This window comes from Pongo abelii, chromosome 19 (assembly GCF_028885655.2).
Source record: "Pongo abelii isolate AG06213 chromosome 19, NHGRI_mPonAbe1-v2.0_pri, whole genome shotgun sequence".
In the NCBI taxonomy this organism is placed as follows: domain Eukaryota; kingdom Metazoa; phylum Chordata; class Mammalia; order Primates; family Hominidae; genus Pongo; species Pongo abelii.
In genome coordinates, this window is record NC_072004.2 from 69,882,152 (window position 1) to 69,946,411 (window position 64,260).

Below are 64,260 nucleotides of genomic sequence, written 5' to 3' on the forward strand. Positions count from 1 at the left end.
TCTGTTCAGAACAGTACCAGGCAGGAAGAAATCAGCCCAGATTTGGACCGGGTGGGCGCCTGCTGCCCTGTCCCAGGGAGTACATGGTTAGGCTCCTCTCTACTGGGTGAGCGCCCAGACTCAGCCACCTCACAGACCTCTAGGGGTGTTCCTCCAACCTTGTCCACACCCCTAAAAATGTCAACATTCCTGAGACCAAAATGGCCGATTCCCCTGAGTCCACCGAAACACAATTTTAAGATGAAAAAGGGGCCTCCCTCATTAATATTTCATCTTCATGACCTTATAATTTTTTTTTTTTTTTTGGTTTAAAAATACCCCTGTCTGATTCAAATGGTTGTCTCTTTGTCTCTGCCCACTTGCTTTTTTGCAACAGTGGGCAGAGAGTTGTAAAATGACCGGCTGTTCCCAACTTGATCATTTTTCAGTGATGAAAAGGTATTTTGTTTTCAAGGGAGGTGCCTGTGCATGTTCGGGAATGAAGGAGTGTAAGGATATCAGTGCTTTAGTGCTGGGAAGGTGCAAGCCTGGGTTGGCTCTGGGAGGGGTAGCTAGCATAAGCCCAGTTGGGTGTATGGGGGGTGGTTAGGGAGAGAATCCTACCCAAGAATGTCCAGGGTCCCTCTGTTTGGCCTCTGCACAGTCACTTGACACTGCCTTCATCACCCCAGCCCTAGCTCTAACCTTCTCTCCCCCCTCAATGAAATGAGGCCACCGTGAGAAACCGGTCCGGCTTTGCATCTCATTTACATAAATATTTATTAATCGTCATTAAACTGAACAGAAACACGCAATGCACTTCGGGTGTCCGACAGGAGTTTCATCTTCGCTACAAGAGGAAGGTAAAATTGCGTGTGTGTGGGTGAGTGTGTGGGTGTGTCGCCTGTGGGTTTGCATTTTTGCATCGTGTATTTGGATGCCTGATCCCCTGCCTTCGGTGGGCAGAGGGTCTCCTTTTGCCCCTTTTTGGGGGAACCTCCAGTAGGAGCCCTCAGACCTCTCCCCGCCCACCCACCAGCTAAAGCCAGGAGGACTCCTTGGACCAAAAAATACTCTCTCCAGACACCGGAAATCGCCGGGCGCCTGGCACCCACCGAGGCACAGTCCGGGCAGGGGTGGGGCTGCCCCCAGGTCTCCATCCCCACCCCTCACCCCAGGAGGGGACAGAAGTGCCCACGGGGAGGAGGAGCCGGCGAGCTCACCTCCTTCTTCCCCCCGGACGCCGGCGCCGGGCCTGCTTGTGCGTGCGGTGTGGTGTGCGTGTCTTTCATGCAAACCCTCCCTCCCCAAACCGACCCCCCAACAGTTTGCCATTCCATACAAATTTGGAAACAGGTTTTTAAAAAACAGCATGACGCACAACGGGGACGGGGCGGGGGAGGGCAGTGGCACTGGGGCCCCAAATCTCCGAGTCACTGATTGTAAGAACCTGGGGAGGGGGAGGGGGCGGCGCGGGCCCCCACTTCACCAAAGTGCACAGATCCGCGCTCGGGCGGGGCGGCCCGCGGGCCGGGCGGGGCATCCCGGGGCCGGGCCGGGCCGCGAGGCTCAGTGGAGCCTCCTTGCATAGATATTTGTGTCTTTGATTATTGGTAGTAGTGGTTTTTTTTTTGTTTGTTTTTTTGTTTTTTGTTTTTTTTGCCTTTTATTGCTTCTAAAAGTCCTTACTGCGTTTTCTCTCCAATCCGGACTCTGCGTTCGGCTTCCGTCGCCTCTTAGCTTTTTTTTTTTTTTTTTTTTTTTTTTTTTGTATGTTTGTTTAAAAAAAGGAAAAGGGAAAAACGGATTCTAGTTACAAATTGTCTTGGCCTCTCTCTTTCCTCTCAATCCACTTCCCCTCCCGCCAAAATTAAAATCGCAAAACGCGGAGACTGGAGGTTGGGGGTGAGGGTGTTCCAGGCCCGGGCTCCGGCGCCCTGACTTCTACCCTCTTCGGGAAAGAGGGAGCGCCTGGCTCCTTTTTGCCTCGGCAGCTGGGTGTCTGTTTTTAAAATAATAATGAGAGGGGGAAACGCGTTCCACTGCTCAGCTGCCCCTTTACCAACGCCTTGGGCCTGCAGGGAGGAGGGGGAGGAGGAAATCTCAGCGAAGATATTGGGAATGGGGGAGGGGTGTCTCCAGGGAGCGCCCGGAGAGAGGTCCCTGGAGAAGCACTCCTTGGGAGAGAGGAGGAGGGAACCCCTTGGGGAGAGAGAAGGCGAGTCCCCTGGGGGAAGCGAGGCCCCTGGGACGGGCCACCCACAGGTAACAGGACTGCGCTGCCCCAGGAGAGCGGCAGGACCGGTGGCCCGCTCCCCGCGCCCGGGGCCGTGGTAGGTGGGGGTGTCCCTGCGCTCTGGGGGCTGGGAACAGGGGGGCGGGCAAAGGCAAAAGAAAAAGAAGGGAGCCGGCGCGAAGTCTCAGTTATGAAAAAACGCATTGAGCTCCTCGTACATGGGGCCCCGGTCGTGGTGAAGGTGCATATCGTAAGACAAGAGATTCTCCGAGTGGACGCCCCCGCGCACAGCCGACGAGCCGAAGACTAGCCCGTGGCCGGTGGGCCGCGAGCCGGGCAGCGCCGAGTAGTGCATAGAGTAGTGGTAGCTTTTTTCGTGGTCGGGCGAGGAGTCCTGCTTGAGTGAGAAGTTGCCATTGAGACAGAGCGGGGGGCTGAGCGGGCCCTCGTACTCGGAGCTGTTGTAGTCCGGGCTCGCGCCGCCACCACCTGCCGCCGCATACAGCGTCTCGTAGGCGGCGCAGTAGCCGTGGGTCCGCAGGGCGTGCGCCGCGCCGCCGCCCAGGCCGCCGGCCGCCTGGCACTGTGCGCCCGCCAGGCGCGAGCACGGGTACGGGTAGGGGTGCATGGCGAACGGGCCGCCCGAGCCGTGGAAGCGGCCGGCACCGTCGGCGCCTTGCTCCGTGAGGAAGTTGCGAGAGTTGAGCTGCAGACAGCCGGCCACCAGATTGGTGGTGGGCTGCGACAGACCCTTGCACAGAGTCTGCACGTAGGACACTAGGTCTGGCCGCTTGCCGGAGCGCAGGATCTCCGAGAGCGCCCAGATGTAGTTCTTGGCTAGGCGCAGCGTCTCGATCTTGGACAGCTTCTGCGTCTTGGAGTAGCAGGGCACCACCTTGCGCAGGTTGTCCAGGGCTGCGTTCAGGTCGTGCATGCGGTTGCGCTCCCGCGCGTTCGCCTTCTGCCGCCGAAGCTTGGAGCGCTCCAAGCGCGCCTTGGTCATCTTGCGCTTCTTGGGCCCGCGCTTCTTGGGCCGCTCGCCCTCCGCCTCGTCCAGTCCTTCTTCCTCCTCCTCTTCCTCCTCCTCCTCTCCCCCCAGCTCGCCTTCCTCCTTGACCTCGGCCAACGTGGCCTCCGGCCCCTCTTCTCCACGGAGAGGGACTGGCTTGGCCGCCCGGGCTGGCCCCGGAGCCCCCGGCCCGGGCGCAGGCGGTGGCGGTGGCGGCGCGTCGCCCTTGTCGCTCCTCGGTTCGTCGTCTTCGCCGTCGCCCCAGCTGGCGAACTTGGGCACGTCCGAGAGAAGGCCGGGCTCGCTGAACAGGCGGGTCAGCATGGTGCCTGAGGGCGCCCCGCGGGCGGGAAGGGGAGACAGACAGCACAAAGTGAGGGGCGCGCTGGGGTCACGACGCCCCCCCACAACCCTCCTCCACCCCCGAGTCTCGTGCGGGCTCCTGCCTAGGCTACCCTGGATGCCCACCTCCGCCGCCTGCCCCGCCCAGAGCCGGCCCAGCCCTACCCGGCTGCCGGCCTGGGATCTCGGCCCAGGCCCTCTCCCCGGCGCTGGGCCCCGGCTCCGCCCCTCGCTTGAATGGGGGGCTGCTCCCCGCGCCTGCTTCTTCTCAGGGTCAGGGCGGGGACAGGGTGGGGGTTTTAGGGACCAGATATCTTTGCCAGGGGAGGCGGCGCGCTCGCCCTGAAAGCCCGTTCTCTCCTGGCGGTGGAGAGAGGCTGGTCGGCCGCCGGTGGGGACAGCTGCCCCGCTCCGCGCTCTCGCGGCCCGGGCCCCCCGGCCCAGCTCCCTCACCCCTCCTGTGGCTGTCACCCCCACGCTCCCTAATCCAATTTGCAACTTGGCTGCGCGCCGCCCCTTGCTCGGCCCCCACCCCCGCACCCCCAATTCCAGAGGCGGGAGGATCGTCTCCTCTAGCCGATGCGTCCCCAGCTCCCGGAGCCGGCTCTGGGCGGCGAGGACTGAAGCAGCGGGGCGTGGGGAGGAGACTGAGAGAAGCGAGCCCAGTCCGTCCCCTCTGCGGTCAGGGACCCCCTTCCCCCTTCAAGCTGCCTCCCTCCCACAAGGCTCTTCAGATCTCGTTGTATTTTGGGATTGAAGGGGGAAAAATCCAAATTTGTTTGTTTGCTTCCCTTTTTTCGGTGGTGGGGAAAGGTGGCAGGCTTTTTGGGACAATCATGGAGGGGTCCTCCGTCTCGGCCTCTTCGCATATCCCCCTCCGTGATCCTGCCTTCCCCCCCACCGAGCCCATCGCAGGCAGAGAAACCTCCTCTGCAGCCCCCTGGGCTGCAGCCCCTAAGGGAGAGAGAACCTGGGGCGCCTCCGATGCCCACCCAATGAGGGGGGCATCATCCCAGGAAGGAGGTATTTGAGGACCCTCCTGTCGGCCGAAGCTGTCGCCCCCCCTCCCAACCGGCGGGTCAGATCTAGCTCCCTTTCGGACAACTTACCTCGGAGAGGAGTCAAGGGGAGAGGGGAGGGGAGGGGGGGAGGGGGCAAGAGAGAGAGGGGGGAGAAGAGGGATCTTCTCGCTTATTTCATTGTTCCCCCATCTTCAGGGAGCGGGGGCAGCGGCTCCTCAAGGCGGCGGGCGCCGGCGTCTTCAGAGCGCCATGCGAACCGCGGAGCGAGTGTGGCATCTCTACCAGGCGGGGTACCAGCCTCTATGCCAGGCCATATGGGCTTGGCACGTCACGGGCAGCAGCTATCACATGAGAGACGGTGATTGGCATGCGTCTGCACTGGGGGAGAGCCGGCTCCCCCGGGACCCGCCGCCATCTGTCACTCTCTACTCCAAAAAAAAAAAAAAAATTAAATAAATAAAGGAAATAAATAAATATTTCTGCCGCCCTCCCCTCCCCGCCCAACGCAGGGAAAGCAGGGATTGAGAGGAAGGTGGGAGGAGTTGCCCCCCTGTATATAGAGCCCCCCACACGGGAACAATGGGGTGGCAAGGCTGGGCACTGGGGGCTCGTGGTGGCCAATTCTATGCTCCCTCAGGGTCCCGCTCTGTCTATTTCCTCCTCTGCAGGCCCCCAAGGTGGGTCAGGGACCAGACCCTGGGTTGGGGAGAAGGGACCTCTGTGCTTGCCCCCACTCCGCAGGAGGGTCCCCTTGGCCACAAAGGGACAGCTGAGGCCCCCTCCCGGGATGGCTGTAAGGGGTGTCCCTGGCCTGAGCCCCATAGGTAGATGTTGGCACCATGCCATCCCTCCTCCCTGTCTGCCCCTCCCCCACCCACCCTCACGCACACACAACATATGTGGCTAAACGAAATTCAAACCAAGGGAAAGACAGAGAAAGGGAAAGATGTGCCTGGATGTCTGTGCCTCTGCATGGGCGTGTGTGTGTCTGTGGGGACATGTGTGTATCTGTGGAGTCAGCCGATGGGAGATCTTTCCTTGGTTGTTGGGGGTGTATCCATGTTAGGGTGGAGTGGGGAGGGGCCGCGAGATGAGCCTGTGCACCACCCATCTGGGGGTGGAGGGGAGGGTCTAAGTCTGGATTCCTAACCTAGAAACCTCTCACTCTCCTCCTCCCACTGCCAGACAGGTGACCAGTCCACCAACGGCTTTCTCTCCTGGTCTTCAGACTTGGTTATTTGAGGGAGGAGGAGCAGGCAGTGCTGAGAACTGCCTAAGTTCCTGGATGAGACTCAAGCGTTCTCCTCCCCTTCTGAAAAATCTGAAAATACTGAAGCCAACCCCAGTAATCCCAAGAGTGGCCAAGGGGAGGTAGGTCAGACAGCTGTCTTGATAAGGAAGGTAGGAAGTTGCTGTTTTATCTTGTGGCTCACCTTTCAACACTCTCATTGGGCCAGACACAGATACAAATGGCACAGGTTGAAGAGGTGGCTTTGGACACAAACATACACACATACACACTCATGCACACACACATACACACACACAGATGCATACACATGCGCACATATACCTGTTCCTCACCCTGTGGTGTAGAAAAATAGATAACATACCCCTACTCAGATAGACACATGTATGTGAGCAGGTAATCACAGCCTGGTGTAGACAGACCCTTGCCCACACCACATTTGGAGCATTTGTATGTTTTAGACCCACATTTCTGCCCCTCCAGACACTCTGGCTGACATATGTACACAACTTCAATTATACTTTCAGCACACACATTTTGATGTCTACCATGTACCAAGCACTGTGGTGGTACAAAAATTAGCACGGGGAGGTCTTTACCCTCAATCTGGGTGGGCAGGGCTCTCTCCCTCTAGGAGGCTCCCCAGGGACCTTGGGCTGGTAAGACACTGATCTGATGTTGGGTAGGTTGGATTAAGTTCTAAATAGAGACACACATCAGGAGGCCTTGGAGATAGGGGTGCTGGTGCTGCCTGGGACTCTCGAGTCACTTGGCTGGGAGTTGAAAGTAGCCTGAGAATTTACCTCTCCAACTCCTCCTCTTACAGAGGCCCATGGAGGGAAACTGACCTGCCTAGGAACACATAGGGGAAACACAGAACTGGGCCTAGAATTCAGGCACTTGACCCACAGGCCAGTACTCCACTTATAAGCCCGCAATCTGCCTCAGTGGTCTCTAAAAATAAGCCTACCATGCTTCCCTTCATTCACGAATCCTGGGTCTTCAAGGCGAATCCCATCTCTGGCAGATAGTTGTGGGGGGGAGATTCTGGGCATGGCAGAGAAAGAGGCCAAAGGATGGGCTTCAGGTAGGGCAGAGACTCAGGAGTGCTGGCCAGCCTCCAACAAGTTTGGGCACAGCCTCGAAGGCTTTGCAATCCCTTTACTGAAGCAGGGTCCTCAATCCTGACTAGTAGCATTTTTCCTGGAGTCTCCTGGCTCTGTGGTATTTCAATTACATGCCCATACTCTGGGCTTCTGATTCCTGGCCAACCCCATTACCAACTTAAAAAAATGTTGGGCCCAGCCAGGCATGGTGGCTCACGCCTGTAATCCCAGCACTTTGGGAGGCCGAGGCGGGTGGATCACGAGGTCAGGAGATCGAGACCATCCTGGCTAACACGGTGAAAACCCGTCTCTATCAAAAATACAAAAAATTAGCAGAGCATGGTGGCGGGCGCCTGTAGTCCCAGCTACTCAGGAGGCTGAGGCAGGAGAATGGTGTGAACATGGGAGGCGGAGCTTGCAGTGAGCTGAGATCGCGCCACTGCACTCCAGCCTGGGTGACAGAGTGAGACTCCGTCTCAAAAAAAAAAAAAAAAATGCGGGGCCCGGCATGGTGGCTCACACCTGTAATACCAGCAGTTTGGGAGGCTGAGGCCAGCAGATCCCTTCGGCTCACAAGTTTGAGACCAGCCTGGGCAGCATTGTGAAACCCTGCCTCTGCCTAAAATATAAAAATTAGCCAGGCATGGCGGCGCATGCCTGTAGTTCCAGCTACTCGGGAGGCTGAGGTGAGGGGATCGCTTGAGACCAGGAGGCAGAGGTTGCAGAGAGCTGTGATCACGCCACTGCACTCCAGCCTGGGTGATAGAGCCAGACCTTGTCTCAAAAACAAAAAAAAAAATGCTGAATGCTTTGAGCAAGTTATACAACATCTCTTGGTCTTGATTTCCTCGTCTGTAAAATGGGATAAATGATGCTGCACTTTCATAGGGCTGTTGTTAATACTAAATGGGATAAATGATGCTGCACTTTCATAGGGCTGTTGTTAATACTAAATGGGATAATCCATGCCATGAATGAGCCTCCAATAAATGCCAGCTCTTACTTAAAACACCTTGGGAACTGTAAAATGCTTTACAATATTAATTTTTTTGCTCATACCCCTCCCCACACACATTCAGAATGCTTGGTCTATATAGAAATTGAATTTTTGTTGAATTGATGGGCGAGTGAATGGATGAATAAGTGAATAAATGCTTCCTTAGGGGAGAAAGTTCTCTCTCCCTGCCTTCTCCCGTAGACCCTGAGGGCTGGGTTAAACCCATCAGGGGTCTCACAGGCAGGAGGCAAAAACTTGTTCAGGATAGGGGAGCCCTTGGTTGGGGGGTTCCTGCCACCCTTCCAGCCACCTGTCAGGAATGACCTCAACTCTCTGGGTCTGAGAAGCTCCCCTCAGTCACCCAGAGAAGGAGGCCTGAGGTGGGGGGTGTGCACCTGGGGACTTCATCCCTTTTGCTCTGTCTCTGCCCCTGTCTTTTCTTCCTTCAGAAAAATGGAACAAGTTTTTCTCACTCGACACATTTCAACTTTTTTTTAGAAGATACAATAAAAACCAGGGGAAAATTGGAACAGAGGGAGGTGTGGGATGGGCCTGCTTCAGACATGGGCTTGAAAGAGGCACAACACGTGTGTTCACATACACACAAGCAAGCATGAACACGCAGGGACATACGCGCGCCTCTCTGTGCACCAGAGATGCAGAGATGCAGTGACGGAGAGACAGAAAGAGCCAGAAATGGAAGGAAGGAGACGGAAGGAGAAGGACACCCAGAGATGCCATCTGTTCCTCCCCCTGGCATTGGGGGAAGGGAGTTGGTGAGGGGCCTGCTCCCCTCCAGGTCTCTGAGAGAAAAAAGGGAGTGATGGGCACCTCAGCCAGGCCTGGAAGGCCCCCATTGCTGCTGCCCACTCCTCTTGGAAGGAGCTGGGAGCTGGGGGGCCTGAAGTTCCCATGGAGACATAGCCCCATCCCAAGGGAGGCCACAGTCTGGGCACCTAAAATGGCTGCCTCAGAGGGGTGGCGGCCATTTTGTACAGGCTCAGGTCCTGGGGGCAGGGGTGAGGGGGGCAGAGTGTGTGTGGGGGGAGGTGGGAGGTCATACCTGAGCAGTCTGGGGGACTCTTGCTCAGGGGACAGGAAGAGTGTTCTAGAAACTGCTCTTGTTATACCCCCGCTACACCAAAATACATACGTAAATCTTTAACTGCTCCACTCCATTCTGACACCCAGAAGGACAGCTAGCCAGTCACCACCCCCTGAATAAGATTGGTGGGGGCAAATGTGCTGAAGGAGACTTGATTTCCCACCAAAGCTCCAGGCAGGGAGGGGAGCGGCAGGTGGATCAAACCCAGGTGTCCAGCCCCTGGCCTCAGCCACACATCTATTTACCTCCTGGGGCCTCCCTGGGCTGAGTGGGGCCGCAGGTGAGAACCCAGCGAGCTTGGGAGCACGGGGAGGGAGGGGGCCACCTGTCTTCTCACCCCCCTCCTCAGATTTGAGCGGAAGGGCAGGAATTTGGAGATCCTTGAGGGACCTGTGTTCCTGCCATTAGCCGTGCTATGGGGGGAGGAGGAAAGGGAGGGGGCAGGCTGGCACTGCCCAGCAGTGTTCCAGCAGTTCAGGATGCTCGATTCCTCCTGAAGCATCAGAGCACCTGCCACCTCCCTACCCAGCCCCTGCCCCACATCAAGTCCAAAGGATGCTGGGGGAGGGGGACCTGCAGCTTCTTCCTGGCTCTGGGGTGGGCACCTGCCCCACTGCCCCCTCCTCCCCGCCCGCCGCAGTATGCCGGGGAGCGGCGGGCACGCCAGATGGCGTGGCTGAGAATGCGGCGACGTTGCCGGGAGGTGAGGGCTGGCACGGGTGATATGCGGCTGCGTGTCTTGTGGTGCCATGGGGGAGGGGAGGGCAGGGCCAGTGAGGTGTAGCCCTCTCCTCCATGCTGACCTCCTGTGCTGACCTCCACTCACTGCCAGGATTCTCTTCAACTTCCTCCGCCTGCTCCCTGGGCTCCCACTGTGGGCCTAGACCCCACCCAAAGATGGATGGGACAAGCCTGATGCTGAGAGACCGAGGTCAGACCTCTGTTGCATCCTTGTCCCCCTGTCCCACCCCCAATCAGGGACAAAGGATGGATAGAGGAGACCCACCAGTCCTGCACCAAAGCCAGCCCCCTTCGGATTGTTTCCTTGCTCTAAAGGTGGCGTGACCTTTGCTCCCGTAACCTTTGACTTCTGGCCTCTGAACCCTGTTTTTTTCTGAAAAGAGCTCTTTCCCTGATGGGCGCTGGTCTCTGAGTTTCCCTTTGGTCAAACGCATTCTCATTCCTCACTAAGATGCTTCCTGGACACCTCCTCCTGGGAGCCTTCCCTGACCTCCCCAGGCAGGGGAGCTTAACACCCTTTGTTAGAAGGACCCATTTACCCACCTGTCTCCTTGCCTAGACCCTGGTGATGACTTGTTCTGTATCTCTTTAGTCTCATGCTTCATGCTGGGCAACATAGTGAGACTCCTGTCCCTTAAAAAAAAAAAAAAAAAAAAAAAAAAGCCCAAGAAAGAGTCTGCACCCTTTATGCCAGGCAATCCTTCCCAGGTCCACGCCTGGGGCTGATTCGACCTGCCTGGTGCCACGCACATAGCTCTCACTGAGTTGGTGCTTAATAAATGCTTGTTGCATTAATGCCCAGCTGGGCCAGAGACTTTGGGTCCTGGAACCTTTCTCCTGAGACTCTCCTAAAGCAGAAAGGCTGAGGGTCCCGGTCAAGCCCAGAGTCCTCAGCCTCTTCCCTTGCCTTTTGCACAAATTGCAGTCTGAGGAGGTAGACTTGGGATGCGGGGTCACAGATTCCCCCCACAGTAGGGCGAGGAGGCTGAGCCTGGGACTGCCAGACTCTTGCTCTCTGGTACCAGGTCACGATCCTGAGGCCACAGGGCCTGCCCTGCTGTGGACCCCTGCTTGGTCCCCACACCTTCACCTTTCAGCAGGCTCAGAGCCCCCTCCTTCTTACCCCACCACACTCTTGCCCTGCATGGGGCACTCTGAGGAGAGATGAGGTCCAGGGACACAGCTGCGTCCCACTCCTGCTGCTGCATCTCTGCTGATGCTGCCCTCCAGTATCTCAGGACCCTTCGGCCTTATGGGCCTGGCCCAGGCCCTCCTCCTCCGGGAAGTTGGCCCTGACGTCTTTTTTTTTTTTTTTTTTTTTGAGATGGAGTTTCACTCTTGTTGCCCAGGCTGGAGTGCAATGGCGCGATCTCGGCTCACTGCAACCTCCGCCTCCTGGGTTCAAGTGATTCTCCTGCCTCAGCCTGCCGAGTAGCTGCAATTACAGGCATGCAGCTAATTTTTTGTATTTTTAGTGGAGATGGTGTTTCTCCATGTTGGTCAGGCTGATCTCGAACTCCCACCCTCAGGAGGTCCGCCCGCCTTGGCCTCCCAAAGTGCTGGGATTACAGGCGTGAGCCACTGCGCCCAGCTGGCCCTGACTTCTTAAGGGCCCTTGCTCCTCTGGCTTACCTCATGGGACCAAGGCTACCCACCCTGCACATCCTATCCAAAATGCAAATCCAAACATGGTATTTGCCTTCTCTGGTGCCTTCCATGGCTCCTAGTGTCCCTAAGATGAGGCCATGCTCTTTAGGGACACCCCTGATTTGGCTGCTGCTTTTATCTGTGCCCTCAGCAGCTCCAACTATTTCTGGTTTTACAAGCCTCATGCCTAGTAATCTTTGTTCAGGCTGTTCTCTCTTCCTGAGGTGTCCAGTCCAGCTTCCTCACCCCTTAAGCCTAAGTATCACCTCCTCCAGGAAGCCGCTCTGGGCAGCACATTTCACGAAGGCAGGAACTGGACCCAGAGCCTGGCACACAGAATATCCTCAATATATAGCTGTGGCACCAAGACCTGTCCTGTCCCTGTTGGGAGGGTGGTGGTGTCAGTTCTTCTGCCCCCAAAATGGAAGGCTGCAAGCCAGCACAGGACCTCTACCCACAGGAAGTCCCTCCTCAAAATCTTCCCTCTTTTCTCTTCAGCTTCCCCACCAATATCAGCACTGACATGGAATGTCAGTTTTCCCCTCTGTAAAATGGGCATGCTAATAAGCTTCAAATGAGCTAACAGCGCTCTCCAGAGGTGGCTGATTTTGCCTCAAGCAAAATCAGTGTTTTTTTTTTTCCTTTCTTTTTCTTGTTTATTTGTTTGTTTGTTTATTTTTGAGACAGGGTCTCACTCTGTCACCCAGGCTGGGGTGCAATGGCACAGTCTCGGCTCACTGCAGCCTCCACCTCCTGGGCTCAAGCAATCCTCCCACCTCAGCCTCCTGAGTAGCTGGGACTGTAGGCGCACACCACCACGCCTGGCTGCTTTTTGTATTTTTGGTAGAGATGGGGTTTCACCATATTGGCCAGGCTGGTCTCGAACTCCTGACCTCAAGAGATCTGCCCACCTCGGCCTCCCAAAGTGCTGGGATTACAGGCGTGAGCCCTGCACCTGGCCCAATGTTATTTTTTTTATTTTGTTCCTGCAGCTCTCTTCATCACCATATCTTTGTTCTGCTTCTCTTGTGAGTTTTCCATGGAGAAGTTGATATGTCTTGCTCCAGCCCCTCCCAAACCCACTCCCAGAGTCCACACAGGAAGGCAGAGGAACGGGGAGCTCAAGGTGGCAACTGTCCCAGAGTTAGCAGTGTCGTGACCCCGGTCAGATCATGTAACCCCCTGCTTCCTCATCTGTAAAGTGGGACTAGCGCCAGGGTTCACCTGGTCACCTGCAGTTCAGCACTGATGGGAGGAACAAAAGGACGGCAGGTTATGAAGTGCGCTCTTGGGTGGCCAAGTGCTGGTGGATGGGGGTTGGGGAACTCCTCCCTGATGCTGCAGCGCAGGGCAGTGGGGACAGCACAGGACCAGGCTGCATCCTGGGCCCTCTTTCCTTAGGGCGGGCTCTGTTGTGACCTTCCCTGTGACCTGGGCATTTCCCAGTTTCTGCCCCTGGAAATCAGAGCCAGGGATCTGGGCTGGGGAATTTTAGGGGCTTGGTGCTGGACTATTCCCTGAAACGTCCCTTGAGCCCATGGGTGCAGGGGACATATGGGCCTGACAGTAGGCACGGATGACCCACATCATAGTGGTGATGCTAGTGCTCAGGAGGACAGCCCCAAAGGGTCACTGGGGCAGAATGTATGGTGTGTGCAGGACACGGTCAGGGCAGGAGGTCACAGTTTAACCACAGATCTCTTGAGTCAGCCCCAGGAGTGGACCTGGGAAGGATTGCCTGGCATGAAGGGTGGAGATTCTTTCTTTTCTCCTTTCCTCTCCTCTCCTCTCCTCTCCTCTCCCCTCCCCTCCCCTCCTCTCCTCTCCTCTCCTTTCCCTTTCTTTCTTTCTTTCTTTCTTTCCTTTTTTTTTTGAGACGGAGTCTTGCTCTGTGGCCCAGGCTGGAGTGCAGTGGTGCCATCCCAGCTCACTGCAACCTCTGCCTCCCGGTTCAAGCAATTCTCCGGCCTCAGCCTCCCTAGTAGCTAGGACTACAGGCGCATGCCACCATGCCCAGCTAATTTTTGTATTTTAGTAGAGATGGGGTTTCACCATTTGGCTGGGCAGGTCTCAAACTCCTGACCTCAAGCGATCCACCCACTTTGGCCTCCCAAAGTGCTGGGATTACAGGTGTGAGCCACGATGCCCAGCCATTTTTTGTTTTTTTTTAAGAAACAAGAGTCTTGCTATGTTGCTCAGGCTGGACTCAAATACCTGGCTTCAAGCAATCCTCCCACCTGAGCCTCCCAAGTAGCTGGGACTACAGGCCCACACCACTGTGCCCTGCCTGACTTTTTAATTGGGGTCCACAGGGAGGGAAGGGAATAGAGAGGTAGGGTCTCATGGGCCCACTCCCCATTTTACAGATGAAGAAGCCACAGAGAGGGGAAGAAACCTGCCTTGTGTCACACAATAAGTGAGTGGCAGAGCTGGGACTGGAAACCAGGACTCTGTTGCCACTTTGGGGTCCTCTCGTTCCCAGAGCCTCAGCACTCTGTGTGATAACATACTTAATAATGTAATAATGACTATGGTGAGAGCTATCTGTGCCAGGCACTGGTCTTCACAGGAATCATTTTATTCTTGACATCTGTGGGAGGGATTCCTAGTACCACCACTTAAAGACCAGGTTGCTGAAGCACAGAGAGGTTGCCGTCAAGGCTGATGTGTCAAGGTCACACAGCTAGAAAGTGGCAGAGCTGGGATTTGAACCAAGTTTGGCTTGACTCCAGGGCTCATGCTCTTACTCACTATTATAAAGTGTGTCCCTTTCTCTGAAACCGCTGTGGTCTCCACACCATAGGACCAACAGACACCGCAACGGAGAGGGAAAGGAGGGTGCCCTGGGAAGGACTTGTGCCCAGGGTTTGCCCTCTGGCCAGGTCACGAAGTCACAGGAGCCATGATGCCCTGGCCTGGATCTATCAAGTTCTGCTCATGGGTGGGTAGGTGGGTGGAGGCTGCTTCTAAACACAGAGAGGGAGCAGTCACATTAACCATGGAGTTTTTCCACCCTGTATACCACTTCCCTCAGCTTCTTCAGAAGACGCCCTCCTAGCCCTTGCAGACTCAGCGAGATGCTGCCTCCACCAGGAAGTCCTCCCTGATGTCCCCTGATGGCGCTCCCACCTCTGGCCCTTGGCACCGCGTTGAACATTTGGGGATGGACGGACCAGCTTCAGGAGCCCCAGCTTCACCACTTGCTCACCAGCTACCTGCAGCCCCCGCCCCCGTCTGCCCTCCTGTCTGTAAAATGGGAATAAGAAGCCCTGCCTCACAAAATCTTTGCAAGGAGGAGCGGCGGCGTCCTAGGAGCAAGCACCTGGCGCCTGGTGAGCCCCCGCCACTCGCTCCTTCTCCTCCTTGTCCTTCTCCTGGCTTGCTCCCGGTTCTCTCCTCGCCACCCCCGCCCCGCGCCTGGCACGGCGCCCGGCGTGCCCCAGCCGCCCAATCCCGGCTGGCAGCCCTGACTTCCTGCCCGCCGGGCTCCCTCGGCACGTGCCCCGCGCCCCCTGGGACCGCGCGCCCTCCCGGGCGGCCTCCCCGCGGCCTCCCGCTTGGGGGAGCCGGGCTTGGGGGAGCGGGTCGCCCCGGCTCGGAGGTGGGGTCGGCGGGGGCCGGGCGGGCCGGCCGCGGCGGCGGGAAGGGGACGCTGCCCCTTTAAGGTGCCACCGCCGCGTGGCAGGGAAACAGCTTGTGCCAGCCCCATTCCGCCCGGCTCCGTTCGCTACAAGAAACACAATGCATAACAATCAGGCGCGCGCTTGGAGCCATGCCACGCGGCGGGGGCGGGGCGGGGCCGCGGGCAGGGCGGGGCGGGGGCGCCGGGGTCTTGACCCCGGACCTGCGTCCTGGGCCCGCAGGGTAGTCCTGTCCCATGCTCCCGGGCGGGGCCGCCCTGTGCCCCAGCGAGGTGCCCCAGTGCCCCCCGCCTCGCCCGCGCTTGCCTCCCCTCCCTCCCCGCCATCTCGCTCCCTACAAAGTTCATTCCCACTAACTCTTTTCCAGGCCACTTCCCCCTCACATCTGACAATCGGGGCCCCTCATTCTCCCAGTAATCACTCCACTGCACTAATTGCACATGCAAATATGCAAATGCGTATTAATTAATTACTATACTAATTAGTTCTGTGGTATTTGCGAGTAATAAATCATTGGATGGGAGCGAGGAAGCTGGAGACCTGGCCCATTTTCATTCTGCATAAAATTTTAATGGTCTCTCTGGCTGATCCGGGACGGCAGCGCGCGGAGAGGCTCTTAAAGGGCCAGTGGCGGCGGGAAGGGGCAGCGGCGGGGATCGCCGTTGACCCCGGCGGGGACTGGCGCCCTGGACCGGCTTGGAGATGCGGCCTCACGTTCTGCAGGGGCCGTCTCCGGCGTGTGGTGGCTTCTGCCTCCCCCTCTGGGGCTCAGTGTCCTCCTGAGTGGCTTCTAAGGAGAGAACCTGGGCGGGGACCAGGAGCTGAACTAGGATTCTTTAAGAAAGGAAAGAGGTCTAGGAGATGTGAGAGGCCAATGCCAAGGCTTTGGGGCCCCAGGTAGCCTGGGAGACAGGAATGAAGACTCCATCTCCTGGATGTCTGAGTAAACTGAGGCACAGGACAGGCAAATCTTAGCTCCCACCCCTCTTCTCCCAAGGGGAAGGAAGCTAGAAGGATGTTCTGGGTGGCCCCAGCCTTTTCTTATATCTGATGGGCGCCACAAGGTTGGGGGTGCCTCCAGCTTTCCCCTTCCACATGATCAAACCGCTGCCCCGCCCCCATGGGCACCAGCTGGCACCCTGGCAGAGTAGTCCTGGGCTTGAGTGGGCCCTGGGGACCCTGCTTTATTTCCAGGAGGTAGTCAGGACCCGGGCACAGGGAGGGGGCTGGCTGCTTTGCAGGGCCATTGACTGGGGGAGGCAGAGGGAACCAGTTGTGCTCATGCCAGGGTGTAGGAGGATGCCAGAGGTGGGCACCTTAAGGAGGTGGGGACTGTGGGCCTGTCCTGGGCCGGTATTCCCCATGCCAGGGTCTCTAGTCTGGTCCTGCTCAGCCTCCAACCTTCTGCCATCAACAAGTCCCTGGATAAGGCACAGCCTAAGGAGGGTCAGTGCTCTAGTGGGGGCCAATGATAATGACAGCAACTAACAAGACTATTAACTTGGCAAACATTTATTTAGCTGGAGAACTGTTCAGCAAGCTCTAGGTGCCTCACGACCCCCCAGTGACACAAGTTCTGTTACAGTCTCCGTTTTAAGGATGGAGAAACAAGGGCACACGAAGGTTAAGCAACCTGCTCAAGGTCACCCAGCTGTGAGTAGTGGAGTGGAGTTTGAACCCAGACAGTCCAGCTCTGGCATGTGGGTTCTTTCCAGCACACCACCTCTCCCCACCACCATTTCTGCAGCTCCTGCTCTGAACCACGTCCTTTGCTAAGAACTTCATGGGCAGTATCCCATCCAAACCTTGCAACAACCCAGAAGGTAGGTTCTGGAATTATCTCCATGTGGAACACAAGGCTCAGAGAGGTTGACTAAGCTGCTCTGGAACACACAGGGAAGATGTAGCAAGGCCAGGCTCACACCTGGCTTGTGTGAGGGCAGAGTCCAACAGAGTCCTACAGGCCCTCTGATCTCTCCCCATCTCTGCCGCTGCTGGGATCTCTGCCTCCTGGCAGAGCAAGAGGGCGTCGTGGTAGCCCCTGCTGACTATAGAAATGGAAGGGCTTTCAGTTAGATGGTAGGGAGAACTTGCTTCTTGAAAGGTGGGGGCTCCGGGGTCTGGGGTGGGATGGAGACTTTTCTTCCTTTCCCAGAAGCAGGCCAAGGAAGGGCCTTGGCTGTGTAGTGGGAGATGGGTGGGGATGGGGGTGGAGGGGTGGGGGAGAACAGAAGGGCCCAGAATGATAAAGCCTTGTGAGGACCACATAACTCAGGAATCCTGGCTGGGTTTTAAAAATTTTGTCCCTGATAGGCCAGGTGCGGTGGCTCACACCTGTAATCCCAGCATTTTGGGAGGCCAAGGCGGGCAGATCACTTGAGGTCAGGAGTTCGAGACCAGCCTGGCCAACATGGTGAAACCCTGTCTCTACTAAAAATACAAAAATTAGCTGGGCGTGGTGGCGGGCGTCTGTAATCTCAGCTACTTGGAAGGCTGAGTCAGAAGAATTGCTTGAACCTGGGAGGCGGAGGTTGCGGTGAGCCAAGATCACTGCTACTGCACTCCAGCTTGGGCGACAAGAGCAAGACTCCGTCTCAAAAAAAAGAAAAAAAAATTTGTCCCTGCATTCCTACCTGCCCCCCACCCATTGCCCCTGGAAATGTCTTGGACACCCCCACCTCAAGAATTGCTATTTGGGTTTCCTATTTGGGTTTTCCAGGAGCTTCGGTCTCCAGCAGGGGGATGAGAAGATAATACTAAGCATCACTTTGTAATAAATCACTTGTTTTTTTTAAACTGTGTGCTTACGAGCATCAACTTGCTTAGTTTTTATAATTCTATTGTTATCCCCATTTTATAAATGGAGACACCGAGGAAGGAAAGAGAGGTTAAATGACGTGGCCAAGGTCACACAGCTACTAAGTGGTAGAACTGGGACTTGAGCTTCTGAGCTGGGGTGCTTCACCACCCTGCACACGCTGAGCCAGATTGGCCCCCTTGCCCAGCAGTCAGGGATCATGGTGGCAGGTGGCCTTTCACCCTGGGTGCCTTTGGAACTTGCAGATGCAAGGAGAAAGAACAGGCCTCAAGCCCACAGTTCACAAGGGCCTGCCCCATGTGAATTTTCATGGTGTTGTTTATATGCTATTAGAAGCTGGGCAAAGTGAGTGTCCAGGTGGCCCTGATCCCTCCACACTGGAGCCTCAGGACGGGTGGGCACTGGGAGCTCCAGAACAGGATGTTATCCCAGCATCTCTTGCCCCGTCCCAGCCCACCCTTGAGAGCACAGCAGGGTCAGGGAGTCTATTAGCATCTGTCAGGTGGACCACCCTGAGACAGAACACTGGGATTCCCATGCTCTCAGGGTCCCCTTACCTCCTAGTGGCTCAGGGGGACTTCCCCAGGGAATCTGGACACCCTCATTTCCCCGGAACTAGAGAAACCTTTGACACCCACCTTCCGGACCTGGAAGTCGGGTGGGATATGGGGGTTGTGGGACTTAGGGAGGGATGGCCCTTGGGCTGCAGCCCATTAGGAAAGAAAGCCCATCCCTGTCTCAGCACTCCACTGAAGACCAGAGAAGCTGGGCTCATCAGGGTCCACACCCCTGCCCCCACCCCCCTGCCCCTCAAGATGCCCAGTTTCTGGGTGAATGGGGGCAAGTTGGAGAGGTTGGGGGAAGAAGGCAGGAGGGGCAAGCTGGCGGCTCTGAGCTTCTCCATGCAGCCCCCGGGGCCGGGTGCCTGGGCAGGAGGACGGGGCAGAGCAGCTGCTGGCGATTTATTAAGCAGTCACGGAAAAATTGGTTTATAAATTAACAGCTGTTTTAACTTTAGGGCCTCTTCTTCAGGGAATGGAAGCAGCCGACTGGACCGGGATTGGAGTGTGTGTAAGGCTGGTGGAGGGAGTGGGAGGCGGGGGGCTCCGGCAGCTGGCATTCTTCGGGGGCAGCCTCAGCTGGCACCTCCGGGGGCACCAGGCAGTGGCCAGAGCAGGGGGTCTCCAGGTGCCGGGAGCCGAGGCTGCCCCCGCTGTGGGCTGCAGCTTGCTCTCTTCTCAACAACCTCCCAGCTCCCACCTGGGGGCGCCAGAGAGCACATATACTGCTGTACTCGTTTGTGCCACCAGAGGGCAGCCTCCGCACATCGATCTCTGCTGCTTCCGCGAACTGTCCAAACCGGCGGGACTGAGAGAGAGAAACCTGGTCCAGAGCAGAGAAAGAGAGGAGCCCACTGCAGTGCGTGCAAGCGATCTTCCACGCGTCCATCCTGAATGTGTTAAAAGCAGCAGTTAAAGAGGGAGGGCTCTGGAGTTAGACTGTCTGCGTTTGAACCCAGACTCGGCAAAAGCTGCTGAACCTCTCTGAATCTAATAGCCTCATCTGTGAATTGGAAGGATACTAGCGAGGATTAAATGAGAGTGCATAGGAAGGGCCTAGCCCCGGTGCCCAGCACAGAGGCTCCATATATGTCACCGTTGCCAATTTCTGACTCATGTATTCATCTATTCATTCACTTCTCAAACCATCCTCTCGGCGTCATGCAGTGCCTGCTGTATTCTGGGTACTGTGGCAGGTCGGTGATGATGTAAACAGAGATGGCGACCAGGGACGGTGGCTCAAGCCTGTAATCCCAGCCCTTTGGGAGGCTGAGGCGGAAGGATCACTTGAGCCCAGGAGTTCGAGACCAGCCTGGGCAAGAAAGTGAGACCCTGTCTCTACAAAAAAAAAAAATAATAAAAACATTAGCCGGGTGTGGTGGTGCACATCTGTAGTTCCAGCTACACAGAAGGCTGAGGCAGGAGGATCGTTTGAGCCTAGGAGGTCGAGGCTGCAGTGAGCCGTGATGGCACCACTGCACTCCAGCCTGGGCAACAGAGCAAGATCCTGTCTCCAAAAAAAAAAAGATGAGAAACACACGTATCAAAATAGTGCGCTAAGAGTTACGATACACCCAATGAGGGGAGAAGGGAGATTGACTTGGATGGGGCAAAAACGAACGTTCTGGGGTGACAGAAACATTATATATCTGTATTGTGGTGGTCAAATGCTATCTAAATTTCCAAAAACTCATTGAAATGTATATTTAACACTTTATTGTAGGCAAACTGTAACTCAACAAAGTTGATTTGAAAAAAAGCACCTAAGCACCCAATGTGAATTTACTGAATGGGCAAAGGGATGGACGATGGGTGAATGAATGAATGAGTGCATGTGTAAATGTGTCTCAGATGGTTGTGCACCTGTCTTGGTGCCACCACTGCTCCTACTGAGGGTGTCCTTGCCCTGTCCTCTCGGGTACACGGGTTTCCCCAGAGAGATGGGCCTTGGAATTCCTCTTCCTCCCGCATCCCCCCTTCTCCCTTCCCCCAAGGGCAGGGAAAGACACCCCAGTGCTCCCAGCCAGCACTCCCCGGCTCCTCTAAGGGTGTTTCCTGGGACTTCCGGGGCCTCCCTTCCAGCTGCCACATGCCAACCCAGCCAGCTCAGGCTCAGCTCTGTGGTGCCAAGGTCACGGGTGTGATGCCCAACTCCATACCCACAGTGCCTGCAGCAGCTACCCAAACCCTGGCCTACTCCGCCACCTGCCGGCTCTTTCCGGAAGCGCATCCCGAGAGCTCTGGGGAAGCGGGAACCTCGGTCAAGGGCTATCAGGAACCCTGCCCTGGTGGGGGCTTTATTTTTCTTCCTATTGAATCGTCACAGCCACTATGTGAGGTGGGCTCTGAAGCATAAGGAAACTGAGGCACAGAGAGCAGCTAAGAAATGTGTCCAAGTTCACACAGTAAGTTACAGATCTGAAATTCTACCCAGGGCTGGGACCTCCCAGTTGATGTTCTGTCCAGGTAAACACATCTTGCTTGGGAGGAGGGAGGGACAGATCCGAGTGTCCCTTCTCCCCCCATCCGGGGAAGAGGGCAAAGGCTTCACACCACCCTCCCAAATTTTCCCTCCAAAGGTGAATGCAGGGCCTCCTGCACGCCAGGCCCCGCCGCAGGCATCCAGCAATGGCGTGAAGATACACGATGGGAAAGAAACGCCTCAAAATAGTGTGCTCAGACCTATCGTACATTAATAGACACCCTACCGTCAACTTTTTCTGTCAGTCCAAGCAGAGAGACCCACAGTTCAATCAGAGTTAAGTCAAATGAGGTCTTGAATTTGTTCCTTGGACCCAACCGCCTGTGCTTCTAACCCAAGAATAATAACCAAGGAGTGGCATATTATTTTTACATCTTATTTGCATATGATTAATTCTAAGTCAAAGTGAATGCAGGGCACCCTGGCCCCTTGCTTCTCAGTGCCCTCCCACCCCCACCCGGTGCCTGGTCCTGGCCACCTCCCCCAGCCCCTGCCGGGCTCCACTGTTCCCAGCAGCCCCTCCCCACTCCTTGCCCCTGCCCACCCCTCCCCAGCTCTCAGGAGCCCCATTCCCTTCCTCCTCTGTCGCCCACGCAGCCCCCACCACCTGGCCGCCCACCTGAAAAACTTTTCCCCAAGTTCTTGAGAAGTCGCGTAGGATCCAGGAGAGAAAAATCAAAGTAATAAAACCTCATTTAATTCCTAACGGAGGGCAGAGCTGCGAGCTGCAATTATCTTAATGCTGAGCTATTTTTACTCTCTCTCCATCTCTGTCTTCTGCCTTTCTCCGTTGTGAGGCTCACTGTCTCTCTCTCTGCCTCCCTTTGTCTCTCCATCTCTCAACCATGTTTTCTGTCTCTCTTTGCTTTCTCTTCTCTCCCCCCAATCTCTCTCTCACGTCCTGTCTCTGTGCAGTCTCTTCCTCCTCCTTCGTGTCTGTCCCCTGTGTCTGTCCCTCTGTCAGCCAGTCTTCCCCACCCTTCTTGGCCCCAGGATTTAGATGCCAGAAGTGTTGGTGCCTGGCCACAGGCTGGGGGAGATGGGCAAATACCCTCCCTCCACTCCCAAAGACCTCATCTTCCAGGCCTAGCTGAGAGGGAGGCTTCTCTGCCCTCATCTCCCTTCGCAGCTGCCCCAGCCTGGGATCCAGGGAATGTTTCCTGATCTGGGGTCTCCCAGAGCTCCAATAAGTTCAGCAGAGCCTCCGTAAATAAGCCCTCCTGCTCAAATGGGGCTCAGCTGCCATGTTCCCTGAGGCCTTTTCAGCTCCTATGGGCTCTGAGGTGCAACTGGTGCTGATGCCTCCCTGTCTCCACCCTCTCATCACCCTCCCAGCTATCCTCTGTCCCCTTCATCCCCACGATCCTTCCCCACACTGCCAGCACCGGAAGCCACAAGCCCCTTCCCCACCTCTGCCCACCCAGTGGCTGTCCGGGCCACTGCCTGGGCCATGCCCTTCCCGTACCCCTTCTTCCTTTCAGGACCTCCTTATTTACCCTCCCAAGGCACTGCCAAACTGGTCTTTGCCACTCCGCTCCACACCCCATCTTCGACAGAGGTTCTGGGCCAAGCCGGGGTTGCCAGAGATGCCTACACCCCTGGGCCAACAACTTGGCATCCGGCTGTTTCCCAACAAGTATATAAGTCAACAAACATACAGGGACTTGAGCCAGGCCTGGGGTTGGCTGATGTGGAGCTCGGTGGCCAGGACATCCCACTCCTATGAGCAACACTCTGGGCCTCCTGCCACCCTTTCCCTCACCCCCAGAGTGGGCCCTGACCCCAATTCCAGAAGATTCCTCTGGCCTCTCACTCCACCCAGGACCCAGATGCTGGGGCTGGGAGTGGAAAAGCTGCAGGAGGATTGGGGGTTTCAGGCCTGAGAGTGACCAGGAGAGAGGACGCCAACACAAACAGAGCCGCAGGAGAACATGCATGTACACGTCTACACACGCACCCTCTCAGTGCTAGACAGAGGCATTCAGACCCTCTGCACAGCTCCAAGGAGGGAAACAGCAGCTCCTGCAAAGGTACCCAAGGCCCGGACAAATAGACTAAATAGACAGGGACATTCCACCCACAGGGCCAGCTCCTCCTGCTCCCGCTCCAGAGACACACACAAACACCTCTAGAGAGAGAGAGGCTCACACCTGTCTCCCCCAACCCTGCTTCTGAATGCACCAAATTCACACACGTGATGGCACGTGTACAGGCAGCCCCCAAACCCCCCCAACTCTGGGCCGGCCCTGTCCTCCCCACCCCATTAGATCCGGAGAGGAAAGACAGGAGCCACGTGAATCCACAGTACATCATGGCAGGGCACATTCCCCTTCTCCCTCACAGAAGCGCTCACACAACCACAACCTCATACCCCAGCAACTGCACAGCGGAGCTGTGGATACAATCCCCCACCCCCTGCAAGCTGGCACACGCCTGCCCATCACCTTGACAGCCTCTGACATCCTCCCCCACACCCACACCCTCCCCCGCACACACGCAGTCCTCCCACACCCTGCCACTCACACCTGCATCTTTGACACTCTGACACTTACACAGACACACTCACACCACACCGACCCCCCAACACACACTCCCTGGCTATGGGCACCACAGGGCCCTGGCACACCCCTGCACACTCTCCCTGCCACGATGACTGACAAGTGTCCTCCCACACACAACTCGGTCACACTCGCTGCCTTTCCAGGACACCCCCATTCACAGCGTGACAGGCTGGTACTCTCCCCACGACCTCGCAGGCCTCCCTGAAACTCCCAGTACCAGGACCACGAAGGGGTTAAAGCCAGAGTCCTGCCTCCCCGCTGCCCCTCTCCCCCTCCCTCCCCCTTTATCCTCTCTGCTGGACTCCATCAATAATGCAGCTTCAAGTTCTGGGGAGACCGCAGGGGGCCCCCCAGCCGGCTCCCCAGGCCTTGGCTCTAACTCCCACCCTCCTCCCAGCCCCAGGAGAACACGATTCTCCATGCTCATTGGCCAGTTTCCCCTAAACCCTCCCTCCGAGCACCCGGGCGCCAGTCCCAGGCGGAGGGGACGGGCTGGGGACCCCAAAGCTGGGACCGGAGGGGTGAGCCCGGCAGAGGCAGAGGCACACGCGGAGGGGAGGAGAGGCTGAGGGAGGGAGGTGGAGAAGGGCGGGAGAGGCAGAGAGAGGAGACACGCAGAGACACTCAGGAGGGGAGAGACACCGAGACGCAGAGACACTCAGGAGGGGAGAGACACCCAGACGCAGAGACACCCAGGCCGGGGAGCGCGAGGGAGCGAGGCACTGACCCGGCTCAGCGAGCGCGGGGGGCAAGCCCCGAGTCCCGAGAGCCTGGGGGCGCGCCCAGCCTGGGCGCCGACCCTCCTCCCGCTCCCGCGCCCTCCCCTCGGCGGGCACGGTATTTTTATCCGTGCGCGAACAGCCCTCCTCCTCCTCCCGCCGCACAGCCCGCCGCCTGCGCGGGGGAGCCCAGCACAGACCGCCGCCGGGACCCCGAGTCGCGCACCCCAGCCCCGTCGCCCTCCCTGCGCGCCATGGACCCCAAGGACCGCAAGAAGATCCAGTTCTCGGTGCCCGCGCCCCCTAGCCAGCTCGACCCCCGCCAGGTGGAGATGGTAAGGGGCCTGTGCCCCACCCCGGCAGCGTCCCCGACACACCCTGCGGGGCTTCTTCGCGCTCCCAGGGCGCTGCCCCGGCCGGACTGGCCTGGGGGTGGGGGCGCAAGGAGAGCCGGGCTCTGCCTCGGTCAGGACGGGGCGCGGGGCCGCGTGTGAAGTTAGCTGGAGACTCGTGCAACTTTTTCCCGCGGCTTCGGTCCTGATCCCGGGGCAAGAGAGTTCCTGGCAGTGAGGCTGGGGGTGCGGGGGTGGGGGGACAGGCCGATTCCAGACGGCCCAGGAGTGGGGTGGGGCGTCCTTTGGTCCCAGCACAGTCCCCAAAGGGTAGTCAGTCTCCTAGGCTACCACCGGGACCGCTCCGCCTGGCTCTAGCCCAGAGCTGGTCAGATGTGAGCAGCGGTGGACACTGACCTTGTCACCCAGGGCAGGAGTGTGAGGCCGCCACCGGGCGACGCCACTGCCCTGCCCCTCTCTAATCCCGCGTGTGTGCCTGGGCTGGGGTCGCCAGAACCTGGCCCTGGCCTCCTGCTGTCAGGCCCCAGAGCCCCGGCCCCAAGGAGGGAGAGGTGAGGAGTCATCACAAAGCCAGACCTCTTCCCGCAGACTACTGAGTCCTCCCGAGGGCCTTCTTGGGGGTTGTGGGGCTTCCAAAGGCTGGCGGGTGCTGTGACAGAGGGCTCCACTTCCCATCCCTAGTGGAGCAGGGGTCACTTGTTGCTGAGATGCAGCTGGCTCCCCACTGAGCAGTGATGAGGGGGCCAAGTCATTGTGGGGGGAGATAGAGGGCAGGGGGTACAGTCCTGGGCCTAAGCAGCTTTGGGTCATGAGGGTGTCATGGGGAGCTTGGCTGGGGAGGTGGCAGTTTCAGCTTAACTCACCTGGTTCTGTTTGTGCATTTCCCTGGAGCTCAACAGGGACCTAATTAACTGACAGTTGGTCTGATTGCCAAGCTGGGGGGCGGGGGGGGGTCAGTTGCTGGGAGTGCTCAGCACTCGCCTCCCCCCAGTTCAGCTTGGCTCACGTAGCACGGAGGGCAACTTTTCATTTCTCACAAGGACTGGGTGAAGAGTTCTGCAGCCTTACAGAGACTGGCAAAGAAGCCCAAACCAAGGCCCCCAGAGAGATCCCCCAGGCCCCTTTGGGTCTCTGAGCCTCAGCTGGAGGTGGGGGGTGCCTGCAGTGCCCTGGCTCAGTCTCCTTCTGAAAAGCTGGATCCAGCTTGTTTGGAGCCCTTGAGCTGATCTTAGGTGGGCAGGGCCGCATGGGTGCCATGGCCCGTGGTGCGTCTTCCCCAGAGGGCCCAGCCCTGGCAGCTGGAGCTGTAGCCAGCTTTGGCTTCCGAGGTCTGATGTTTTCAGAAACTGGGGAGAGGAAGGGCCTTGGTGGGAGGAGATAGGAAGGGAGATGTCTGTTCTGGAGTAGCCATAGAGTGGGACAGGCATGGGCTGGGAGTCAGTGACTGGGGTTTTTCTCGTCCTTTGGACTTGGGGTGCTGTGTGGCCTTAAGCACATTGCCAAACCTCTCTGAGCCCTGCTTTTTCACCTCTATAAAATGAGGGGGTTAGGTGAGCTACAGAGTTCCTTTTGGCTCTGACAGACTTTGATTCAAAGGTTCCCTGGGGACTCCAAAGCACTGTTTGTTCCCTGCTGCCTGGGGGTGGGGGAGGGCTGCAGGTGTCCATCCTGTCACCCCTCCCTCCATCTCCTTAGATCCGGCGCAGGAGACCAACGCCTGCCATGCTGTTCCGGCTCTCAGAGCACTCCTCACCAGGTAGGCCCCTCCCTGCCCACTTAGCCCTGGCCCCACCCTAGCTCTGATGCCTTCCTAGGGGCCCTGCCAAAGTCCCATGAACAGGAGTCAAAGCTGGAGACTGGGGAGTGGATAAGGTCTGGGAACCCAACTCTATTGGCTTTATTTATTGACATGACACCTCCCAGCCGCAGGAGGGAGAGGGCACACTTTCCTTGTCCCCAGAGATTGAGACCCTGGGGAAAATAACTCGGATTCTTTCTCTCTCTCCCTCTTCTCTTTTCCTCCTCGCTTGGTTCTGGCTCGGTTGGCTTTGGTGGCCTTCCTCAGAGGAGGAAGCCTCCCCCCACCAGGTGAGTTTCCTGGGGCAGCTGGAAGGAGGGATGCCTGGGCCCCTTGGGGTGGGGTGGACCGGTGCCTGCAGTGACAACCAACCAGTATGGGGTGCCACCCAAGAGGACACATTAGCATATCAATGGGCAGTCCTCTGAGAGTGCCTCATGCCGGGGTGCCACCAGCAGATCCTCCTCTGCTCAGACTCAGGGTGGAACCTCCAGGACCTAGAGTCCCGCCCTGAACCAGGCCACGGCTTATGGGGGCCCCCCGCAAAGCCACAGGGTGGGGAGGCTCAGCCTAGGTGCAAGACCCATTAGCAGAGGCTAAATCAGTCCGCTTGGGTGGCCATGGGTGGGATGGAATGGAGGGAGGGTGAAGGCAAGGGCCTCTGCTGAGCCCCTTTAACTTGGCACTTCCCCTGGCAGAGAGCCTCAGGAGAGGGGCACCATCTCAAGTCGAAGAGACCCAACCCCTGTGCCTATACACCACCTTCGCTGAAAGGTACTATCCCCCCACCGACCTTCCTGGCTGTCTGCTTGATCCCTGGAACTGGGCAGACGCTGGGGGAGCTTTCGTCAGTGGGGAGGGATTGTTTTGCCACACATAGCCCGCTGTCAGCGTGGCGCAACAACCCAACGTAAAGACCAATTTTTTCTCAGTCTGGCCTTGCAAAACACAGGAGTCCCGAGGCTGCAATGGGCAGCTATGGGCCTTAACATCGGGTGTGGGCTTGAAAGAAAAGAGATGGCTGGCCTAAGACAACCAGCAGGCATCAGCGTGGAAGCGACTCCACCTGCAGTTCCTCTTCACCAGGCTGTGCTGGACCACCTCCCACCCCTGCTCATCCAGGGCGCCTTCTCCTGTGGGCTTCACCCCTGGCCTCCCCTCCCATTTGCATCCCATTTGCACAGATCTGCACACTGGTCTCCTCTTTCCTGCTTCCCTTTCTCCACGGAAAAGCAAGTCATTCCTTTGCACACACTTACTGAACACCTAGTATATGCCGGGCCAAGCTGGTGGGCATTGGGCAGAATAAGATAAGTCAGATTTGGTCCCTGCCCCCTTGGGGCTCTTTGCCTCAAAGGGTCAGGGAGGGGCCAAGTAAGGTGGCTCACACCTGAAATCCCAGCACTTTGGGAGGCCAAGGCGGGAGGACTGCTTGAGCCTAGGAGTTCGAGACCAGCCTGGGCAATACAGTGAGACCCCCATCTCTGAAAAATTTACAAAGTGAGCTAAGCGGGCCGGGCGCGGTGACTCACGCCTGTAATCCCAGAACTTTGGGAGGCCGAGGCGGGCAGATCACCTGAGGTCAGGAGTTTGAGACCAGCCTGACCAACATGGAGAAACCCTGTCTCTATTAAAAATACAAAATTAGCCAGGCGTGGTAGCGCATGCCTGTAATCTCAGCTACTCAGGAGACTGAGGCAGGAGAATCACTTGAACCCAGGAGGCAGAGGTTGTGGTGAGTCGAGATCACACCATTGCACTCCAGTCTGGGCAAAAAGAGCAAAACTCTGTCTCAAGAAAAAAAAAAAGTGAGCTAAGCATAGAGGTGCACACCTGTAGTCCCAGATACTTGGGAGGCTGAGGCATGAGGATTGCTTGAGCCCAGAAGTTTGAGGCTGCAGTGAGCTATGATCGCACCACTGTGCTTCAGCCTGAGCTACAGAGTGAGAGCCTGTCTCGGGAAAAAATAAAAAAAGAAAAGGGTCAAGGAAGGTACACAAAGATGTTTAAGCTTGGATTTGAAGGATCATAGGAATTTAATAGGTAGACAAGGGCATCCCAGGTCCAAGAAGAGGGAAGAAGGTGTGCAAAGAGAAAGAGATGCGAGTCAGAGAGGGACTTTTGGGCCAGCCTGGAGAAGGCTTTGTTTCTAGTCAGGGAGCTGGGGAGATATACCTGAAGGAGATAGGAGGGCCTCTTCCTAACTAAGCCCTGTTGCCTACCAACCCCCACCTCAACTCCTGCCTGGGGCTCTTCCTGCTCGGCCAGCCCCCTCCGCTCCCGTGGAGGTTGGGAGGGAGAGCTACCGGAAGAGTATGCTGGGAACTGGTTCGGGGGAGGGTTTAGTAAGTTCCCAGCACCAGCCAAGGTCAACAGGTGTACCTGTCAGCCCACTTGCCAGGGTTGGGAACAGAGAGGAGAGGCTGGGAAGGGAGGAGAGAAGGGAAGGGGTGATTTTGCTTTCCCCAGGACAGGAAAACGAAGGGTCAGAGCTGCAGCAAGTGGGCAGTGTGGCTCAGCACCTGGAAGGACCTCCCCACCTAGAGGGGTGTGTGGAACGGCCCCAAAGCAGGCATGAGGGAGAGAGTGGCATCTTCTCAGGAGAGAATTTAAGAAATCCCTCTCCCTCCCACCTTGGGCTGGGTAGGGAGAGGCTGGGTGGATGTGAGGGGAAGACCTAGCTCTTGACTGCAAGCATGGGGGAACAGGCCGGGATGAAGATGTTAGGGCCAGGGTGCTACCATGCACCATGCAGTGGTCAAAACTGTGCACCCTCTCAACTGCCCCTTTAGGCCACATCTTAGGAGAGTCCAGGTGAGTGGAGGCAGGGAAGAGGAAAGGGATCAGGAGAGGGGTGGCCAGTCTGGGGCAAGGCTGGGGACCTTCCAACTGAAAAAGGGAGACTTGTGGTGGGGGGGAGTTCAGGGCCCCACAGAGTGGGGCAGAGAAGGAGACAGCCTGGAAGGAGTGATGGGGAGACCCCAGAGAGCCCAGCAGGCATGAGGGAAGTGGCGGAGGTGAGGGAGGCTCACGGGGCACCAGCGCAAGCACTGCACACACCTTCTGTTGTCACTGTGGCTCACGAAGTGAACTCTCCTCCCCCGCGGGGGAGAAGGAAGCTGCCTGGGCTGCCACCTGCTCTCCTGCCTTACCTCCCCCCACAGCCCTCATGGATCCTTCTCTACCAGGAGGGCACTGTTTTGTAGGCTTCAGTCCCTTTGTGGGCAAGGGAAGGTGCCCGGCAGGGTTGGGGCTTGTCAGGGAAGAATCGAGGGCCCTGGAGAGAGGAGCACAGCACTAAGTCTTGGCTTGAGGGGTTGTGCTCCAAGGCTGGAGCTCTCACACTTGGCTCAAGATGAAGCTCTGCCGCGTCCCCAAGGTCAGGGTAGGGTGATTTATTGTGCTTTTATTGCCTGGATAGCTTGCCCAGAGCCAGCAGGACGTACTGGGCTGGGAGCTGGGGGCTGGGTGGGGCAGCAGGCACATACAAAGCACCCTCTGTGCCTGTCCCCCAGTTGGCAGGAGCATCGCACCCTGCTCACTGTGCCGGAGGTTTCCAGCCTGGCCCTACCCCTCTGGGCCTTCTGAGGGGAGGGGCCACTGGCAGACCAAGAAGGAGCTGCAGCAACTCCCCATCCCCCCCACCCAGCCCCTCCTCAGCATCTTGTCTGTGGCCTGTGAACTTTGTGTCGCATATGCTCTAAGATCCTGCCAGCTCCTGCAGCCTCTCCTCAGTGGCCCCTCAACCTCTGCCATCCCCCAGAACCCCTGGCCTTGGCCCCCTTTTTCTAACCCCTTGCTCCTTTCCATCTTTTGGAAACTTGTCTCCAGCTGCCCACACTGTTCCCTTCCCAGCCCTATCTGAGCAGGTCTATGGAGGCTGGGGGGGTTGCTTTCTAGGTCACCGCAGAGGGAGCTGGGAACCTGGGGATGTGGGTCAAGATTGTGGGGGCCGCATCTGAGTACGCCGCATCCCCAGGCACAGACTGCACTGGCTGCAGACTATTATGTCCTCAGCCTCGGAATTGTTCTGTCCCTTGGAGCCCGGGGCAGGAGTACGTGGACTGGCATCTATGACTGGGCAGTGCCAGGGAGTGGGGACTATGCACCGCATGGGTGGTAGGATCAGGGTAAGCAGTGAGCCCTCAGCAGGCTGGGCACCCCCAAGAAATGGAAAGTGGCAAATCCCCAGGCCCCGGTCCCTACGCCCTGTGCCTTCTGCCTGGGCTTGAAGCTGGGAGACACTGTCTCCAGTACTGGGTACTTGGCAAATCAAGCTCTCCAGCCAGGGAATGTTAAGCTGCTGCTGTGCCCGCCTGGTCTTGCCCAGCCTGGTGCCCTATGGTGTGGGGGAGCTGCCTCGTGGCAGCCTCCTGGGGGCTAGCATCTTGGGACAGCTTAAGAGCCAAACATGATCAAATCTACCCCTGGCTGCCTCTGCCCTGGTCTGACACCGATCAGGCTGACCTGTAACCTTTGGCCTTTGAACTTGGGACCCTGAGGGGGTATTCTCTGCCCCAGGCCTATGGGAAGGAGGCTGGGGGCTGGGCCACACGCTGTCTCCAGATCCATGGGCTGTGTCTGGCTGACCCTTGCCTTCCTGGGTCTCCTCTGTGCCAGCTGTGCAGCGCATTGCTGAGTCTCACCTGCAGTCTATCAGCAATTTGAATGAGAACCAGGCCTCAGAGGAGGAGGATGAGCTGGGGGAGCTTCGGGAGCTGGGTTATCCAAGAGAGGAAGACGAGGAGGAAGAGGAGGATGATGAAGAAGAGGAAGAAGAAGAGGACAGCCAGGCTGAAGTCCTGAAGGTCATCAGGCAGTCTGGTAAGCTGAAGGGCCTGTGACATGTGGGTTAGGTGTGGGTCCTCCTTGAGTATACGGGGATGTCCCCTTCTAGTTCAGTGTCTCATACACGCAAACTGTAGTGACACCACAGGGGCCTCCCTGTCTTCTCGCTCCATGGGGTGCCCCGAACTCAGCCCTACCTGAGACATGGACTTCCTCCATCCTTGGCTCAGTCCCTCTCCCAATCAGGTTTTCCCTAATAATTCCTCTCTTCCCTGAGAATTAAGGCCAAGGCCGTTTGGGGTTTGAGGCTAGAGCCAAAAAAGGACTTCCCACCTATGGCAGTAAGGGGGTGTGAGGACATTCAGGGATGGAGGACCAGGAGAGTCCAACACCCCCGTCACCTGCATTTCACCTACATTTTTGAACCTAGGATGTGGTCTCTGCTGGGGTGCAGAGGGCTGCCTGATTTACTTGCCCTCTCCAGGACTGTTGTCTGTTTCTGCTCTTTTTCCTTCCTAGGATGGAGTGGGAGGGTGCCCTCTAGTGTTTAGATGTAGAATTTAAAATTCAAGAACCAGCCCGACCCATTAACCTTTTTAGTCTCATTATTTATGGGAATACTGAAGAGTCAACCACCCCTACTAGAAGCTGTCAGCTCTTCCACACAAACAAAAGGCCTTGGGCCTCCTGCCTGCATATCTGGCAGTAAGGAGATTGGCGATGGGGGCAAAAGCTGTTGCTGGCCTTCAGTCCCTTTGTGGGCAAGAGACAGCTGGAAGAGCTGAATCAGTTCCCAGTGAGACCCCTCCAAAACAGTGGAAGAGGCGTGAGAGGAGACTGTTCCCTCAGGAAAAGCAGCAGGTGGCCGGGTGCAGTGGCTCATGCCTGTAATCCCAGCACTTTGGGATGCCAAGGCCAGAGGATCACTTGAGGTCTGGAGTTCAAGACCAGTCCAGCCAACATGGTGAAACCCCGTCTGTAATAAAAATACAAAAATTAGCCAGGCACGGTGGCACACACCTGTAATCCCAGCTGCTTGGGAGGCTGAGGCAGGAGAATCCCCTGAACCTGGGAGGTGGAGGTTGCAGTGAGCTGAGATCGCACCACTGCACTCCAGCCTGGGCAACAGAGTGAGACTCCATCTCAAAAACAAAAACAAAAAACCAAAACAAAACAACAAAAACAAACAAACAAACAAAAAAACAAATGCAGAAGGGCACCGGGTCAAATGATAGTCCTATGATGGAGCAATATAAACCACCACGACTCCTAGTGGCTCCTGGGTGCTGGCACTGGGCTGGGCAGGGTATTCATTATTACATCTTGTTTAAGGTAATCTACACAATTTCCCCCTTTCTATTTCCTTCAGAAAGGTACTAACTGACTTATGTAAGCCATATGGCTAGTTGCTGGGAGAGCTGTTCTAGCCCAGTGCTCTCTCCATGCTGTCATGATGCCCCTGGAAAGCTTAACTTCAGCCATCAGACACTTAGCTCACACTCCAGGACAGCCAGATGGATACGCGGAGCCTGTGTTCTTATCTCTTCTTTCCCATCCCCAGCTGGGCAAAAGACAACCTGTGGCCAGGGTCTGGAGGGGCCCTGGGAGCGCCCACCCCCTCTGGATGAGCCCGAGAGAGATGGAAGCTCTGAGGACCAAGTGGAAGACCCAGCACTAAGTGGTAAGGCTTGGGAGTGTGAAATGGGGAGGAGGGGCTGGGATCTTGGTGGGTGGGGCCAGGCCTTGAGTCCCTCTCTGCTTGCCTTTCAGAGCCTGGGGAGGAACCTCAGCGCCCTTCCCCCTCTGAGCCTGGCACATAGGCACCCAGCCTGCATCTCCCAGGAGGAAGTGGAGGGGACATCGCTGTTCCCCAGAAACCCACTCTATCCTCACCCTGTTTTGTGCCCTTCCCCTCGCCTGCTAGGGCTGCGGCTTCTGACTTCTAGAAGACTAAGGCTGGTCTGTGTTTGCTTGTTTGCCCACCTTTGGCTGATGCCCAGAGAACCTGGGCACTTGCTGCCTGATGCCCACCCTTGCCAGTCATTCCTCCATTCACCCAGCGGGAGGTAGGATGTGAGACAGCCCACATTGGAAAATCCAGAAAACCGGGAACAGGGATTTGCTCTTCACAATTCTACTCCCCAGATCCTCTCCCCTGGACACAGGAGACCCACAGGGCAGGACCCTAAGATCTGGGGAAAGGAGGTCCTGAGAACCTTGAGGTACCCTTAGATCCTTTTCCATCCACTTTCCTATGGAGGATTCCAAGTCACCACTTCTCTCACACCGGCTTCTACCAGGGTCCAGGACTAAGGCGTTTTTCTCCACAGCCTCAACATTTTGGGAATCTTCCCTTAATCACCCTTGCTCTTCCTGGGTGCCTGGAAGATGGACTGGCAGAGACTTCTTTGTCGCGTTTTGTGCTTTGATGCCAGGAATGCCGCCTAGTTTATGTCCCCGGTGGGGCACACAGCGGGGGGCGCCAGGTTTTCCTTGTCCCCCAGCTGCTCTGCCCCTTTCCCCTTCTTCCCTACTCCAGGCCTGAACCCCTCCCGTGCTGTAATAAATCTTTGTAAATAACTGCTGAGACTCCTCTTTCGGGGGAAGCAGGAGGAAAAGGGAGGTAATGGGGCGTCCTGATAGGGAAGGCCGGTGGTCAACCAACGGTTAGGGTTTTGACCCTACTGTCCGATCCTCTAGTCTAGGAGTCTTTCTGGCAGACAGCAGGCTCGGGGCACTCAGAGGAAGAACCACAGAAGTTCTAGCTGCTGCTTGGGATGGCTGAAGGAGGCAGGTGGGGTGGGTGGGGTGGGGAAGTCCTTCTCGAATAACTGGATTCCTCCAAAGATTTCCCCACCCCCACAGAACTCCCCTCGGGAAATTCCCCTTTTTCCCTCAGAGCCAGGCCTGTGTGGCCTAATAACGACGGCCCTGGTTTTCCTCCCACTCCCCTACCCTTAGGTAGGCACTTAGACTCCGGCCTTTGAGTCCGCTTCTGCGCAGGGCAGGGGCTGGAGGCGGGGCGAAGGGGCGGGGCCGCAGAGGAACGCAAGTCCCGCTTCGCTCTCGGGGGCGGACTCAGCGGCGGAAGTGGCGCTGCCGGAAGATCTTTTTCCGCTCTGAGGCGCTACTGAGGCCGCGGAGCCGGACTGCGGTTGGGGCGGGAAGAGCCGGGGCCGTGGCTGACATGGAGCAGGTGGGTCCCGGAGCGGTCGCTGGGAGCGGGTGGCGTGCGAGGGCCGTCTTCCGCCGGTCGAACCCGCTTCCCCGCCCGCTGTCCGTGCTGGGTTCCGTCCGACCCTTCCCACACCCGCTGCGTCTCAGGTTCCGCCCCCTTCCTCTGCCTGGCCTCGCTCCGCCCCGCGCGGGTCGGAGTCTCCAGCACTGACTCTTGGCGACCCCGCCTATCCTGGGGAGCCCGGGGAGGGCGTTCGGGATCTCCTTCCAAAACCTCCGTGTTAACTGAGGAGAGAGGCGAGGGGGAAGTGTCTGGGTGTTACGAGCAGGGGCAGGTATGGGGAGGGGTCGGAATCTGGGGTGAGAGGAAAACATCTACGCATTCCGGTAGCTCTGCGTCTCAGTGTCATCCCGTGTCTCCCCAACTTCCTTTCGAAACGGCCGTGAATAACTTCCTAATTGGTATTAAAAGGGCCCTTTGAAGTCTTGAGTTCTTAGAGGTGCATAGTACCATTGACACTCATTCCTAATGACACGTTCCCCCACCCCGCGTTTTTGGCTTAGTCAGTGTCTCCTGGTTTTCTTCGTACCGCTCTGACAGTCGGTCAAAGTCCCGCTTCACGTTTTCCTCTGTCACCCAGCCCCTCGCTCTGTACACTGAGTCTCAGTGGTCTCATTTTCCCCCACGGCTTCAGCTTTACACCAACTAAATACCCAGATCCACATCTTCAGCGCAGCCCTTCCCTGGAGCTCCACGCTTGCCCATCCAGCGGCCATTGGGACAGCTCTGCTTCACATGGGGCTCACTGAGTCCAAACTTGAACTGGTCTTTTCCTTGCAGATTAATTCTTCCTCTACCCCAACGCAGCCGGAAGTCTGGTAATTACCTTACACTTTCTCCTCTCTTTCAAGTCCCACATCTTAAAAGTGACCTAGTACTGCCAACTTCCTGAACATCCTTCAAACCTGGGCCCGCTCCATCTCTTTTGTTACCACGCTGTTAATGTGTTGTCAGTTCCCAACAGTCCAGCCCTGGCAGCTTGCAGCCCAGTCTCTAAACTGTAACTCTTGTGATCCTTTTAGAACACAAGTCTTATGGTGCAGTTCCTTGCTGATAACCTTTTTCTGGCTTTCTATTGCCTGTGTGCGAACCCCTAGCACAATTTATACAGCTCTCTGTGATCTGACCTAGCAGTCTCCTATGTGCACCCTAAGGTCCAATAATATGGCACTGCCGCATGTGCCATGCCGTATCTTCATGACTCTGCACACACCAGCCCCCGCTCCTTGGAAACCTCCTCCCTCTCTTGTCTGCTGGGCTACCTTCTACATGTTTTTCAGTGCAGGCAGGGCTGCCTCCGCCTAACCCCCAAGGTTAATTGCCCTTCTGTGTCCTGTAGCACCCTGTCCATAATAGCATAGTAGCTGAGAATACAGACTCCTGGATCATACTGCCTGGGTTCTGACCTGTTTGGTAACCTTGATGAAGTCAGTGCCTCAATTTCCTCACTTGTAAAATGGAGGTAGGAATGTCTCTACTTCATAGAGTTGTGAGGATTGAATGGAATATTGTATGTTTAGGTCTTAAACCAGTGCTAGGCACAAGAATGCTCAATAAATTAAAGTGAGTTGCCTGGGTGCAGTGGCTCATGCATGTAATCCTAGTAATTTGGGAGGCAAGGCAGGATGGTCGCTTGAGGCCAGGGGTTTGCAACTAGCCTGGGTGACATAGTGAGACCCCATCGCTACAAAAATTTAAAAAACGAGCTGAGCATGGTGGTACGTGTGGGAGGATCCTTTGAGCCCAGGAATTTGAAGTTACAACGAGATATGGTTGTGCCACTGCACTCTAGTGTGAGGGACAGAGTGAGATCCTGTTTCTAAAATAAATAAAAAGATAGTTATTACTAGTATGTAAGGACAACATAGTTCACCAGTTATGATTTTTAATTTCATAAGTTGTCTGAGGATGGTCGAAGTGGCTTACTAGTCATTTGATAGAGCCTAGCTCTTTGTCAATAAATAAAATGCTGGAGTGGAGGACACTGCGGGCAGAATCTGGATTTATTGAGTGAAGATTCAAGAGTGAAAAAGGCTCAGACCTGGTCTGCTCAGGAAAACCAGTCTGGAAGTGTGTGTGTGTTACATGGCAAGCATTGAATCTAGAGAAATGTATAGAGCTGGGAACTAGAGGGAGAAAACGACCAGGGGCGGCTTCTGAGGAGCTGACAGTTAATGGGGCCTATAAAGCGATGGGAGGATTTTATCAGAGGGAGGCAGAGGCTGGAGTGGGCTCAGAGATCAGAAAGCTGGGTCCTCTGAACAGAGCTCCAGTAGATGGTGGCTGGGTGGGGGAACAGGGGAGACGGAGCTGAGGAAGACAGAGGCAGCGTCCTCTGCTGAGGCTGGCAATTCTTTTCCTGTATCGGCCATGAGGAAGCATCCCTTGAGTTGGGAGCCAACAGGGACCATGCCTGGGGGCAACTATGCTCCGGAGGCCTAGTACCTGGTGTTTGGGGCCAGGCCCCCTGGATAGGGCCATTGTGCATGCCTTTGGGCTGGGCCTTCTTTGGAGCTCTTTTGCCTCCCTGTAATGCCCACCCTCTTTGCCTCCAGCTGGTAGATGCTGACTCTTCAAGGCCAGGGTCAGATGGCCCCTCCTCCCCGTGGCTTTTTTGACTTCACTCATTCCAGCCTGGGTCAGATGATCCATTCTCTGGGAGCCCACGGTCCTTTGTTCATTCCTCCCTGAAAGCGCTGATCACAGCATGGTATTATTTATCTGCCAGTCTTCCTCACCAGACCCAGAGTCCCTGATGGACCAGAACAGGGTCCTGTGGCCCCAGGACTTGCACTGCGTCCAGCACACTGTAGGCCCTTGGAACCTGCATGTTGCATTAAGTTGAGCTCTCAACACAGCTAGACTTGTTAAGGGAGAGCGGTGCGGGGGAGATAAAAAATCCAGCACATCTGGCAGCTTGTGCCTGTTCCACTGAGTGCGAGAGCCTGTTGGCTCCACTTTACAGATGAGGAAGCTGAGGTTCAGGGGAGGTAAGGTCAAGATCACTCAGCAGGGATTTAAAGAGCTGTCTCCTGACTCCAGGTCTGCATGTCTCCCACAAACTGCCTTGGGGTCCCAGCCTCCAAGGGGGCAGGTGCCACATCAGTAGGACAAAAGATAAGTGTCCCTTTTTCTGGCTGAGGAGAGGCTAATCCTGGCTTTGTCCAGGCAGGGTTGGTGCCTGGAGGATCCTGTGCTGAAACCGGCTCCCCTCCGCCTCCCCACCCCCCCTCCCCTTGTCACTCGCCCTAGGGGGGCCTTTTCTTGAGAGGACTGAGATCTCTCCTGGAAGATGACTGGCCATTTCCAGACTAACCTTGGGAACTCGACCTCGCTGGTTTACGTAGCAGCACGAAGAGGGCAGGTGGGGCCTGATTCACTGGCCCTGAGTGGGTCAGGGGTCATGGAATCACAGAACTGGGGGCATCCCTGATGATTCACAGGGCCTGGCACAAGGGGGAAAGGAGGGCAAGTGGATCTTAGTGTGTTAGGGTCTTCCTGTACACTGCACCCGCAGAGCCTCCCCAGCTGGGGGGAGGAGTGTGTGGTGGTGAGTCTTGTTTCTATTTGGCTTAACTCTTCCCCTTCCGCTTCCTCAGAAGGAAAGGAGAAACGGAGCCAGGCTTTGGCTTTGGGTCTTATTTGTCATTGTAGCTGTGTCCTCCTTTCCCTACACTCCCGCTTCTCCAGGGGATTTCCCAAACCCTCTGTGGAGGGCTACAGTAGGGCCAGTCAGCCAAACGTCCCGAGGCTGATGGCATGGGCCGGTAACCCTGAATGTGCCATCCTAGCCAGGCACAGTGGTGCACGCCTGTAGGTTCAACTACTTGGGAACCTACTCCCAAGTTTTTGACTCCAGGATTGATGTCCAACCCCAAACCCACACCCTTTCTCCTGTTCCAGGGTGGACATTACGGATCCACAGACTAGCTAACTTACTAGACATGTACTGTGGCCAGGCACTGTGGCTGTGACTTAGACCTCAAGGGCTTAGGACAGATGGCCTCGAAACATCTAGCTGTGATAAGGGAAATGCTGACCCAGAGTTACTTGGGAGGCTGAGGCACGATTGCTTGAGCCCAGGAGTTTGAGACCACAGTGTCCTATGATCGCGCCTGTGAATAGCCACTGCACTCCAGTCTGGCAACATAGTGAGACCTGTCTCTTAAAAAAAAAAAAGTGTCATTCTGGGTCAGCCCCCTGAAGCCAGAGTCTACCCTTCCATTCAGCAGTACTGCTGGGACTCTCAGTTTGGGCAAAGTGCTATGCTGGACCTGCCTGGCCAGCGCCCTGCCTCTAACACTGTCACCATGGGTAATAGTAGTAATAGCTGCTATTAATTAAGCACAGACACTGTGCATGTGTTATTTCTAATCCCTTCAGGCTCTGTGAAGTAGGTACTATATTCTCCCCATTTTACAGAAAAGGAGACTGAAGTTCAGAGAAACCCAGTGATTTGGTCAAGGGCACACAATCTAATAAGGAATGGCGTTAGGTTTTTGCCTCCAGGACTGGTGTCCAACCCCAAACCCACAGCCTTTCTCCTGTTCCAGGGTAGACATTATGGATCCACAGGCTAACTTACTAGACACGTATCATGGCCAGGCACTGTGACTGTGACTTGGACCTCAAGGGCTTAGGACAGATGGCCTCGAGACATCCAGCTGTGATAAGGGAAGTGCTGACCCAGAGTTCTGAAAGGTCAGGGGAGTCTGGAGGGTGAGGAGAAGCTCTGCCCAGGAGGTGACATTTGAACTAGTCTCTGAAGCGCCAGAGTTCTCCCCAAAGGAAGGAGGTCATTCAAGAATGAGGAAACAGGGAGCCCAGGCGATGGGCTGTGGTGTGTCCTGGGAGCAGCCAATGATCAGCAGAGTAGAGGCGGTGATCATACCCATAGCATAGCAAAAGAAGAGTGCTGGGGTCTGGAGTCCTGCCTCCTCCTTAACCCTCCCCTGTTATCAAAGACTCAAGGTTAACTCACCTTGAGTCTTCTCCCTACAAGTCAGGCTCAGGGAGGGGAGCAGATACCCTGGCTGAGGGCCCCCAGGAAACCAGTTCCTCTTGCCTTCTTGTGGAGGGAGTGCCTGGGCTCTGGGCAGGAAAGACCCCCACAGAGGGTGGAGTCCAGCTCCAGGAGAGGCAGCCTGGGCAGGGAGGGGCTGCTCTCCCGGCTGGGCGTGAGTGTCCACGTGCATTTGTGCATGTGCTGCTGTAGGGAAGAGTGTAAATGGCCGTTCAGTGCATTTCCTGGAAACCCACTCTGAGCCTGTTACAGTTCTGGCACTGGGCATGCAGCAGGGAGCAAAGCACAGGAAGTCCTTACTCTCATGGAGTCCGCATGCAAGTGGGAGACGATGGGCAGTAAACACAGACCAGTGAATGTATCATATGTCAGAGGTGACAAGTGCTGTGAAGAAAAATACGGCAGGGTAAGGGATGGAGGGTGCGGGCTAAATAGGGGTTCAGGAATGGTCTCTCCAAAGGGACATTTGTATAGGGACCTCATTGGAGTGAGAGAGCAAGTCATGCAAAGACCTGGGGAGGAGCTCCCGACAGAGCAGCAGGTGCAAGGGCCCTGGGGTAGAAGCATGCTTGATGTGTCCGCAGACAGCGAGGGACCAGTGTGGCTAGAGTAGAGGGCTCGAGGGGAAGAGGAAAGGGGAAGAGGAGGACTTGTAGGCTAGGGTGGGGACTTACGCCTTTATTCTGGGGAAGCCATTGGAGGTTGGGGCACTGGGGAGATGTGATTTGGCTTTTAACAGGATCCATGTGGCTGCTGTGTTGAGAACAGGCTGAAGGGGTGAGGACAAGGAAGAGTGGCAGGTAGAGGTGATGGCCTGGGCAGGGTGACATAGTGGTAGGTGAGCAGTGGGCAGATACTGGCCAAATTTTGCAGGAAGAGACAACAGGATTTGCTCATGGTTTGGATGTGGAAGGGAGGTGTGACCAGATGAATGCTAAGCCCAAAGAGGGCCTCTTGACACACTGTCCCCCAGCTAGCAAGGACTCTTGCGGGCAGCAACATTTGTACTTAGAAGGTCCCAGCCTGGCATGGGGGAAGGTCATGTTCCTCTGGGGTTGGCTCCGCTCTGCCTCTTCCTGGCTGGGGGACTGTGGGCAGCTCTCCTTCCCATGAGTCATCACTACAGCTTCTGGGAAGGGGTGTGATGCATTAAGGAGATGGTGTCTGCAGGGTGCCACCGCAGGCCATGGCCAGCTGGATCTGTGTCTTCTGCACCAGCCCATCTGGATGCAGTGCAGCCTCTCTGGTCTGCTATCCTGCGTTCCCCTAACTGGCACCCTCCTGGGCCAGCCAGCAGCAGGACACAGACCAAGGCCAACCTCCTCCACACCCAGGGCCTCTGCCTTCTACCCTCTGTGGAGTCTCCATTAACTTGACATTGACAGGGCTGCTTGACTCAAAACAAACCCAGCCCTGGCCTGAAGCCATCTCACCAGTCAGTCAGAGCTCAAGACTCTCTCTTTCTCTGGAGAAGAGCAGGAAAGTAATCCCAGCTAACCCTCATGCAGCCACCACTCTGTGTCAGAATCTTTTTTAGGCCATTGCATTGAATAAGTCATTTAATCCATATAAACCTGCCAGGAGTAGGTGATATTGTTAACCCCATTTTATAGGGGAGGAAACTGAGGCATGGTGAGGTTAAGTGACTAGCAAGGTGGAAATCTGAGGTTTGACCCATCTCCTGGCGTGGAGTCCAGTTCTCTCAGCTTCACTGATCCTTCCTGATTTGTACTGAGTTAGGGATCCCCTGGGAAGCCCCCATGGGCAGGGGGTGCTGGTGCTAGCATTTCCTGTGGATTATGGGAGGGGGATGTGTGGAGGACCTGTGTCTACTGTTCCTCTAGCCTCTGGGGGATTTGGAGAACCCACTCTGCCCAGAGATGTAAGTCATCTTTGGATATAGATGAGACTTGTTCCCTCTCCCCCTGAATCCCAGGGCATAGCTCTGTGGAATAAGCTCTAGCTAGAACTTGTAAAGTTTGGCCCAGCCCACCCTGGGAGGCTAGGAGGTGGGGAAGGGCCGGGAGACTCGAAGTGGTGGTGGTAGTTAATGTCTGTGTGGTTAGACGTTAACCAGTTACTCTGTGGTGCCAGGCACTGTCCTAGGCACGCTATAGTTATCATTGTCTCCTTTGGTGCCCCCAGACAGCCCAGGGTCAAGACGGGTAGCCTCAGTTTACAGATGCAGCAGTGGAGGCTTGCACAATGAGTAGGTGGCTTTGTTCAAATCACAGACCTAGGCCAGGTATAAAAGCCTAAGTGTGGTGTAATTCCAGCACTTTGGGAGGCCGAGGCGGGGAGATTGCTTGAGTCCAGGAGTTTGAGACCAGCCTGGGCAACATAGTGAGACCCTGTCTCTACAAAAAAAAAAAAAAAAAGAAGAAAAGAAAAGAAAAATTCGTCTGGCATGGTGGCGTCTGCCTGTAGTCCCAGCTACTCAGGAGGCTGAGGCGGGAAGATCACTTGAGCCAGGGAGTGTTTGAGGCTGCAATGAGCTGTATTCACACCACCGCACTCCAGCATGGGCGACAGAGCTAGACCCTGTCTCAAAAAAAAAAAAAAAAAAATCGCAGACTTGCCTTGACTAGGAAACGCCTACTGAGAGCTGCCGTCGGGCTTTGGAGCTGCCTCCCTGAAGAAAGGTGTCTGGAGCTTCTGGCCTGGGGTATGACAAAGGGCTAGCAAGGAACCCCCTCTGTGGCTCTGCAGCCTGAGATTTGTGGAAATTGAAAATTGGGGGTGGGTGAGTGGGAGGTGGCTTAGCCATCCTGCTGTCCTCCTCTTCTGTCTGCGTGAAGGGGCAGCCGATGCTGCTCCCTGGGTGGGAGCTTGCAATTGCAGAGGGGCGGGTCTCAAGAGGAAGGAGTAGAGATCAGTCCCTGCACTCCCCTAAGAGCCTCTGCCAGGAGCCAGGACAGTCCTCTACTTCCTGCCCCTCCCCCAACCTGGAATTCACCTCTGCCTGCAGCTGGATAACCTGGCCTTTCTATAGATGAAGGAACCAGGCTAGAGGGTTAGGGAGCTTGCTCTGAGCCACACAGCAGGTGAATTGTAGAGTTCAGATTTGAACCCAGGCCTTTTAGGGTGATTTTTATTACATGTCACTATAGTGTATTTAACCTCCCCCGCTCACAATTTCCCTCTTACTTGAAAGGTTTTTGTTTTGTTTGTTTTTTTGAGACAGAGTCTCGCTGTGTCACCCAGGCGGGAGTGCAATGGTGTGATCTCGGCCCACTGCAACGTCCGCTTCCTGGGTTCAAATGATTCTCCTGCCTCAGCCTCCCAAGTAGCTGGGATTACAGGCACGCGCCACCATGCCTGGCTAATTTTTTTGTATGTTTAGTAGAGACGAGGTTTCACCATGTTGGCCAGGCTGGCCTCAAACTCCTGACCTCAAGTGATCCTCCCGCCTCAGCCTCCCAAAGGGCTGAGCCACCGCTCCTAGCCCCGTCTTACCCGAAAAGTCTTGCCAGCTACTTAGTCTATCCCAACCACCACTGACCAAGCACTTACCATACTCCCTCCTGACACCTACCTCAACACCCAGCCCTGTGACATAGGGATTCTTGCCTTTTTTTTTTTTTTTGAGACGGAGTCTCACTCTGTCACCCAGAGTGGAGTGCAGTGGCGGGATCTCGGCTCACTGCAACCTCTGCCCATCAGGTTCAGTCAATCCTCCCACCTCAGCCTCCCAAGTAGTTGGGACTACAGGTGCACGCCACCACACCCGGCTATTTTTTGTATTTTTAGTAGAGACAGGGTTTTGCCATGTTGGCCAGGCTGGTCTCAAACTCCTGACCTCAGGTGATCACCTGCCTCAGCCTCCCAAAGTGCTGAGATTATAGGCATGAGCCACTGTGTCTGGCTTCTTGCCTTTTCTTGTCGTGGTAAAATATACATAACATAAAACTTACCATTTTAACCTTTTGTTTGTTGTTTTTTGTTTTGTTTTGAGACAGGGTTTCCCTCTGTCACCCAGGCTTGAGTGCAGTGGCACGATCTCAGCCCACTGCAACCTCCACCTCCCCGGCTCAAGTGATCCTTCCTCCTCAGGCTCCTGAGTAGCTGGGACTGCAGGTGTGCACCACCACGCCTGGCGAATTTTTGTATTTTTTGTAGAGACAGGTCTTTGCTGTGTTGCCCAGACAGTTCTTGAACTCCTGAGCTCAAGCAGTCCTTCCTCCTTGGCCTCCCAAAGTGCTGGGATTATAGGCCTGAGCTCCCACACCCAGCCTATTGTTGCCTGTTTTAATGCAGCTGAGGAAACTGAGTCTCAGAAGGGTTATGCTTTGCCCCAGAGCACACAGCTAGGAAGGGGACAGTCTGAGATTTGAACCGTGACCTTACAGTCCGTTCCTTTTTCCATGATACCAGCCACCTCCTGTTTGCCCTGAGTCCAGCACACCACCCAAAACCCTATTACGAGTGGTGCTGGTACTATTGTATCCTAGGGTGAGGAAGAGAAGGCCTGGAAAGGGGTGTGGGGGCCTGTGCCCACCCCTTCCCTTTGCCTCACGAATAATCCTCTGTGCCCTGGCACCTGACTTCCCCCCTCCCCACCCGCTTCCCCCTCTAACCCAGGATGGTAAAACCTCCACTTTTGCTGGGTGTGGTGGCTCACGCCTATAATCCCAGCACTTTGGGAGGCCGAGGTGGGCAGATCACGAGGTCAAGAGATCGAGACCATCCTGGCCAACATGGTGAAACCCCATCTCTACTAAAAATACATAAATCAGCTGGCGTGGTGGCGGGCACCTGTAGTCCCAGCTACTTGGGAGGCTGAGGCAGGAGAATCGCTTGCACCTGGGAGGCGGAGGTTGCAGTGAGCCGAGATTGCGCCACTGCACTACAGCCTGGTGACAGAGCGAGACTCTGTCTCAAAAAAGTAAAAAAAAAAAAAAAAACCCTCCACTTTCCCCCCTACCTCCCACTCTCACTTCCTCCCCAAGCAGTTCAGCTTCCGCAGACATTCGACTGTCAAGTCTGCAGCCATCCCAGGCAGACTCCTTCACACCACACCTGCTGTTCCCCTCCTGACACTTCTGAAGGTGCTTGGGAGAGGCCAGTCACAGCAACCAGTGGGCTCTTTTGGCAGTGGGTGGGGTGCTGCTCCCAGAGGGCTGGGCTGTCTCCGAATTGTCCATTCCTGCCTCCCCCTCATCAGGAGGGTGGGTGTGGTGGGTGGGGGCTGGCGCTAGCTGTGATGCCTCTAGGGCTAGGCAGCCTACAGTCAGCCAGAGAATGAGCACTTTGGGGACTGCACAGGGCAGTTCCACACCACGGTGGGTTTTCATCACTTAGACTGGCAGGTGGTCTGATGGAGCTCAAAGGCCTTTCAGAGTCATCTGAGTGAGCCCCATTTTCAAACCCTAGCCAACGAGGCCTCACTCAGGGTGATGCTGGAGTTTGAGGAAAGGCTGACAGGTGGGATTCAGTAGCTGCTTTTACCCATAGCAGTCTGGTTTTTATCTGTTTTATATATTGAGGTTCCAAGTAAGGTATTACTATTTTAAATGTTTCTCTTGCTTTGCAAAGGAGGTGGTTTGTAGCTGGGTGCGGTGGCTCATGCCTGTAATCCCAGTACTTTGGGAGGCTGAAGTGGGAGGATCGCTTAAGCCCAGGAGTTCAAGACCAGCCTGGGCAACATAGACCTCATCTCTACAAAAAATTTAAAAATTAGCTGAGCATGGCCGGGCGCGGTGGCTCACACCTGTAATCCCAGCACTTTGGGAGGCTGAGGCGGGTGGATCACGAGGTCAGGAGATCGAGACCATCCTGGCTAACACGGTGAAACCCCGTCTCCACTAAAAATACAAAAAATTAGCCGGGCATGGTAGTGGGCACCTGTAGTCCCAGCTACTCGGGAGGCTGAGGCAGGAGAATGGCTTGAACCCAGGAGGCGGAGCTTGCAGTGAGCCTAGATCGCACCACTGAACTCCAGCCTGGGCGACAGAGTGAGACTCCATCTCAAAAAAAATTAATAAAAAATAAAAAAATAAAAATTAGCTGAGCATAATGGCATGTGCCTGTGGTCCCAGTTACTCGGGAGGCTGAGGCAGGAGGATCACTTGAGCCCAGGAGGTCAAAGCTACAGTGAGCCATGTTCACGCCTCTGGACTCCAGCCTGGATGACAGAGTGAGATCCTCTCTTTAAAAAAAGGCGGAGGGAGATGATTGAAAAAAACCACTGATTTTCCCCCAGATAAACAGAGGCTTGGTGAGAAGGACTTGCCCAGAGTTATGTGGAATTAGTGGTTGCCCAGAGACTGGGGTACAGGTTTCTTAACTCCGGGCCAGTGCTCTGCCTGATGTACAGGCTGTCATTTGGACTTTGAGCTGCTTTCGGTGGGAGGGTGATATCAAACCCCCTTTCTTTGACTCTTGGCCAACTGTCCCCGCCCCTGCCTTCGAGCCCCCATGCTTGGCTCCCATACTCCCTGGCATCTTCAACTCTCCCAGGCTCCCGCAACACCTCTGCTCTAGCCCCATCTGCGTCTCTCGCTTCGACAGGGACGTCTGGGCATGTGAGTGTCAGTGTGGTTGCCACTCCAAGTGCGTCTCACACCCAAGCTGCTGCCATCCAAGTCCTGTCCCCAGGGAGAGAGAAAGTCAGAGGGAAAGACAGACAGACACAGAAGTAGACTGGAGTAGGCGAGCGACAGCACCTGGAAGTGAGGCAAGGACCAAGGAGGGAGGGAGGGAGGAGAGAGGCAGATAGAGAAGAGAAGAGAGAGAGAAATGTGGAGAAAGTGGGAGAGACTGATGGGAGTGGAGAGAAAGACTCATAAATGGAAGATAGATTGAGAGGAAGACCCAGATGGGGAAAAATAAAGACAGACATGGATGACGATATGTTCTGTGGGCTGTGGGGAAACAGGCATTCTTGTACATTGCTAGTGGGAGTGCAAACTGCAAAGGGAACTTGGCAATACCTCACAAAACCGCATATGCAATTTGACCCAGCAATACCACTTCTAGGAATCTGTCTTGAAGATGTATTTCCAACAACGGGAATATGTATATGTATATATATATATATATGCTCAAGGTTATTCATTGCAGCATTTCTGGAATTACAAATCTAAGCGCTCATTCATGGGAGACTGAATAAACTATGGTTTGTCTATAAAATGGAGTACCAAGCATCTCTATCAAAGAACGAGAAAGACAATGTAAAACTGACATGGAGTGCTCACCAGGATATACCGTTTAGTGAAAAAATAACAAGCAAGAGCACATCTGTAGTAAGCTACTGTCCATGTAAGAAAGGAAGGATATAAGAAATATAAGGCTGAGCGCGGTGGCTCACGCCTGTAATCCCAGCACTTTGGGAGGCCAAGGCAGGCAGATCCTGAGGTTGGGAATTCAAAACCAGCCTGGCCAATATGGTGAAACCCCATCTCTACTAAAAATATAAAGTTAGCTGGACATGGTGGCGCATGCCTGTAATCCAAGCTACTTGGGAGGCTGATGCAGGAGAATCGCTTGACCCTGGGAGGTGGAGGTTGCAGTGAGCCGGGATCGCTCCACTGCACTCCAGCCTGGGCCACAGAGTGAGACTCCGTCTCAAAAAAAAAAAAAAAAAAAAAAAGAAATATATACAAAGAAAGCATATTCCTTTGTACAAAAGAAATATAAGAAGGATAAAGCAGACACTAAAGCCGTAAATTACTGCTCACACGTGTAATCCCAGCACTTTGGGAGACCAAGAAGGGAGGATTGCTTGAGCCCAGGACTTCAAGAACACCCCATCTCTTAAAGATAGGTTACTGTTAGGGATTGAATCGTGTCCCCCACAAAAAGGATACGTTGAAGTCCTAACCACCTGTACCTCAGAATGTGATCTTATTTGGAACTGGAGTCATTGCAGATGTGATCAGTCAAGGTGAGGTCATCTTGGAGGAGGGTGGGCCCATTATGACTGGTGTCCATATCAGGAGATGGCAGTGTGAAGACGGACACATGGGAAGAGCACCATGTGACAGCGAAGAGCGGTCGGCGTGTGTGGCTACAACCTGAGTCACGCCAGATTGCTCACACGCTGTCAGGAACCAGGAAGAGGCAAGGAAGGGGTCAGAGGGAACACGGCCCTCCCAATACCTTTCTCAGACTTCCAGCCTCCTGAACTGTGAGATGATAAATGTCCATCATTTCAAACAAACAAACCCAAAATGACAGACATGGGAGAGGGAGAGGGAGACGGAGACAGGTAAAAAGATACTTAGAAAGGAAATACAGGCCAGGCGCAGTGACTCATGCCTGTAATCCCAACACCGGGGGAAGCCCAAAACGGGAGGATCCTTGAGCCAGGGAGTTTGAGACCAGCCTGGGTAACATAGTGAGACCCTCGTCTCTAAAAAAAATAAAATAAAATGAATTAGCCTGGTGTGGTGGCGGGCGCCTGTGGTCTCAGCTACTTGGGAGGCTGAGGCGGGAGGATCGCTTGAGCTCAGAAGTTGAAGGCTGCAGTGAGCCATGATCGTGCCACTGCACTCCAGCCTGGTTGACAGAGCAAGACCCTGCCTCTAAAAAAACAAACAAAACCCCACACAGATGGAAAGTTACTTTGTGAAACAGATACAAAAGATGAGGAGAGATGGAGAGAGTGAGGAAGGGAGACAGGTCTTACTGCAAACAAAAGGGCCGTCAGAGGCAGGGAAATGTCACCTGCCCTGGAGCTGCAGCCTGTCACCATGAGGGATGCACTGAGCATGCAGTCTGGCACAGATCTGGCTGATGGATGTTGGGGGTCCCATTGCCAGCGGCCTGTCACATCCCCTCCCCATCGCCTGTTTCCAGAGCTGAGCCCAGCTTTTCCATAGCACTGTGGAGATGAACCTGTCATGGGGCTCAGAGTGTGGTGTTGGGAGTAGCCTTGGCCTGGTGCCTCTGCCTCACCTGCCCTCCGACTCTGCTGCAAACAGTCAGTTCCTGTTTGTGGGGGCTTGCACAGGGGCAGAGGGATGGACGAGCTGGCTTGCTCAGAACCTCCTGCCAGCCACAAACTGAGCTGCGCTTGTTTTGGACGCGGTAGACTGAGGGGCCCAGGAGGGTAGTCCACATATCGAAAGTGTGGCGGGACACGTCAGGAGGGAGAGTGGTTAGATCTTGCTTTCCCAAGATCAGGGACAAACATCTAGAGCTTCCCTTCCTCTAGCCCCCAAACCACTCCCTGGTGCTGGAATGTGGGGAGACTCAGGGAGCCTCTTGGTCAAGTCCCAGAAGCTCAGGCCCCACCAAGCTGGTGAGTTTTTGCCTCCCCGCTTCAGCTCCTCTGACATTCTTTTTTCTTTTTTTTTTGAGACGGAGTCTCGCTCTGTCGCCCATGCTGGAGTGTGGAGTGCAGTGGCGTGATCTCTCCTCATTGCAAGCTTCGCCTCCCAGGTTCACGCCATTCTCCTGCCTCAGCCTCTCAAATAGCTGGGACTACAGGCACCGGTCACCACGCCCGGCTAATTTTTTATTTTGTAGTTTTAGTAGAGATGGGGTTTCACTGTGTTAGCCAGGATGGTCTCGATCTCTTGACCTTGTGATCCGCCCACCTCCGCCTCCCAAAGTGCTGGGATTACAGGCGTGAGCCACCGCGCCCAGCTTCCTCTCTGACTTTCAATGGGACCTTTCCTTCTCACCTAAGGGACGGGGCCTCTTAGAGCCCAGCACATGGGTGGGGCAGAGACCATAGGCCTGGGGGCTACATGGCAGGGAGGGAGTGCCAGCGTTCCTTTTGTCTTTAGGGTTCCTGAGAGCCTGATGCTGGCACAGGATGGTAAGGGATTGGGTAAGTCCATTCACCTCTCTGGGCCTTGGTTGTCATATCTGTAAAAGAAGAGGAACCGTCCCTGCCCTGAGTGGGCATGAACGTGGGTGTGGATTTGTGGGCATGGGGCGGGGGGCGGTAGAGCACTGGGCTGGCCTCCAGAGTGGCTGCTTCCTGCTCTCTTTAGGGTTTGCCCTGTTCCTGTCTGCTGTGTAGCATGGAGCTGAGGGCCAGGAGACCCACTGAGCATTCATTTATTCAACAATCAATTACAAAGCACCTATTGCATGCCAGGCATTGTGCTGGGCACCAGGGAGTCAGCAGTGACCATGTCAGATAAAGCCCATGAGGCCGTGGAGTTTACAGTCTAGTGAGAGAAGGGTAAACAGTGAAATAAAACAATAAAGATCATTTCAGATAGTGACCCAGCTCACTGAAGAAAGGAAGGCAGCTTACTATCATGTTACGCTGTGAGTTGGAGCAGGAGGGTGGGAGGCTCTCTGAGGAGAGGACTTTTGAGCTGCCCGTTGAAAGGTCTGTGGGAGAACATTCCAGGCATGGGGAGAGCCAGATCCAAGGTCCCAAGGCAGGACGGGGCAGGTGTATTGAGGGTTGTAAAAGAAGGCCAGAGTGGCAGTGGCAGCAAGACAGGGAGAAGGGCTGGGCAAAGGCCACCTGCAGGCCTGGACTGAGAGGGCCTGGTGAGGAGGAGACTGTTAGCCTGAGAAGGGTGGGGAACCCTGGGAGGGCATTGGAACGCATTCTCTAGACCGGCTATATGAAGAGCAGGAGGGTGAGAGAGGCAGCCTGGAGGCCCACCCGTGAGAAGCAGATTGCCGTGGTCCAGGCAGAGATGGTGGTGGTTGGACCTGGGCAGGGCAAGGGGTGGTGGAGCTGAGAGGGACCAAGATGCCTGCTCTCCATAGCTCCAAGCACACAGACACTGCTCTAGGAAGGCCCTCCCAGTTGCCATGGATCAGGGGGTGGGAGGGGAAGACTGGCTGCTGGGAGGGAATGTGGCTTTGTGCTTGGAAAACAAAGAACAGAGCTTGGGGCCCTCTTCTCCTGGGGGTGGTGGCAGGCCCAGAGGCTGTTGACAGGACCAGAGGCTGGAGCTCAGGGCTGGGCCTGGCAGGAGCAGGCTGCAGCCCCAGAGATCCAGGAGGGGGTAGGTGCCCACGCAGAGGGACCCCAGAGCCCTCCAGGGGTGAACCCTGTGGCTGCTGGGCTTGGGGCAGGGAGCACCAGGAAGGAGAACAGATAATTAGTGGAATGCTTAACCCTGCAGCCTGGGAGCCAGGCTGGTGGAGGACATTTGGGCAACAGTGCTCTGGGCCGTGGGCTTGGGACCCAGTGTAGAGACAAATGCCTTTGGGAGCCAGTGGCGGCCCTGGGGGCTGTGTGGGAGGGACAGGAGGAGGTTGACAGGACTCTGCCTCTGCCTCGCCCCCAGCCCTGCCGTTGAGGCCCCGTCCTCCCCACCCTGAGGTGGGGGCCCACCAGGATGAGCAAGCTGCCCAGGGAGCTGACCCGAGACTTGGAGCACAGCCTGCCTGCCGTGGCCTCCCTGGGCTCCTCGCTGTCCCACAGCCAGAGCCTCTCCTCGCACCTCCTTCTGCCGCCTGAGAAGCGAAGGGCCATCTCTGATGTCCGCCGCACCTTCTGTCTCTTCGTCACCTTCGACCTGCTCTTCATCTCCCTGCTCTGGATCATCGAACTGAATGTGAGTGGGGGCGAGGTGGGGGCACGGGCCATGTTGCAGGCCACCCGGGCCTCAGTTTGTCCATCTGCCACATGGGAGGGCTGCCTCTCCCCCGGGGTTGGTTAGCTGGGTAAAATGAAGACTGGGAGGAACAACAGGAGTTCTCATATTCTGAATGAAGGAATGTGGAGGGGTTCTGAGGGGTTGCGTCATTTGGCCAAGGTCCCTCTGCACGCATGTGTGTGAAGGCGACGGCCTTGAACCCACCCTCCAGCTGAGTTCATGCTCTTGGCCTCTGCCCCATACTGCCCCCTAGTGGAGGCTCCCAAGAGAGGAGGACGGAGAGACCCAGCTCTGGCAGAGCTGTTGAAACCTTTGTCTTCTTTCTGCCTGCCACTGCCCTCTGACTCCAGTTGGTTCATTCATTCGTTTGTTCGATGATTCATTCATTCATTCAGCAAACATTTTTTGAGTCTCTGCTGTGTCCCAGGCACTGTGCTAAAACCAGACACTAGGCAGGTGTGGTGGTGCACACCTGTTGTCCCAGCCGTTCGGGAGTCTGAGGTGGGAGGATCGCTTGAGTCCAGAAGTCTGAGGCTGCAGTGAGCCATGATTGCACCACTGCATTCCAGCCTGGGTGACAGAGTGAGACCCTGACTCAAATAAATAAGTAAATAAAAGTAGAGGGCACAGTGGGAAGCAAAACAGGAAAAACTCCCAGTTCCCAGTGGCTCTAATGAGATGCTGCCGGGCAGCCTGGAGACCAGAGCTGCCCCACCCCCACCCCACGCAGTGCTTGGCCCACCCTCAGGAACACAGTCTAGTTGGCAGTGGCCTGATCTGGTCTCCAGGCAGGGCCAAGCCCACAGAAGCAGGATCCCTGGAAGCAGGGCACCCCAGGCTCAGTTCTGTCCCAGCTCCGCCTTGGCGTTGACCCGATGACCTCAGCAAGGGACTCAGCCCCTTGAGTCCTCCCCTCATTTTCCTTCTGCAGCATGGGCTCCCCATCAGAGTTCTGGATGGCAAGGGCCCTTCCTCCAGGTCTCAAGCTTATGTGACAAGAAAACGATGTCTTGTTAATAGAGGTGATGAGCTCAGAGAAGGGGCCAGCTCGGGGCAAAGAGATTAAGTTTGATTCTGGGCATGTTGAGCTGGAGGGAGAGACAGGGCTCTGAGGGTGACTGTTGATTGTGCACCAGAGATGAGCTGGCACCTTCAGTGAGCTGGAGCCACGGCCATGGATGGCCCTAGGGGCCATCTTACCCATGAAAAAGCTGTGGCCCAGCAGGCTCAGGGCCTTCTGCAGAGCTTCTGAGGTCTTAGGCAGACTTCCTTTTCAAGGTCCCATCCAACATCAAAGTAAACACTAAAACTTACCTGCATCCTTCATTGAATACATGTTTCCTTACCCGAGAAGAGCTGAAAAGATTTTGATGATTTTACTTTTGTTTTGTTTTGAGACAGGGTCTCGCTCTGTTGGCCAGGCTGGAGTGCATTGGTGTGATCATAGCTCACTGTAGCCTCCAACTCCTAGGTTCAAGGGTTCCTCCCGCCTCAGCCTCCCCAGTAGCCGGGACCACAGGTGCACGACCACATTTGGCTATTTTTTTTTTTTTTTTTGGTAGAGATGGAGTCTCACTATGTTGCCCAGGCTGGTCTCAAACTCCTGGACTCGAGTGATCCTCCCATCTCGGCCTCTCACAGTGCTGGGATTAGAGGCATGAGCCACTGTGCCTGGCCTCTGTAATTGTGCTTTTGAAGTTATTTGGCTGTGTTGGCTGCGATTGCTCTGCAGTCCTCATGCGTACCTGGGAATTCTTGCAAAGTGAGAAGATCTAACTTACTAATCGTTTTCAGATGTCATGAAACATTTCAGAATCCTGCACTGAACAATTAGTAGAGTCCGCATGATGTTTCCCTTGGCAGACATTTAATTAAAATTGTATTGATTTTCGGTCTTGTAGTTTTATTTTTGTATTTGGGAGCATATATTTTTAGTTCACTGACAGACTGTGTCTGTGTTGCCCAGTGGTTACAAGGACTCAGTAGGGTCGTGCTGAGCAGGGGGTTTGGAGCCAGAGAGTGGCAAAGCAGGGGCTGAGACTTGGCTCTCCCGAGTCCTGATCAGTCAGCACCAGTGGGTGCCCAGGCTGGAGAGAAGAGGGAGGAGGACAGAGCTCTGAGGCCCAGTGACTGAGGGTGGAAGGGGCTGCAGAGCCCAGGGCAGAGTCTGAGGAGCAAGAGGAGTGCTGGGTGGTGTGGGTTGGGTGGGATGGGGTGGGTGGGTGGCAGGCCTGGGGGCCTCACCAGCAGCCAGAGGAGAGGTGGCATCAGATTTCATGGAGCTGGGGTGGGCTTGAAGAAAAGGCACATGGTGGGGCTGTGTGCTCAGTGGGGGAGCATCTGTATCTCTAACAAGCCCCCTCAGATTTGGCTGCCCTGCTGGAGAGCGGAAGCCCCAGTCTAGGCGGTTGTGAGGGGTCTTCCTCTCCGGGGTTCCTGGGCTCCATCGCCCAGAGTCCCTGTGTCCTCCCTTCTCCAGGGTGGCTGGTGCCCCACCTGAAGAAGCCTAGGCCCGTCATACCCGTCCTTCCGAGGAGTCAGGCCGCAGTCTGGCCTGGTGTCCATCCAGTTCCCTCAGACCTCTGGACATTGGAGTCGGGGCCAAGGCCTCAGGGGTCCTGGTGAAAATGTCTGGTGGGCTGGGGTAAGGACAGGGGCAAGGACACATCCACTCCGTCTCCACTTCACCCTCTCCAGCAGCGTGATGGATTTTGCCCATTAAGCATAAACCTAATCAATTGATTTGCCACCTGAGGCTCCGTCTGACACCACTGCCCACCCCCACCCCCCATCAGCCCAGATGGATTATGGCTGGGAAGATGGAGCACCGCAGTGCTGGGAGGGAAATGGGATTCTGTCAGAGGTGGGCTTCCGGCGCCCTTCTGCTGGCCCTGTGTAGGGCCTATTGCCTCCCCTGCACAGCCCCGAAGCCTCCAAGCTTGCCCCTTCCTGGGTAGGGTGCTGGAAGCAGGGCCTGGATCCTTAGAGGAGTGGTATTGGTGCCTGAGGTCTCTGGCCGTGGGCTGAGCTCCCTTGGTGCTTCCAGGGCCCCCTGGGTGGTGGCTTCGCGCCAACAGCCTCCCCTCCAGGTTCCTCCGTCCCCTACCTCTTGCCCCTTCTGGGAGGTGAGGGGCAGCCCCAGGCCCTTGCTTCTACCTGCAGAGCTCTTCCTGTCTCCCTCTCACAGACCAACACAGGCATCCGTAAGAACTTGGAGCAGGAGATCATCCAGTACAACTTTAAAACTTCCTTCTTTGACATCTTCGTGAGTGGCCTTGGGAGATCCTGGGGACCCCGGAGGCAGAGAGGGAGCAGGGAAATGACTTCCGCTGGGTTCTCTTTCTGCAGCATATATCCAGTCTGACCAGAGACTCGGCTCCCATCCTTCGGGAGCCATCAGTCGTTAAAATCTTTGCTCCACAAGGCTGGGCGCAGTGGCTCACGCCTGTAATCCTAGCACTTTGGGAGGCTGAGGTGGGTGGACACTTGAGGTTAGAAGTTCGAAACCAGCTTGGCCATCATGGTGAAACCCCGTCTCTACTAAAAATACAAAAAATTAGCTGGGCATGGTGGTGCGCGCCCATAATCCCAGCTACTTGGGAGGCTGAGGCAGGAGAATCACTTGAACCTGGGAGGCGGAGGTTGCAGTGAGCTGAGATCGTGCCACCGCGCTCCAGCCTGGGTGACAGAGCAAGACTCTGTCTCAAAAAAAAAAAAAAAAAAAACACCTTTCCTCCACAAAGCCCCCTTCAGAGAGCCCCAGGTGGGAGAGGGAAGATAAGACCCCTGTCCAAGGTTACATCCAAATTGTCCCAGAGAAATGCTGACTCAGTCGTTGTCCCCTGAGGTGTGCATGCCCATAGGAAGGGATTGTGGGGGCAGGACCAGAGGGGAGGTCAGCCTGCAGCAGGGTGGGGGGCAGTAGCTTCCTGTGACTGCCTGGCTGCCGTCCCCCACCAGGTCCTGGCCTTCTTCCGCTTCTCTGGACTGCTCCTGGGCTATGCCGTGCTGCGGCTCCAGCACTGGTGGGTGATTGCGGTAAGATGCCACTTTCCTGGCAGCTTCTGGGCCCTGGCAGGGCTGGTGGAAGGGACGGGATGTAGGAGGACTCACTTCCCAGCCTCTGCCTTCCCCTTCCTCCCTCCCTCCCCTGGGCAGGTCACGACGCTGGTGTCCAGTGCATTCCTCATTGTCAAGGTCATCCTCTCTGAGGTCAGTGGCTCAGGGTCTGGTCGGTTTGGTGGGCATCAGATCTGAGTGGTATGCTTCTAGAGAGGAGCATTTCTCTAATTTGGGGTGTCTGTCCCTGTTGTCCGGGTTAGGGGGAGAGGGAATCCTGTCCTTTGGTATCTCTAAGGAATTATCCTTCACCTGCTTCCCTGACTTAGCCCCCTGCAGCTCCAGGAATCAGAAAGTTCTTTCTCCAGCCTAATCCCAGTTTATCCTGCTGCAGACTTGAAAGGGTTCCCAAGCAGCTGCTACCCGGAATGGGGTGTATGCCAGTTTGGCTGGCTAGAGTTGGTAGCCGCAGGAGGGGGCTCTGGGTTTGGGGTGACCCCTGCCATGGAGCTCAGCCCCCTCCCTTCACAGCTGCTCAGCAAAGGGGCATTTGGCTACTTGCTCCCCATCGTCTCCTTTGTCCTCGCCTGGTTGGAGACCTGGTTCCTTGACTTCAAAGTCCTACCCCAGGAAGCCGAAGAGGAGCGATGTGAGTGCTCGCGGGTAGGGGGGTGCAGCGAGGGTTACCCCAGCCCCAAGAGAGGGGAGTTGCGGGCATGAGAGTCAGTCTGAAGCATCTTGCCACCTCTGAGCAGCCTCCAGTAGCCTGAGGGGGAGCTTGGGTGGGGGTACCCCAGGCTGCTAGGGTGTAACTGTCCTCGGTCTGGGACCGAGTTTGCTCCTCTAGGGTATCTTGCCGCCCAGGCTGCTGTTGCCCGTGGACCCCTGCTGTTCTCCGGTGCTCTGTCCGAGGGACAGTTCTATTCACCCCCAGAATCCTTTGCAGGTGAGGGCTGGTGTGTGGGGGAACTGCTTTCAGGGAGGGGCCTTGTGAGGAATGGGGTAGGCTGGGTCTGTTCTTTCTATTCCTTCTATCAGGCTCCCTGGGGAAAGCCAGCAACCCTCTCCCACACACTTTTATCCCCCACATCCTTGCACTCACATACCCGAACCCCACTACCTCCCCACACTCTCTCCCCACCCCTTGCCATTGTCATCTGTGCCTGTTTTCTGCAGGGTCTGACAATGAATCAGATGAAGAAGTTGCTGGGAAGAAAAGTTTCTCTGCTCAGGTATTTGCCTGCCTACCGCTAACCTCTGCCCTTGGAATGGGTGCCTGGAGGACGGCCGGTGCGGGGGTCAGCCGGGGTGGGCAGGGGTTTCCCAGTAGAGGCTGAACCTCGGGCAATGCCCATCCGAGTGTCTGCCCCACCACCAGTCCGGCCCCCCTGGTCTGCCTCATGCCTGGGTGCACAGGTGGAGCAGCCCAGATCCCACATGTGGCTGGGCCAGGTCCCTCTGGGAAGCATGTGGTATGTCTAGAGAGAGAACAGGCCACGAACATGGTGGGCTACAGGCCCCAGGCTGACCCCTCCCTGCCTCCTGCTTCCGTCCAGGAGTGGGAGTACGTCCGCCAGGGGAAGGAGGCCACAGCAGTGGTGGACCAGATCTTGGCCCAGGAAGAGAACTGGAAGTTTGAGAAGAATAATGTAAGAAGCCCTCTCCCACCTGACCTTCCCATGCGTGTTAGGAGTTTCTGTTCTCTTTTCTGAGGCCTGAGGAAGAAACCCAAAGATTACATGGGTTGGAGCCAGATTCCTGCCCCAAGAGAGGGAGCTGGGTCCTCGGGTCGGCAGGAGGCTGGGCTGGATTGGACGTTTCCCCCCGCGCCCCTCGGCCCCCCTTCCCTGCACCACACTGTCTTTACTTCCCTGCTGTTCTGCCCCCTTGGCTCCAGGCTTTGAAGGGGAAGCCAGGCTTCTGCTCTGCATCCGTTGTTTCGTTTCATGATCAAAACAACATTATCTACAAAGATTGTAGAGAGCTTGGAAAACAGAGAGCAACATGCCCCAGTCCCTCTCTCTGGCCAGTTCTTGTGGCAGCCCCATTGGCCTGGAGACATGGTTTTTTGTGGTTGCAGCCGCAGCTGTCCCCCCATCTTTTAACTCGGCATCAAAAGCCTCTCTCCCGCCAGTGCCATAGGTTTGTTAGAGCTGCTGTTTTGTAACAGCTGCTCAGGTATCCCCAAACTCCTGGAGTTTTCCACCCTGAGCTGTTAAAAACCTGCCCTGCCTGTCACCCATTTCTGTGCCACCAGCCCACCCCCTGCCTCCACTCTCCTCCCTGCCACCTTCTGTCCCTGCCACAGGAATATGGGGACACCGTGTACACCATTGAAGTTCCCTTTCACGGCAAGACGTTTATCCTGAAGGTGAGTGAGGGGAGCGGGTTTCCTGGAGCCCCAGACAGCACAGGAGGCTCCAGGAAGGGGCCGAGGGGCCCTCTGGTGGGTGCCCCCCACCAAGAGGGAGGGGTTGGTCTGCCTGAGCCCATCTGGCACCACCCAGCCCTCTGCCGCCCTGTCCCAGACCTTCCTGCCCTGTCCTGCGGAGCTCGTGTACCAGGAGGTGATCCTGCAGCCCGAGAGGATGGTGCTGTGGAACAAGACAGTGACTGCCTGCCAGGTGAGCCCAGCCTGGCTGCCTCTTAAGGCACAGATGGGGGCACAGCCACGCCCCAGTGGGATCACTGAAGCACTCAGCGCCTCAGCTGCCCCATCTGTATAGTGGGTGTGATGGTAACAGTGCCTGCTCGAGAGGGTCGGGAGGAGGGCGGGAGGAGTGCTCATCAGGCGCTGCCCAGGGCCTACGGATGGCAATAGCAGTTAGTTAGTAAAGGGGCCTGGGGTGTTCCCATCCCTGGGGTTTTCCTGGGGCGACCTGTTCCAAAAGTCTCCGTTGACGGCCCTCAGATCCTGCAGCGAGTGGAAGACAACACCCTCATCTCCTATGACGTGTCTGCAGGGGCTGCGGGTGGCGTGGTCTCTCCAAGGTGAGTCCCTGCTGGGCCCCCTCCTCTCAGCCAGGTCTTCTGCACTTTGGCCTTGGGTCATTGTCCCCTGAACTAACCCTCCCTCCCCCAGGGACTTCGTGAATGTCCGGCGCATTGAGCGGCGCAGGGACCGATACTTGTCATCAGGGATCGCCACCGCACACAGTGCCAAGCCCCCAACGCACAAATATGTCCGGTGAGCCTCACTTTGCCTGGGGTCACCCCTGCCAGCCCCTCCCCTGGGAGCATTGAGCAGTGCAGGGTACAGCGTGTACAGCTGGGTACTTCCCCTGCTGAGGCTGCGTTCCTGTTCCCTGTCTCGCTGGGCTCTGCTTCTCCCAGCTACTAATCCTGCTAATCTTGCTGCTCTGTCTGTGGAGGTGGGGGGTGGTGGACAGCTGGAACCAAGCCACCAACGCTGGACGGGATGTGCGGCGGTGGCTGGCTGGGGTAGACCATGGATGGGGACCCGTGCAGGGAAGGGGCCTGAGAGCCATGTGCTCACTCTGGGCTGATTGACCTGAGCAGGAGGCTCTATGCTCTGGGTTTCATCTTCCTGCCTAAGGAGACTTGGGTCCCCTTTCGTCCCCTTCACCCTGTCCTCACTCCGTCATCTTTCTCTGGAGTGGCTCAGGAGTCCCCCAAAGATAAAGGGATTATGGCCTTCCCGCATCTGTGCCTGGGCTTCTGGAGTCTTCCCTTTTGTCCAGTCAGGCTGTGGTGCTGCGGGTGGCCCCCTCCCATAGACCCCACTCTTCCCCATCCCCTCCTGGGTTCCAGCAGGAGCACTGTTCTTAGAATAGGATGCCAGGCTCTGCTTTGGGCACTGGACAGACTTGCTGGGTGCAGAGAAGCTCACTTCCTCTCTGGATGCCAACTTCCTTATCTGCAGAATGGGCTTAGGCGTGCTCAGTGGAGCTGAGGGAGAATGAAATGGTGATGAGATGTGAACTGTGCCTCCCCAGGCTTAGCCTTCTCCTGAGCAGGTGTCCCCTCCTGAAGGGGAAGGGGTAAGAAACCCCAGCCCAGCCTACTCTGCCATAGCAGGGCTGACCTAGAATCTCTGGACAGGGTGGATGAGGGCTGGGAAGGTGGTGAGCTCTCTGTCCCTGGGGGTGTGCAAGCACCAACAGGCTGTTGTGGGAGGATTCAAGCATCACAGAGTGGCTGGGGGTGGAGGGCCGATTCTGCAGCCCGTGGGACACCTGTGCTAAGCCTTGTTCAGACAGGGTAGCTCTGCCTTTCTGCTTCCAGCCCAGTCCCAGCTGGGCCAAGAATGGAGTGTGAGTGGTGGGGGCTGCGGGGGGGTGTCAGGGCCTCACTGTGTTCCAAAGTCCCCCCAATGACGCCTCTTTCCATAGGGGAGAGAATGGCCCTGGGGGCTTCATCGTGCTCAAGTCGGCCAGTAACCCCCGTGTCTGCACCTTTGTCTGGATTCTTAATACAGATCTCAAGGTGGGGTGCTGGGGGGCTGCCAGGTGGGTTCCGTGGAGTGGAGGGGACCCTGCTGCTGACTTGGTTGCTGCATGACCTTGGGGGCTCTCTGCCATGCCTGGGCCTCCCCTTTGTCAGCCTCCTTTCTTACTTGAAAATTTGGGTCAGGGTCCAGATGGTCTCTTAGCCCTGGGTTGCTGTGGGGCATGTGCCGCCCCTTCTTACCTCTGAGTCCTGAGGCCCTGAGGAAGGGTGGCTGGTGGCCAGCCCAGCCCCACCCTAGTCTGTTTGTGTGGCTGGTGCCAAGAGCCAGGCCCAGCATGTTCTTCCTGCCAGGGGTGAGTGGGAGAGGGCGGCCCAGGCTGGATTCCAGAGCTGCACCTGCATTCTGGCCCAGAGCCCCCCTGCTGGTGCCAGCTGCAAGGGGAGACCCTGCTGAGGGCAGGCCATCAAGTGACTTCTGCCTGCCTTCCCCCAGGGCCGTCTGCCCCGGTACCTCATCCACCAGAGCCTCGCGGCCACCATGTTTGAATTTGCCTTTCACCTGCGACAGCGCATCAGCGAGCTGGGAGCCCGGGTGTGACTGTGCCCCCTCCCACCCTGCGGGCCAGGGTCCTGTCGCCACTACTTCCAGAGCCAGAAAGGGTGCCAGCTGGGCTTGCGCTGCCCACATGGGACCTGGCCCCAGGCTGTCACCCTCCACTGAGCCACGCCGTGCCTGGAGTCGACTGTCTGAGCAGGCTGTGGGGTGGAGCACTGGACTCCGGGGCCCCGCTGGCTGGAGGAAGTGGGGTCTGGCCTGTTGATGTTTACATGGCGCCCTGCCTCCTGGAGAAGCAGATTGCTCTCCCCCGCCTTGCCAGGGCAGGGTCTGGGCTGGGCACCTGACTTGGCTGGGGAGGACCAGTGCCCTGGGCAGGGCAGGGCCGCCTGTCACCCGTGTGAAGATGAAGGGGCTCTTCATCTGCCTGCGCTCTCGTCGGGTTTTTTAGGATTATTGAAAGAGTCTGGGACCCTTGTTGGGGAGTGGGTGGCAGGTGGGGGTGGGCTGCTGGCCGTGAATCTCTGCCTCTCCCAGGCTGTCCCCCTCCTCCCAGGGCCTCCTGGAGGACCTTTGTATTAAGCCAATTAAAAACATGAACTAAAAAAAAAAAAAAAGCTCCAGACCCTCCCACTGCCTTGCCTCTTGAGGGCAGAGGAAGGCAGGCAGCAGCTTGGATGAAGAGGGAAGACCCCTCACACAACCTCTCCTGGGCTCACAGGAGGGCGGAGCCTGGGGAGCCAGTTCCTGGAACATGCCCCCGCTTCCCCCGGCTTTCCTGACCTGTTCAACTGAGCAGATGACTGGTCAGAAAAAAATGCCCCGCCCCCTGCCAGGCTTCAGCGGGGCAAGTTAAAGTCTCTAGTCCAGGAATGGAGGTGGGGGTATGGGCACCTGGCAGTGCCCACAGCAAGCCTTGACTGTGTGGCCTGGAGATGGGGCCTGAGCTTCAGGGTCACTGAGGCACCTCTGGGATCCAGGACACCTGGAGCCCCGGACCTCCCAGACTCCACTCACCCATTCCCTCTCCCCGCACGGCACTCACACCAGGGGCGGCCTGGAGCCCGGATCGCAGGGCGGGGCCAGGCCACTGCCTGCCTTCCTTCTCCCTCCCGGCTGGCCTGCCCCTTGCCTGCCCGCATGCAGGCTTCCAGCAGAGCCAGCTTCTTCAGAGCCAGGTGGATCCTGTCTCAGTCCTGCCTAGGTGTGTGACCCTGGGCGAATCTACCTCTCTCAGCATCTGCTTCCTACTTTATGAAAATGGGACTGATGTCACAGGGTTGTTATGAGATTAAAAGATATGAAGAACCGGGGACAGTGCTCAGTAATCAATAGTCTGCAGTTCTGCACCCACGTGCTCCTGGGTACTCTGCCGTCCCCACAGGGTCCTGAGCTCCCCCTGTGACTGCCTCTCCTGCCGCCCTTTGTCCACTCGGCAGTGTTCTCACTCCTCATCCCCCCACACCCACCACCTGTCTGCCAGCTTCTTGCACCATGAGTTGCTACTCCTGAGGTGCTGGACTGTCCCCACAGCCATCTGTCTCCCCTGCTCCCCATGAAGGAGAGCCAGTCCCCTCCCAGGTAGCACATCGGAGTGGGCAGGCCCCAGAGCTCTTCTGGTCCTCTTGTAGTGGCCAGAAAGTGGGGAAAGGGGCCCAGAGAGGGGCAGGGACTGACCCATGATCACACAGCCTGTTTATGGCTGATATGGAGCTGGAACCAGGCCTTCTGACTGTCACCCATCAGAGCCCCTGGATTCCCATTTCACCCAACACAGGTGTTGGGGTAGAACTGGGGGCCCCCTCCACCCCTACTGGCCTGACTGTCTCCTGAGACCTGTCTCCTAAGACCACTTATCTGACCTCCGGCCATGGGGAAGGAAAACACCTGGCCAAGGCTCATGCCCCAGGTTCCCAGGCATGGAGTTGACCGTCTCCGCCCCTGCTGGTGTGGTGAGGGTGACTGGGGACTAGGCACTAGGCCTTTGGTGCAGGCGCCTGAGGACGTGGTTGCACTGTCCCTTCTGGGGATGTGCCCTTGAGCCCAGGCAGAGGAGAGCGCAGCCAGGGCAGGACCTGGCAGCCCTGGTACAGAGCCCAGAGGGGGCATCAATTCCTGCTGGTCCTGCTCTGTTTACAGACAAGCTGCTGTCCTCCCTGCAAAAGGGAGTGGGTGGGGCAGAGGGCAAGTGCCAGGGGGGCACGAGGCTGGGCACGTGGCTGGCATGAGACGGTGTCTGAGTAATGTCAGGCACCTGGAGGCATTGACCCCAGGACCCTGGACCCCAGACCTCTGACCGGGGGCAGCCAGCGTCCAGGTACCCCAACCCCTGCCCTAGGTCTGGCATCCCCCCATTAGTGAGTCTTGGCTCTACTTATAGCATGTGACACCAGAGGGGCCGAAAATAGCCCCTGGAGAAGGGGGAGGAGGGGGCTATTTAAAGGGCCTGGGAGGGGAGAGAGAGTGAGGAGTGATCATGGCTACCTCAGAGCTGAGCTGCGAGGTGTCCGAGGAGAACTGTGAGCGCCGGGAGGCCTTCTGGGCGGAATGGAAGGATCTGACACTGTCCACACGGCCCGAGGAGGGGTGAGTGCGGGTCTGCTAGAGCCCTGCCTCTGCTCCCCCAGAGCACCCTCACTGAGCCATGAGGCCAGAGCGTGAAGCCCTGGAGAAATTTCTGGGGGTGGAGGCAGGCAGAATGCCCCATGGGGAGAGCAAAGGGGAACCACCCCTCCTGCCCCCAGGTCGCAGCAGCCCCGGGGAGCCCCTGACCCAGCCTGTGCCCAGAGAACAACAGCCCCCAGGAGCTCACTGACCCTCCCCTCTCCCCAGCTGCTCCCTGCATGAGGAGGACACCCAGAGACATGAGACCTACCACCAGCAGGGGCAGTGCCAGGTGCTGGTGCAGCGCTCGCCCTGGCTGGTGATGCGGATGGGCATCCTCGGCCGTGGGCTGCAGGAGTACCAGCTGCCCTACCAGCGGGTACTGCCGCTGCCCATCTTCACCCCTGCCAAGATGGGCGCCACCAAGGAGGAGCGCGAGGACACCCCCATCCAGCTTCAGGAGCTGCTGGCGCTGGAGACAGCCCTGGGTGGCCAGTGTGTGGACCGCCAGGAGGTGGCTGAGATCACAAAGCAGCTGCCCCCTGTGGTGCCTGTCAGCAAGCCCGGTGCCCTTCGTCGCTCCCTGTCCCGCTCCATGTCCCAGGAAGCACAGAGAGGCTGAGAGGGACTGTGACTTGGGCTCCGCTGTGCCCGCCCTGGGCTGGGCCCTTCCTGGCTAGGACTGTGGAGGGGAGCTGCTGGCCATGGCTGCTTCGTAGTTTGCCCAGAGTTGGGGGCTAGGGGAGGAGGGAGCCAGAGGCCAGGATGCCTGAGCCCCCTGAGTTCCCAAAGGGAGGGTGGCAGAGACAGTGGGCACTAAGGGTGGAGAGTTGGGGGCCAGCACAGCTGAGGACCCTCAGCCCCAGGAGAAGGGACAAAAGGTACTGGTGAGGGCAAGAGGTGCCTGGGAGGAGTGGCCCTGATCCAGGAAAATGTGAGGGGAATCTGGAACGCTCTAGGCAGAAGCTGGGAGGGAGGGGGAGGTGAAAAGGGCAGAGGCAAGGATGGTGGGGCCCCCAGCACCCTCTGTTAGTGCCGCAATAAATGCTCAATCATGTGCCAGAGTCGCATCTCTTTCCTTGTGGTTGGGGGGGCTGGCCCATGGGTGTCCCCTCAATGCCCACTTCTGGGACCAGGCTCCGCATCTGAGCTAAATATGGCAGAGCTAATGAATACGCCCCATACTCGGGGTGGGGGGGCCAGGACAGAGCTGTAAACAGGGTGCTGTCTCCAGTCTCCTTCCCGTACCCTGACTGCTGCCCAGTCCTGGCTTCTGTGTCCAGCCCCCTGGCACTGGGTGGTACCCAGCAAGCCAGCTGGCATCCGCATCCAGGGTTTGTTTCAATGATGTCTCGTGGAGAATATGGAGGGGCTGGTGCCAGGACTGTCCTTGGCTTTGCCTCAGGGTGTGAACGGGGTCAGTGACCTCAAAGCTAACCTGCCTCTCAGTTCCGAATCCAGACAGAATCAATCATCAGCTGTGTCTGGCTCCACACCTCCTGCCCTGGAAGCCAGGGAAGGTTGGAGGTGCTAGGGGGTCAGGTTCCCCTCTGTGACCCCTGCAGCTGTTGTGGTGACTCATGTCCCAACCTAGCTGCCTCTCCCAAGGAGACTTTCTCCTGGGGACAAGCGGGAGGGAAGGGCATGGAGGAGGCCCGCATCAAGCAGGGCCAGGAACCCACGGTGGCAGGAGCT

At 56.5% G+C, this 64,260-nt stretch overlaps 4 protein-coding genes across 13 annotated transcripts; 3 read left to right on the forward strand and 1 right to left on the reverse strand.

Moving 5' to 3' along the window:
• Positions 1-728: 728 nt before the first annotated feature.
• On the reverse strand, positions 729-4,868 carry NEUROD2 (neuronal differentiation 2). The gene is made up of 2 exons (XM_002827650.6): positions 4,676-4,868; positions 729-3,553 (listed from the first exon to the last, which is right to left on the reverse strand). Exon 2 carries the CDS (start codon positions 3,546-3,548, stop codon positions 2,400-2,402), a length of 1,149 nt encoding a protein of 382 aa, XP_002827696.3. The 5' UTR covers positions 3,549-3,553; positions 4,676-4,868; the 3' UTR covers positions 729-2,399.
• An 18,993-nt stretch (positions 4,869-23,861) lies between these two features.
• PPP1R1B (protein phosphatase 1 regulatory inhibitor subunit 1B) lies at positions 23,862-33,733 on the forward strand. The gene is made up of 7 exons (XM_002827648.6): positions 23,862-24,549; positions 26,263-26,323; positions 26,633-26,655; positions 27,064-27,139; positions 30,986-31,189; positions 32,715-32,834; positions 32,924-33,733. Exons 1-7 carry the CDS (start codon positions 24,469-24,471, stop codon positions 32,971-32,973), a joined length of 615 nt encoding a protein of 204 aa, XP_002827694.1. The 5' UTR covers positions 23,862-24,468; the 3' UTR covers positions 32,974-33,733.
• Positions 33,734-34,151: 418 nt separating this feature from the next.
• STARD3 (StAR related lipid transfer domain containing 3) lies at positions 34,152-60,578 on the forward strand. 10 transcript variants are annotated; one of them, XM_024234188.3, is made up of 16 exons: positions 34,152-34,349; positions 49,149-49,192; positions 50,625-50,894; positions 54,124-54,201; positions 54,897-54,974; positions 55,095-55,148; positions 55,527-55,644; positions 55,843-55,941; positions 56,172-56,227; positions 56,552-56,644; positions 57,304-57,366; positions 57,524-57,619; positions 57,907-57,986; positions 58,078-58,182; positions 59,348-59,441; positions 59,899-60,578. In XM_024234188.3, the coding sequence occupies exons 3-16, from the start codon at positions 50,676-50,678 to the stop codon at positions 60,001-60,003; spliced, it is 1,338 nt and encodes a 445-aa protein (XP_024089956.3). In that variant the 5' UTR covers positions 34,152-34,349; positions 49,149-49,192; positions 50,625-50,675; the 3' UTR covers positions 60,004-60,578.
• A 1,859-nt stretch (positions 60,579-62,437) lies between these two features.
• TCAP (titin-cap) lies at positions 62,438-63,187 on the forward strand. Its single transcript, XM_063719063.1, has 2 exons — positions 62,438-62,547; positions 62,776-63,187. The coding sequence occupies exons 1-2, from the start codon at positions 62,438-62,440 to the stop codon at positions 63,185-63,187; spliced, it is 522 nt and encodes a 173-aa protein (XP_063575133.1).
• The last annotated feature ends 1,073 nt before the right edge of the window (positions 63,188-64,260 follow it).

Coding starts and splice junctions, on each gene's coding strand:
- NEUROD2 (XM_002827650.6), bottom strand. CDS start 3,548: ATGCTGACCCGCCTGTTCAGCGAGCCCGGCCTTCTCTCGGACGTGCCC.
- PPP1R1B (XM_002827648.6), top strand. CDS start 24,469: ATGGACCCCAAGGACCGCAAGAAGATCCAGTTCTCGGTGCCCGCGCCC. Junction 26,324..26,632: donor CTCAGAGCACTCCTCACCAG/GTAGGCCCCTCC, acceptor GGCCTTCCTCAG/AGGAGGAAGCCTCCCCCCAC. Junction 27,140..30,985: donor TACACCACCTTCGCTGAAAG/GTACTATCCCCC, acceptor CCTCTGTGCCAG/CTGTGCAGCGCATTGCTGAG.
- STARD3 (XM_024234184.3), top strand. CDS start 50,676: ATGAGCAAGCTGCCCAGGGAGCTGACCCGAGACTTGGAGCACAGCCTG. Junction 55,149..55,526: donor TCAAGGTCATCCTCTCTGAG/GTCAGTGGCTCA, acceptor CTCCCTTCACAG/CTGCTCAGCAAAGGGGCATT. Junction 57,367..57,523: donor GCAAGACGTTTATCCTGAAG/GTGAGTGAGGGG, acceptor GCCCTGTCCCAG/ACCTTCCTGCCCTGTCCTGC.
- TCAP (XM_063719063.1), top strand. CDS start 62,438: ATGGCTACCTCAGAGCTGAGCTGCGAGGTGTCCGAGGAGAACTGTGAG. Junction 62,548..62,775: donor TCCACACGGCCCGAGGAGGG/GTGAGTGCGGGT, acceptor AGGAGCTCACTG/ACCCTCCCCTCTCCCCAGCT.